General features: G+C 42.2%; 1 long non-coding RNA gene across 1 annotated transcript; it reads right to left on the minus strand.

The window, feature by feature from the left end:
• Positions 1-15,264: 15,264 nt before the first annotated feature.
• On the minus strand, positions 15,265-46,246 carry LOC138756243 (uncharacterized). Its single transcript, XR_011352897.1, has 3 exons — positions 46,145-46,246; positions 42,079-42,134; positions 15,265-15,522 (listed from the first exon to the last, which is right to left on the minus strand). It is a non-coding gene; the product is annotated as an uncharacterized lncRNA (long non-coding RNA).
• Between the last annotated feature and the right edge of the window lie 25,843 nt (positions 46,247-72,089).

Here is a 72,089-nt window from a genome sequence, read left to right on the forward strand (position 1 = left end):
AATTTTCTGTTTATGATTCTCAAATTCACATGGAATTCCTTTGCCTTCACTTTTATTGGAGGCACAAATTTATTTGCTTTAAGCATACATTGTACTGTATTTGCTTTTAGACATGTTTCAATCTCCATTGACATGGAGTGATGTTAGCAGCTATTGCCTAAATTCTATTGCTCAACATCGCGAAATTTGTCAAAGCCCTGTTTGTTAGCAGTTTACCAGTGAGCATCTATGTATGGGCTTTGCTTGGAGTTCATGCTAAGAGCAGAAAATGCCTTCTGCTCATATTCCTGCCTCACTAAAGAATCCAGACCCAGGTAAGAGAAGGTTCAACTCCTCCTTTTAAGGGGAGAACAGCTGAGTGACAGCAAACTGAACGCTCAGTAGTTGGGGCAATACTCAGTTCTTGGACTCTGGAAATAACTTCTTACAAATCCATGGTGACTATCTGAACAGTTCAATTTTCTCCAGGTATTTAAATAGTTTGTTTCTATGAACAAATTCCAGAATAAAAAAAGTAATCACACCTTATCAGGTTCATCAAAAGTCAGCTCGCAGTGGGTTTCACAGAGCCTCAATGCCGAGCAGCATTTCCACACAAGTTGAATTTTTGCACCAGGCGGCTGCATCCTGGAAGGACAATGCATTGGAGATCAGATACTCTCTTGGGTTCAGACCTCTTCCAAGATATTAGATGTATTCCTGAGTTCACAATCATTCTATAAATTATTAACCCAATGGGATGGTTATATTTTGGGCAGCAACAATGACTCAGCAAGTGGAGGTGCAGAGTGATAGCTCTAGTGACCCAAGTTCAATCCTAGCCTCCAATGCACCTCCTGCCTGTGATCCCCTAAGTTTCCCCTGGGTGGTCGGGAATTTCTTGTATCCCAATGATTGGGGGAGTCACTTAAAATTGTACATAGCTTGCAATATAATTTGGATGGAGTTGCAGGACTATTAGAAAAATAAAATGTGATCACTGTACATGTACGCTTGATGGTCAGAACATATTTGATGTACGACTTGATGATTTTATACCTGATCCATCAAATTGTAAACGAATTTCCAGTTTTTATTCAAAAAGTAAATGAAGATAAGTTGGTATTTTTTTTTGAAGCACAATGGCTGAAGAGACTAATTTTAAAATTATGAGGGCAAGGGGCGTGGCAAGATGGCGTAGAATCTAGACGTGTGATCTCGACCTCTCTGGCCGGACTTTTAAGTACCCGTTTTTAACCCCTTGTTTTCAAGTTTAAACTTCTTAAATTTAGTTTAAAGTATAAAGGAACTGTTATGGCCATTAATGGTAAGAATATTAAACCTCAAGTACAGAAGAAGTTACATTTTCGAAGTGTTGAAGATTTGGGGCCGAAATAACTTGTTACAGCTTCAGGTTTAACTTCCTTAGTGTCTAAACCACAAAGACTGTCTGTGGGAGCTGAAAAAAAATGTCTACTACTCACCAAGTGAAGGATGGCGCTGGAATTACCCGTTCTCTGGAGCAAGGTGCGTGTTCCCAAGAAGTGGATCCCGATTCTGGAAGCCTTTCGATTTTAACGGAGGGGGCATGCAGGAAGACGACTCCATTGTCTGAAATACTTCAGGTAGCATTCCAACCTGACGATATCGATTTCCTCCATGATTTTGTGAAAAAACAACGAGCTGCGGGGGGGAGACCAGCATCGACCCCCTGAGGAAGTCGGGGTGCCGTCGCTGGGAGTCCAGACCCGCAGTAAATCCGTTAAAATGCCTTTTGTTGAGTTGCAGCAGGGGCTGCAGTTACCTGGTTCTGCCACTACGTCAGAGAAAGCAGGGCTGAGCTTTTCTGAGCTACAATGTAAGCAGTTAAATGCTGTCATCCAGCCCATAATGAATGAGCTGGCTCAAATGAATGTTAGTATAAGTTCAGAATTGAATACAGTTAAAGCACGTGTGGAAGCATCTTGTGAAGATTTTAAAAAATTTCAGTCTGCTTTTTTGGAATGTAAACAGCAAGTGGCTTCTCATACAGAAAAAGTGTTGAAGGTTGAAAAATCCATTATAGAATTGCGAGAATGTGAGAAGGAGTTAGAGAGGAAAATAGACTACTTCAAGAATCAAAGCAGAAGGAATAATGTGAAAATTTTTGGTTTGCCAGAGGTATGGAAGGACAAGATCCTCTTTGCTTTTTTAAAGACTGGATCCCACAAGAACTAGGGCAATAATTTTTTTCTGGAGGCTTGGTACTGGAAAGAGCTCATAGAGCTTTAAGAAGAACACCTTTACCTGCTCAACCACTGAGACCTGTAATAATTCGATATTTGAATTATTTGGACAGAGAAGCAATAGTTCAACTAGCAGTGCAAAATGCGAGACAACGACAAACTCCGTTATTGATTCAGAATAGCAGAGTTTTTTAAAATCCTTATTTGAGTCAAGAGGTCATTCAACGTCGATGTCAATTTAATCCGGTTAAAGAAGTTTTGTGGTGTAAAGGTTATAAGTCTACTTTTCGCTATCCGGCAGTGTTGAAGATGTTTTATGGAGACTATCAATCTCGGTTTTTTGAGAATGATCGTGAAGCAATGATTTATGCTGATTCATTGCCAGATATAAAAGGACAAAGACGTAATCTACCATTGTCTCCTAAAGAAAAATCTGGTTGTTCTGGAAATGGAAGAAATGGCATAAATGGGAAAAATGGGAATGGAAAGAGTCCAACTTCTTTTGAAATTGGATCCCCGAGTTTGGAATCTCTTGGATGAATAGAATAATTTTATGTTATTATGATATTTTGATGTTATTCTTTGTTTGGCTGGGGAGGGAGAGATTTGTTCTAAGTTCTATTAGTCATCAGCCACTGGTGGGTGATCCACACCCAAATTTTGTTTAGGGATTACTACCTTTTGGTAGTCTTTTTTTTTTGGGGGGGGGGTTTAATTTTTTAAAATTCTTTTTATTTTTTATTTTCATTTTATCTAGCTTTTAATTTGTGATTTTTTTCTCCTACTGGAGGGCCTATATATATTGATTTGAGTTTTCATATAAAGATATTATTGGTCTTTAGTAATATTAGTAGATATGTCAAAGTTGAGGTTTGCTACTTTTAATGTTCGAGGTTTAAACAGTCCGATTAAGTGTAAGCGAATTTTGGTGAATATTAAGAAAATGAAAATTGATGTTGCTTTTTTACAAGAAACACATTTGAATGTCAAAGAAAGTATGAAATTGAAGAGGGACTGGGTAGGGCATGTATATTCTTCTTCATTTAATTCCAGGGCTAAAGGTGTAGCAATTTTATAACCATATAACCATATAACCATATAACCATTTACAGCACAGAACAGGCCAGTTCGGTCCTACTAGTCCATGCCATAACAAATCCCCACCCTCCTAGTCCCACTGACCAGCACCCGGTCCATGCCCCTCCAGTCCTCTCCTCTCCATGTAACTATCCAGTCTATCCTTAAATGTAACCAATGATCCCACCTCAACCACGTCTGCCGGAAGCTTATTCCACATCCCTACCACCCTTTGCATAAAGAAATTTCCCCTCATGTTCCCTTTATAATTTTCCCCCTTCAATCTAAAACCATGCCTTCTAGTTTGAATCTCCCCCACTCTTCATTGAAAAAGCCTATCCACATTTACTCTGTCTGTCCCTTTTAAAATCTTAAACACCCTTATCAAGTCCCCCCTCAATCTTCTATGCTCCAGAGAAAAAAGCCCTAGTCTGCACAACCTTTCCCTGTAACTCAAACCTTGAAATCCTGTCAACATTCTTGTGAACCTTCTCTGTACTCTCTCTATTTTGTTTATATCTTTCCTATAATTTGGTGACCAAAACTGTACACAGTACTCCAAATTTGGCCTCACCAATGCCTCGTACAATTTCATCATAACCTCCCTACTCTTGAATTCAACACTCCAATTTATGAAGGCCAACATTCCAAATGCCTTCTTCACCACACCATCTACCTGAGTATCAGTCTTGAGGGTACTATTTACCATCACTCCGAAATCCCTTTGTTGCTCTGCACATCTCAATAGCCTACCATTTAATGCATATGACCTATTTAGATTTGCCTTTCCAAAATGTAACACCTCACACTTATCTGTATTAAATTTCATCAGCCATTTCTCAGCCCACACCTCCAGCCTTCCTAAATCACCTTTTAATCTACGGTAATCTTCCTCACTGTCCACAACACCACCAATTTTTGTATCATCCACAAACTTGCTTATCCAATTCTCCACCCCTACTTCCAGATCGTTAATATTATATAACAAACAATAGTGGACCTAGGACCGATCCCTGAGGAACTCCACTAGTCACCGGCCTCCAATTGGACAAACAATTTTCTACCACTACTCTCTGACACCTCCCATCCAACCATTGCTGAATCCATTGCACTACCTCCTTATTTATACCTAATGCCTCCACCTTTTTTCCTAACCTCCTGTGGGAAACTTTGTCAAAAGCTTTACTAAAGTCTAAATAGACAACATCCACAGCTTTCCCTTCATCAACCTTTTTTGTAACCCCCTCGAAAAACTCAATCAGGTTTGTCAAGCATGATCTACCCCTGACAAAACCATGCTGATTACTCCCTATCAATCCCTGTACCTCCAAATATTTGTAAATAGCATCCCTCAGAACACTTTCCATCAACTTACCCACCACAGACGTCAGACTCACAGGCCTATAATTCCCAGGTTTACATTTGGACCCTTTCTTAAACAGCGGAACCACATGCGCCACCCTCCAATCCTTTGGCACTACCCCCATGGCCAATGGCATCCTAAATATCTCTGTTAATGGCCCCACTATCTGTCCACAAGCTTCCCTGAGTGTCCTTGGGAATATTTTGTCCGGTCCCGGAGATTTATCCACCTTTATCTTTTTCAACACAACCATCACTACCTCTTCAGTTATCCTTATATGCTTCATGACCTCCCCACTATTTTTCTTTACTTCAACTGGTTCAATATTTTTTCCCTAGTGAATACCAAGGCAAATAAATCATTCAAAATTTCTCCCATTTCCTCTGACTTCTCACTCAGCCTACCCTCGCTATCTACAAGGGGTCCAATTTTATCCCTCACTAATCTTTTACTTTTAATGTACCTATAGAGACCCTTTGGATTTATTTTTACTCTGTCTGCCAAAGCCTCTTCGTCCCTTTTTTTGGCCTTTCTAATTTCTTTCTTAAGATTCCTTCTACGCTCCTTGTAGTCCTCCTTCAAACTCTCAGGTCCCTGCTCTTTATACCTCTTGTACACCTCCCTTTTTCTCCTAACCAAATTTCCAATATTCCTCGAAAACCAAGCCTCCCTATGACCTCCAGCGTTTCCCTTGATCCTCACTGGGACATATCTACTCTGTACCCGCAAAATTTCTTTTTTGAATATCCTCCATTTTTCATTTACTTCCTTACCTGAAAATATCCTGTCCCACTCAATACTCCCCAGATCCCTTCTTATTCCTTCGAAATTTGCTCTTCTCCAATCCAGAACCTCAACTTTAGGCCCCTCCTTGTTCTTCCCTAAAACTACCCGAAAACTAACAGAGTTATGATCACTAGTCCCAATTTGTTCTCCACCATTAATGACCGATACCTGACCTAGCTCATTCCCTAAAAGGAGATCTAGTATTACACTGTCCCGAGTCAGTTCTTCTACTAATTGATTTAGAAAACAATCTTGAACACATTTAATGAACTCTAGCCCATCCAGCCCTCTAACTGTATGGGTATCCCAATCAATGTGAGGGAAGTTAAAATCTCCCATCATCACTACCTTATGATTCTTGCACATATACGTTATCTCCCTACAAATTTGTTCCTCTAATTTTGTTGGCCCATTTGGTGGTCTGTAATACATCCCTATTAGCACCCTCACGCCTCCTTCACCCTCAATTCCACCAAAACAGCCTCACTGGACAATCTCTCCAGACCATCCTGCCACCTCACGGCAGTAATGCCCTCCTTAACAAGCAGAGCAACTCCTCCCCCTTTTTTACCCCCTGCTCTATCACATCTAAAACAAATGTATCCTGGAATATTAAGTTGCCAGTCCTGCCCCTCCTGTAGCCAGGTCTCACTAATTGCCACAATATCATGTCCCCAAGTATCTGTCCATGCTCTAAGCTCATCTACCTTGTTCACTATGCTTCTTGCATTAAAATAAATGCACTTCAGAGAATGACCCTCACCTTTATTCTCTTTTCTACCTTTTACCCTAATCTTGATATATAAAAAAATAACTTTTGAATTACAATCAATGGAGGAAAAGGCAGGATGTATTCTTAAATTGAATTGTAAGGTTTTTTAGTGAATTTTGGACTTTACTTAATACTTATGTCCAAAATGCAGATGATGAAATATTTATTTAAGATGCATTTTTATGTTTGGGTCAGGCTAATGATAATATTTTAGTTGGTGGTGATTTTAATTGTGTTTTGGAATCTTTATTACATAAATCTCCAAAGAAAGTTAATAAATCCAAGCGTTGAGGAAAGATCTTAATTTAGTGGATATTTGGAGACGTCTTAATCCGACAGAGAAAGATTTCTCCTTTTATTCATCTAGACATGAATCGTTTTCAAGGATTGACTTTTTTTAGTATCGGCACATTTACAAGGGAAAATACAACAAGCAGAATACAAAAGTAGGGTGATTTCAGATAATTCTTTGTTATATTTTACATATGCAACTTCTGAGAAAATTCAAGTGGCCTATCGTTGGAGGTTTAATACAATGTTTTAAAAAATACAGAATTTATTGATGTTTTGAAAAAACAAATTAATTTTTTTTGAAAGAAAATTCTAATTCTGTTCAAAGTAAGTTTGTATAATGGGATGCTATGAATGCTTATTTGAGAGGATAAATAATTAGTTATACTTCTAAAGTAAAAAAAGAATCGATTAAATCAAAGTCTTGAATTAAGGAAACAGATTGATGAGTTAGAAAAGGAATTTCAGAAAGATGCTACAGAAGATCAGAAAATAGAATTATCTAGGTTGAAACTGGAATATAATACTTCGCAATCTTATCAATTTGAATGTATAATTAATAAGACTAAACAACAGTATTATGAATGGGGAGAGAAAGCACATAAGGTATTGGCATGACAATTAAAGAAAGAACAGGTTTCAAGGACTATTAATGCTGTTAGACAGAATTCTCTTATCACTTATAAACCTCGTGAGATTAATGATGAATTTTGATCATTTTATAAAAAGTTATATTCATCTGAAGGAAAACAAGAAAATGGATCGACTGATCTATTTTTAATCACAGTTGAATTTACCGATATTAGAGGATGCAGATATACAGGAGTTGGAAGCACCATTTACTGATTCGGAAATTAAAATGGCTATGATGGAAATGCTGAACGGTAAATCGCCTGGTGACGATGGATTTTGCGTTGAATTTTATAAAATTTTTAATGTTGATTTTTCTACAGTGTTTGGAGATGTATTACATCAAGTTGTGAATCACAGTGCGGCTTTCGTGCAAACAGAGGAACTACTGACATGGTCTTTGCCGTCAGACAGCTCCAAGAAAAGTGCAGAGAACAAAACAAAGGACTCTACATCACCTTTGTGAACCTCACCAAAGCCTTCGACACCGTGAGCAGGAAAGGCTTTGGCAAATACTAGAGCGCCTCGGATGCCCCCCAAAGTTCCTCCACATAGTTATCCAACTGCACGAAAACCAACAAGGTCGGGTCAGATACAGCAATGAGCACTCTGAACCCTTCTCCATTAACAATGGCGTGAAGCAAGGCTGCGTTCTCGCACCAACCCTCTTTTCAATCTTCTTCAGCATGATGCTGAAACAAGCCATGAAAGACCTCAACGATGAAGACGCTGTTTACATCCGGTACCGCACGGATGGCAGACTCTTCAATCTGAGGCACCTGCAAGCTCACACCAAGACACAAGAGCAACTTGTCCATGAACTACTCTTTGCAGATGATGCCGCTTTAGTTGCCCATACAGAGCCAGCTCTTCAGCGCTTGACATCCTGTTTTGCGGAAACTGCCAAAATGTTTGGCCTGGAAGTCAGCCTGAAGAAAACTGAGGTCCTCCATCAGCCAGCTCTCCACCGTGACTACCAGCCCCCCCACATCTCCATCGGGCACACAAAACTCAAAACGGTCAACCAGTTTACCTATCTCGGCTGCACCATTTCATCGGATGCAAGGATCGACAACGAGATAGACTCGCCAAGGCAAATAGCGCCTTTGGAAGACTACACAAAAGAGTCTGGAAAAACAACCAACTGAAAAACCTCACAAAGATTAGTGTATACAGAGCTGTCATACCCACACTCCTGTTTGGCTCCGAATCATGGGTCCTTTACCGGCATCACCTACGGCTCCTAGAACGCTTCCACCAGCGTTGTCTCCGCTCCATTCTCAACATTCATTGGAGCGACTTCATCACCAACATCGAAGTACTCGAGATGGCGGAGGCCGACAGCATCGAATCCACGCTGCTGAAGATCCGACTGCACTGGGTAGGTCATGTCTCCAGAATGGAGGACCATCGCCTTCCCAAGATCGTGTTATATGGCGAGCTCTCCACTGGCCACCGTGACAGAGATGCACCAAAGAAGAGGTACAAGGACTGCTTAAAGAAATCTCTTGGTGCCTGCCACATTGACCACCGCCAGTTGGCTGATATCGCCTCAAACCGTGCATCTTGGCACCTCACAATTCGGCGGGCAGCAACCTCCTTTGAAGAAGACCGCAGAGCCCACCTCACTGACAAAAGACAAAGGAGGAAAAACCCAACACCCAACCCCAACCAACCAATTTCCCCTTGCAACCGTTGCAACCGTGTCTGCCTGTCCTGCATCGGACTTGTCAGCCACAAACGAGCCTGCAGCTGACGTGGACATTACCCCTCCATAAATCTTCGTCCGCGATGTCAAGCCAAAGACATCAAGTTGTAGAACATTATGAATTAATATAACATAACATAACATAACATAACAATTTACAGCATGGAAACAGGCCATTAGGCCCTTCTAGTCCGCACCGAACCAAACACCCCTCTCTAGTCCCACCTCCCTGCACAATGCCCATAACCCTCCATCTTCTTCTCATCCATATACCTGTCCAACCTTTTCTTAAATAATACAATTGACTCCGCCGCCACTATTTCTCCCGGAAGCTCATTCCACACGTCTACCACTCTCTGAGTAAAGAAGTTCCCCCTCATGTTACCTCTAAACCTCTGCCCCTTAATTCTTAACTCATGTCCTCTTGTTTTAATCTTTCCTCCTCTTAACGGAAATAGTCTATCCACATCCACTCTGTCTATCCTTTTCATAATCTTAAATACTTCTATCAAATCCCCTCTCAACCTTCTACGCTCCAAAGAATAAAGACCTAATCTGTCCAATCTCTCCCTATACTCTAGATGCTTAAACCCAGGTAACATTCTGGTAAACCTTCTCTGCACTCTCTCCACTCTGTTTATATCCTTCCTATAATTAGGCGACCAGAACTGCACACAGAACTCCAAATTAGGCCGCACCAACGTCTTATACAGTCTCAACATCACCTCCCAACTCCTATATTCCATGCAATGATTGATAAAGGCCAGCATACTAAAAGCCTTCTTCACCACCCTATTCATGTGAGTTTCTACCTTCAGGGAACCATGTACCGTTACTCCTAAATCTTTCTGCTCTTCTGTATTCATCAATGCTCTCCCATTTACCACTTATGTCCTGTTCTGATTCTTCTTACCAAAATGAAGCACCTCACACTTATCACCTTTAATATTTTTTTTGTGGAAAGCCCTTTCAAAACATTTCTGCTCAGCTTATTAGCATAGCCATCCCCCCTTCCTTCTCCAAGTTTAAAAAAAACCTCCCAGTCCTCTCTCTCTTTCTATTAATTTTTGCTTCCTTGTTTGCCCTCTCTTTTGCTTTTACTTTGGCTTTACCTTCCCTCGTCACCTGAGTCTTGTTCTAATGCTTTAATTACAGTAATCCCAATAAAAGATAGAGATCTTTTGAAAGTATCTTCATATAGACCAATTTCGTTGCTAAATAGATTCTAAGATAATAGTTAAAATTTTAGCGAATAGAGTGGCTAAATTTTTACCTAAGTTGATTCATATGGATCAGACAGGTTTCATAATGTATAGATATGCCTCAGATAATATTCTGCGTGTGATTAGTTTGATTAATAGATTTCGACAATCTTTAGATCACCCGATGGTGATATCTTTAGGTGCAGAAAATGTATTTGATAGAGTGCCTTGGGTAAACTTATACCTCTCATTTTGTTCGTTTTAGATTGGTCACAGTGTTTGAGCTACCGAAAGAAAATAGACACACACCGAGAGCAGTTCAGATTATACAAATGTTTATTACAAATTCAAAAGCTGATTTCAAACTACAATATGCAACCCCTTCCCAACTATACTTATCAACGCTTTGACTGGTCCCAACTGCCGAAGCGAGGCAATGACTGCACATTTGTAGTAGGTTGTCAGGGCGCCGGTAGCAGCTTCTCCACCTCCCCTGACCGGGACATTGGCTGGACTCCAGAAGTTCTTCTTCTTGCTGAGAGATGTTGCCACCACTCGGAGAGTCTCAAACTTCAGCAGCGGGACCATGGCTTACATTACCCAAAAACTGCTTACCCAAGCACCTATTCCCAGCACAGCAAGAAAGATAAGCAAGCAAGCTAGGATGCTAGGCTACTAACGAATAACATAATTTTCAGCTGATCACTTTGAATACAATAGTTTATTATGCATCAATGCTAGGCCTCTGACAGTCTATGACCAAAACAAGCATGAAGATTAAATATTCTTGTTACACAGATGTCCTTTCTTCAGTTAACTGCATCTCTGCCCCCTTGGTGGAATTTAGCTTATGTCTGCTGATTCTAAAACACAAGCAGGTTCTCAGCCTTGCAGAACCCAGAGGTGCAAATTTAAAAAAAACAGGTTCTCAGCCCTGCGAAAGGAAGAGCCGCAAATTAAAAAAAAAACAGGTTAGAATCTTCCATTACTTTCCACCCCTTGGTCACAAGGTGTCAAACACGAGACTTGACAAGCATAAGAGTATAAAAAGAGCGTAAAAGAGAAATCAAAACTACAATAATCACAAAAACAAGCAATAAAGCGAGCAACCAACGGAGAATAGTGTGGCCCAACCCCCCAAATGTACCAGCTAACTATGAAAAAGGATTCCAACCAAGGCTCAAACTATCCTTGTGGGCCACAATACCCAGATGCTGGAGCTCACAAACAGAATTCGAAACATGCTGAATAATAACATATCTATATAAGCTGAACTTGAGGCGGGTGACCGAGGACTTCCTTGGTGTAATGCATCGGACCGTGTCTCCCACGGGCAATTCCCTCGGAATGTTCTCGTCATTACAAATCCATTTGTTGGCTCCAAAGCAGCTGTTATGCCAGATCACCAGGAGCGTAAAACGGAGAACCTAGAACAAAGAAGCCTGACACATGTCACTCACGATGCCGTAAGTGTTCAGTGTTTAAACAGACTAAATCATCCTGTCCCTCAATAGCTACCCACCGAGTGTTACCCTGGGCAGGTGTCACTATTTCTCCTTTTACAGGAGGGCCACTACCTGGTGGTGCCACCCATACCTTTTGTCCGGCATTCTCTAGTTCAGGAGTGGGGGGCAATGATTGTTTTTCCTCTGGAATAGGCTGTAGTTCAGAAGCGTGAAGAAGTCGGTGGAAAGGTGTACCTCCTTTTAAAGGGCGATGATTCAAATTGTCGACTGCCTGCTGCAGCACATGACACCACCCCTTCAAGGTTCCCAGTGGTGTTAACAAACGAATTTGTTCCTTCAGTAAGCCATTCATTCATTCAACTAACCCAGCATCCTGCGGGTAATAAGGAATATGGTGAACCCATAAGATACCGTTTTCATTTGCCCAATCACAGATTGCCTTCCCGGAGAAGTGCGAGCTATTATCAAACTGAATCTCCTCTGGAACATCATAACGAGAAATTAAATGGTTTAGTCCTTGGATAGTGCTAGCTTGATCAGCCGTCTTGGAGGGAAAAGCAAAAACCAGGCCTGAAAAGATGTCAACCATTACTAGGATGTAATGTTTACCCATACAGTCTGGCATAGGGCCTATGTAATCAATTTGCCAAATCACAGCTGAGTGAACACTCCATTTTAATCGGCCATGCGGACCAGGAGGAATGACATGGGACTTCACAAGTTGACATTCTGGGCATGTACGCACGACCATACGGACATCGTCCTGATGGACGGGTAAAACATGTGTATAGGCCCACATAGCTGATCCCTTCTCCCCCAAATGACCACTCTGTTCATGTGCCCATATCAGCGCGGCTGATAGTGGCAAGCTGATCTGCTACTGCATTATGTTGTGCCATGTTAGTTGCCACATTGGTATGGGCATCAATGTGATACACGGTTATCTCACGGTGGTGGGAAGCATCCCACAACAGCTGCCACAACTGTTTTCCCCACACTGGGCGGTCATGTATCATCCAGTCGTTCTTTTGCCAATCAGGCATCCATACCACAAGTCCATTAGCCACAGCCCAGGAATCAGTAAACAGGTGAAGAGGGTGATCATGGGGATCTAGTGATAAAATTACTGCCTTCAACTCAGCATACTGACTGGAGCCACCATCCCCCTCCTCTGATAAGTGAGTTCCTGACTTGGGATGGTAAGCCACTGCCTTCCACTTTTGCTTTCCTTGCACCCACTGGTTGCTACCATCAGTAAACCAGGCATCCTCTTGTTCTGCTGGAGTGAGCAAATCATATGGTTTACCCCACTGAACTGGTGAAGGGGGTAAAGGAGGGGGCAAGGCAGGTTCAACGTCCTCATGACGAGATGGAAGATCAGCCACCTGTTCGTGTATGCGGCCCACCCCTTCAGGCGCTCTGGTCGCACGACTCCGAATATACCACTACCATTTAACAATAGAAGACTGCTGAGCCCACCCGATCTTTAGATTAGCATCATTAGCCAGGACCCAATTCATTATTGGAAGTGCAGGTCGCAATTGAACATCTGCATCGTCTGTCATTCTTTCAGTCTCCAGCAGGGCCCAGTAACAGGCTAGTAACTGTTGATCAAAAGCAGAATAACGAGTGGCAGCCTCAGGCATGGTACATGACCAGAATCCCAGTGGGACTCGGCAGCCCTCTTGTTTCTGCCAGAGGCTCCAGGAGGCCACATCATCAGTAACGGAGACCTGTAGTTCGTAGGGGGTATCTGGGATGCGGGAAGCAATGGGCAGGGCCTGAAGAATAGACTGCTTGGCAGACTGGAACGCCCTTTCCTGATCGTCACCCCATACAAAGTCAGTTTTCTTTTGGGTAACCTTATACAGAGGACGTAAAAGCAATGCCAAGTGTGGAATATGGCGTCGCCAGTATCCCAATAACCCCAGGAAATGCTGGGTCTCTTTTTTGTTAGTAGGAGTGGCCAAGTCTGCGATTTTATTGCGAACTTTATCGGGAACCACTTGTTCTCCAGCATGCCACTGAATTCCAAGGAAAATAAATGTCTGGGACGGGCCCTGTACCTTGGCGGGGTTAATGGCCCACCCTCTTTGCATCAGGGTATCTTGGACACACTCCAAACCTTCCTGTACCATCTCTTCTGTGGCCTCTTGGATCATCACATCATCAATATAGTGGTGAATTGAGAGGGAAGGCGATACTGGCACCATCTCCAGATTACATGCAATTAGGCTGTGGCAAATAGTGGGAGAGTGTACATAACCCTGAGGGAGGCGGATGAAGGTATACTGGCGCCCCTTCCAGGTAAAGGCGAACTGATCCTGTGAGTCCTCAGCTATAAGAATACTGAAGAAGGCGTTAGCGAGATCAATGACAGCATACCATGTTCCTGAGTTCCCAGTAGCAATGTTTTCAATAAGGGGAACAATGTCCGGAACTACCGAAGCAAGTGGTGGGGCATGTTTGTTCAAAAAGTGATAATCAACTGTCATTCTCCAGGAGCCGTCCGGCTTCTGGACCGGCCAAACAGGGCTTTTAAAGGGCGACGTTGCGGGCCTCACTACCCCTTCTTCTTCCAAAGCATCGATGGTAGCACTAATCTCTTCTTGCCCTCCAGGGAGGCGATATTGTGGAATGCTCCCTGGTTTCATGGTGGTTGGCACCATCACAGGATCCCACTTAGCCTGACCCACTACTAGTAATTTTGTAATAGTCCGAATTCCAAATGCAAATCCCCCTTGGCTAGTATTAAGGGCCATACCGGACAACATATTAATACCCAGGATACACTCGTCAGTAGCAGCCTCCAGGGCATGTAACCATACAGGGGAAAGCCTATCACCCACCGTGGAACGGACTTTTATTTCCTTCGCCAGTGTGACCACTCCTCCCAACCCCTTTATTTGAAATGTTGGTCCAGTCCAGAGGTCGGGGTTACCCGGAACCACCGAGTGCTCCGCACCGGTATTGACTAAGGCCAAATATTGGTGGTCATTACCCCCACCCCAATGGATTTTTAATGGTATGTAGGTCCGTGGGTCCCCGTGTATCCACCGTATTTCAATGGTGTAGACACAGGAGCCCCGTCCACACCTTCATGGGGTTTGGAGGCTTCCAGGCCCACATGCCACTATTATCTATAAGAGCCTTGTTAACCATTTGTTGTACCTCATCACGGGTAACTAAAGCAGGAGAAGCTGGCTCGATAGAAGCAGCAGTGGGAGCAGAGGGCACAGCTGGGCCAGGAGGACTCAGCAGCTGGGGATGATGTTCCCCTGCCTTCCTCTTATAAAGGGCATAAAGGACTGCAGTAGGTTTCCCATCAATATCACTTTTAGGTACGCCTAACTTTAACAAGGTTAGAAAAAAGTCCTTCCTTGTCGGTCCGTTATTAGCAGCAGACCCTCTCTTTTCATCCTGCTTGTCTGATTTAACCTGGGTTGTACGTGACTGGATTTTACCTCCCAACTCTAATTCTCGAAGCCCAGATAAGGCGTGCACCGCCTCAGACACAGGGTGCCCAATTATTATTCTACAGGTCCTTTGATACCCTCATGAATACTAATATTCCTCTTTTCACAGTCTTGTGGAGATACCAATGCTCTTCCATGAATACAAAAACAAAATATTTATTTAATTATCTGAAACTTTTTTTATTGCCCTTTGTTACAGCTCCCATTTCTGATGGCAAGAGATCCATGTAGGTTTTCACTGATCTTTTTTTCTCTTTTCATAAAGAATAACTTTTCAAGGCTGATTTTTATGTTCCTTGCAAGTTTATTGGCATACTTTATTTTATGTTTATTAATTCTCATTGAATGCTAAGCTTCTCCTAATCCTCAGGCTTATTTCCTTTTCTGACAATATTCTGATTTATCATTGGATCATATGTTATCCTAAAATTCTTTTGTTAGCTGTGGTTGAATTGTTTTACTTGTTTCTGTGCCAGAAGACAATGTATAAATGTTGCAGTTCCTCCATTTGTTCCTTCAACGTTTGTCATGCATTTCACTGAAGTTCCTAAAAAAAATATTTTAGCCATTACATCATTCATTTGTGTTTCCTTTGTTCACATTTAAGGGCACACGTTTCAGATTAAACGACTTCACTTTCCAAATGAATAAATACTTATTTCACATTATACCACTCTTCCTTAGGACTCCACACAACAAAATTACTAACTAAGCATTCATATTGAACAGTAACTAGCCTGAGACAGATTTTTTTCTCCTCTGATTGGCTCCTCAATTAGCATTTGATACATATTTGAGGAATTCATCCTCTACACCACACATGTCAAACTCTGGCCCACGGGCCAAATTTGGCCCACGATATAATTATATTTGGCCCGCAAGATGATATTAAATATATATTAGAGTTGGCCCGCTGGCCGCCGCGCCAGTATAGCGCATGCACACTGAAGGTGGAAATGAAGACGCCGGAGGTGTGGAGGGATCTCAGAGTCCCGAATCCCGGGGATCGGAGCGCCGCACTCAGCCCGCCCGGCTCCCGGACACACAGACGCGGCTGGAGTTGGGGACCATCCTCGCTGGGTCTGCGCTTCAGCGGCGACGCCAGACCGAACGTCTCGTTGGCGATGCCTTCCCCCTCGCTCCGTGCGCGCCGGACCCTGCCTCCCGCTCCTTTTGTTGGAGACGAGCCCGGCGCCGTGAGATCGCAGTTTAATCCCTCTCCAACCATGGGAGGGGGTTGGGAGCAACCTGCTCTTCTCAACCAATTCCTCCACCGCCCCGGACGCCGGCGTTTCAATGGGGGGTTCGGGTGCCTTCATCAGGCGACCGACCTGTTGGTCCAACACAAAGGGAGAGCGTACAAACTCCACACAGACAGCACCTGAACTCGGGTGAACATGGAGCTGTGACCCCACATTCCACATCAGGACTGTGTGTAAGATTGGGAGCAGTGAGACGGAAGCTTATTTTGTTCCTGTGATTTAAGCCTTTCTTGGGGTGGGGGGGGGTCCTTTTCTGACCACTTGCCTAACAATTAACCTAATCAGATGTGGAGTTACCACAATACAACAGTTCTCAACCTTTTTCTTTCCACTCGCGTCCCTGTGCCATTGGTGCTCTGTGATTAGTAAGGGATTGCTTAAGGTGGTCTGTGGGTGGGAAGAAAAAGTTTGAAGACCACTGCTTTAATCATCCCTCATTGACTCATCATGTGCACGGTTTCAGAACTCCAAAGGAAATGGGCCAATGACAATGACAATGAAAGAGTTTATCCAAAACTATTATTAAACATTTATTTTAATAAGAAAAAGTTTAACATTACATATGTTGAAAGAAGAGAAAACATGCAGATGTTGTTGAAAATTTTCAATAAATATTTAGTTCGGCCCTCGACTTAGTCTAAGTTTTTAATTTTGGCCCTCCGTGAATTTGAGTTTGACACCCCTGCTCTACAATGTTATCTCCAGTTTGGTGTGGTCAGTTAATGTGTTTTATTACCTGTAGAGTTAAAACTCAGGAGCATAGATTTAAAGTAATTAGTACAAAGATGTAGTGTGGACAAGAAGTTCAGAAGTCCAAGAAGTGATGAGTCTGAGCACAGTTTAATTACGAAGAAGGATCCTCATGGTGGGGGGGGGGGAAATAGAGAGGGGGAGTCATGACTGGGATCTCACACACACACACACACACACACACACACACACACACACACACACACACACACACACACACAGAGACAAGGAAATTACAGATTGTTCATGTGCATCAAATGCAGCTAAACAACTGATACTACTCCCAACAAATCGCTACTAAACATGGTTCTTACAGCTAAATGAAAGAATTAAACTGACAGGGCTCCTTAGCAGACACAGCACCATGATTTACTATAAGAGTGCAATTACACTGATAATAATGAACAAGACTCAACCATCCTTGTCAAGCATGCACCACAATAGTCCCCATCTTATGTAACCATATCTTTGCAGATGATGCCGCTTTAGTTGCCCATTCAGAGCCAGCTCTTCAGCGCTTGACGTCCTGCTTTGCGGAAACTGCCAAAGTGTTTGTCCTGGAAGTCAGCCTGAAGAAAACTGAGGTCCTCCATCAGCCAGATCCCCACCATGACTACCAGCCCCCCCACATCTCCATCGGGCACACAAAACTCAAAACGGTCAACCAGTTTACCTATCTCGGCTGCACCATAACATCAGATGCAAGGATCGACAATGAGATAGACAACAGACTCGCCAAGGCAAATAGCGCCTTTGGAAGACTACACAAAAGAGTCTGGAAAAACAACCAACTGAAAAACCTCACAAAGATAAGCGTATACAGAGCCGTTGTCATACCCACACTCCTGTTCGGCTCCGAATCATGGGTCCTCTACCGGCATCACCTACGGCTCCTAGAACACTTCCACCAGCGTTGTCTCCGGTCCATCCTCAACATCCATTGGAGCGCTTTCATCCCTAACGTCGAAGTACTCGAGATGGCAGAGGTCGACAGCATTGAGTCCACGCTGCTGAAGATCCAGCTGCGCTGGGTGGGTCACGTCTCCAGAATGGAGGACCATCGCCTTCCCAAGATCGTGTTATATGGCGAGCTCTCCACTGGCCACCGTGACAGAGGTGCACCAAAGAAAAGGTACAAGTACTGCCTAAAGAAATCTCTTGGTGCCTGCCACATTGACCACCGCCAGTGGGCTGATATCGCCTCAAACCGTGCATCTTGGCGCCTCACAGTTTGGCGGGCAGCAACCTCCTTTGAAGAAGACCGCAGAGCCCACCTCGCTGACAAAAGGCAAAGGAGGAAAAACCCAACACCCAACCCCAACCAACCATTTTTCCCCTGCAGCCGCTGCAACCGTGTCTTCCTGTCCCGCATCGGACTTGTCAGCCACAAACGAGCCTGCAGCTGACGTGGACTTTTACCCCCTCCATAAATCTTCGTCCGCGAAGCCAAGCCAAAGAAAGAATGTAACCATATAACAATTACAGCATGGAATAGGCCATTATGGCCCTTCTAGTGCTGAAACTCTTACACTCTCCTAGTCCCACTGACCTGTACTCTGCCCATAATCATCCATACCATTTCCATCCATATAGCTGTCCAATTCTTTCTTAAAAGATAATTTTGTACCTGCCTCCACAACTTCCACTGGAAGCTCATTCCACACAGATGCCACTCTGAGTAAAGAAACTTCCTCTTGTGTTGCACCTAATTTTTTTTCCCCCTAACTCTCAGCTCATGTCCTCTAGTTTGAATTGCTTCTATCCTCAATGGAAAAAGTATATTTATGTCTACTCTATTTATTTCCCTCAAAATTTTAAAAACATCTATTAAATTCCCCCCTCAGCCTTCTTCACTCCAAGGAATAAAGACCTAACTTATAACCATATAACAATTTACAGTACGGAAACAGGCCATATCAGTCCTTCTAGTCTGCACCAATTTACATGAAACTCCACTAGTTCCATCTATTCACTCCCTGCCCATAACGCTCCAACCCCCTCACATTCATGTACTCATCTAACCTCCTCTTAAATGACAGAATTGACCCTGCCGCAACTACATCTTCCGGAAGATCATTCCACTCAGCCACCACTTGTTTAACCTTTTTCTATAACTTAGGTGCTGAAACCCAGGTATCATTCTAATGAATCTTCTCTGTACTCTCTCTCTATTTTGTTCACATCCTTCCTATAATTTGGTGACCAGAACTGAACACAATATTCCAAATTTGGCTTCACCAATGACTTGTACAATTTTAACATTGCCTTCCAACTCTTATGCTTGGCTCTGATTTACAAAGGCCAGAATTCCAAAGGCCTTCTTCACTACCATGTCCATCTGAGATTCCACCTTCAGGGGCCTGTGTACCATTATTCCTAGCTCTCTCTGTTCCATTGCATTCTTTAACGCCCTACTATTCACCATGTACGTCCTATTTTGATTAGTCCCACCAAAATGTAGCACCTCACATTTGTGAGCATTAAGCTCCATTTGCCATCTTTCTGCCCACTTTCTAACTTGTCCAAATCTCCCTGCAAGCTTTGAAAAACTTCTTCATTATCCACAACGCCACCTATCTTCGTATTGTCTGCATACTTAATAATCCAATTTACCACCTATCATCTCGATCATTAATGTATATAACAAACAGCAACAGACCCAATATAGATCCTTGAGGCACACCACTAGCCACCTGTCTCCAACCTGACAAACAGTTATCCACCACACTTTTCTCCCAACCAGTCACTGTTGAATCTATTTTTACCACGCTAATATTCACACCTAATGATTGAATCTTCCTATATAACCTTCTTTGTGAGACCTTGTCAAAGGCCTTACTGATGTCCATATAGACCAACATCCACCAGCTTACCTTTGTCAATTTTCCTGGTAAATTCTTCAAAAAATTCAATAAGATTTGTCAAACATGGCCTTCCATCCACAAATTCATGTTGACTGTTCCTCTCTCTCTCTCTCTCTCTCTCTCTCTCTCTCTCTCTATATATATATATATATATATATATATATAAAAAATCTCTAAGAATACTTTCCATTAGTTTGCCCACCACTGACATCAAACTTATGGACCAATAATTGCTTGGTTTACTCCTTGAACCCTTTTTTATAGAATGGAGAAACATGTGCAACCTGTCAATTCTCCAGTGCCATTCTTGTCACTAATGACATTTTAAAAATATTTCTGTCAGAGTCCCTTAGACCAGCAAAATAGCTATGTCACCCACAGCTTGCAAACTGGAGTAAACCTAGGGTTCATTCCCAAGGGAAAAGAGAGAGAGAGAGAGAGAGAGAGCGAGAGAGAGAGAGAGAGAGAGAGAGAGAGAGAGAGAGAGAGAGAGAGAGAGAGAGAGAGAGAGAGAGAGAGCTGCTCCACGTGGTGTCCTTTAGAGTGTAGCTGGCTGCAGGAGCCAGCTCATGTATACCCAAATGAGGTAATGTGTCCAAGAGAGCCCATCATAAGGTAGCCTCACCTCTAAGTGGATCTAACCTTGAATGACATTACTTTTAACCTGCCTGGCTGGTCAGAAACAAACCCATGGAACTAACTTTGATCGGAGCAGATTCCTGTCCAACCCGTGGGATAACCATCTGGATAACAGTATGATAGGGAAATTGCTAAAGAATCACAGGAAGTTGGATGAAGTGTGGAAGTGTATAAGTGTGATTATTTTTATTTTAATGATATAGCTGTTGGGCACTACCAGTTTCCCTAATAATTATAGAGACAAAAACTGAGGGGAATGATAGGCTTTATGACACACAAGACTGCTGGCTTGGGTCCAAGCTAGGGAAGGAAGAGGTGGCTCAACATTTATGGCCTGGGTCACAGGGGAGGAGTCCAGGGAGGAGTCTAGGAGAGGATGTCATCAGGTGGGCGGGCCAGCCCGTGCCTTTACTGGTCAGTACATACAATACCATATTTACCCCTTCTTTTTAAATAGAGACCACCGGGAATGATAACGAGGAAGGGGAAGAAGGGAGAAAAGACGGTGGCATTTTTCCTTTCCACCTGGCATTACTTCTGGGGTAATAGCTGGTGGTCCTGCTACTGGCTATGCCTCTGCCTAGGAAGTACTGTCACAGTTCTTCACTCATGAACGAGGAACCCTGGTCACTATGAATATAGTTGGGGTACCTGAACAGGGTGAAGATGCTGTGCAGTGCCTTGATAACTGTTGTCGAGGTCATATCCGGGCAGGGAATAGCAAAAGGGAACCTGGAGAACTCGTCCACCACTGTCAGGAAGTAGGCATTCCAATTTGAGGTTGGAAGGGGGCCCTTGAAATCGACACTGAGTCATTCGAAGGGGCATGTGGTCTTAATGAGGTGTGTCTTTTCTGGCCGGTAGAACTGCGGCCTACATTCCGCGTAGATCTGGCAGCGTCTGGTCGTGGACCGGACATCCTCTACAGAGTACGGGAGGTTTCGAGTCTTGATGAAGTGGCACAGCCTTGTAACTCCAGGGTGGCACAGATTGTCATGTAGGGCCTGGAGACAGTCGAGATGTGCGCTGGTGCACGTTCCCCGGGATAAGCCATCTGGGGGATCGTTGAATTTACCTGGCCGATACAAGATATCATAATTATAGGTGGATAACTTGATCCTCCACCTAAGAATCTTGTCATTTTTGATTTTACCCCACTCTTTTGTATGAACATGAAGGCCACTGCCCTCTGGTCTGTCAGCAGGGTAAACCTTTTACTGACCAGGTAATGTCGCCAGTGGCGCACTGCCTCAACGATCACTTATGCCTGCTTCTCGATGGAGGAGTGCTGTACTTTGGGACCATGCAGGGTGTAGGAGAAAAACGCTACCGGCCTCTCTGCCTGGTTAAGTGTGGTGGCCAGTGCGAAGGCGGAGGCATCGCTCTCCAACTGGAAGGGGATGGATTCATCCACGGCATGCATCGTGGCCTTTGCGATGTCTCCTCGGATCTGGTGAAAAGCAACCTGGGCTTCTGCCGATAATGGGAAAGTTTTGGACTTAATTAGGGGGTGAGCTTTATCGTCGTAGTTGGGAACCTATTGTGCATAGCAGGAAAACAGCCCCAGGCAGCTCTTCATCGCTTTCAAGGTGTTTGGGACTGGGAGCTCCATGAGTGGTCACACGGAGTCAGGGTCCAGGGCAATGACACCATGTACCACAACACATCAAAGAAGGGCCAGGCGATCTGTATTAAACACGCACTTGACCTCGTTTTGCGTCAAGTTGAGGGATTTGGCCACAAACAAGAACTTGGCAAGGTTAGCGTCGTGGTCCTGCTGGTCGTGGTCGCAGATGGAGATATTGTTGAGCTATGAGAATGTTACCGTCAGCTTGTGTTCCTCCTTCATCTGGCCCATAATCCTCTGGAAAGCAAAGGCACCATTAGTCATCCCAAAAGGCACCTGCGGGAAGTGGAAAAGTTTGCCGGCGGCCTCGAATCCCGTGTAGATTCAGTCACTCGGATGGAGGGGGAGTTGATGGTAAGTCGACTTGAGGTCAATGGTTGAAAAAACTCTATATTGCGCGACCTTTTCGACCAAGTCGGCTATCTGGAGTAGTGCATACACATTCAACTGTGTGAAGCGGTTGATGGTTTGACTATAGTCAATCACCACCTGGGGCTTGCCTGCCCCTCTGCCCACGAGGACCTGTGCCCTCCAGGGGCTGGAGCTAGGGGCTATGATCCCCTCCGCCAAGAGTCTCTGAAACTCAGTCTGGATGAACTCCATATCTTCAGTGCAATAGCGCCTACTCTTGGTGGTAACTGGTTTACAGTCCGGGGTGAGATTCGCAAAGACTGATGGAGGGGCCACCCGCAGGGTGTGAGGCTACAGGATGGTGCCAGAGACTAGGTGCTTGGTTGGGGAGTGGAGTCCAAAAGCTGGGGGTTGTGAACGGTAAGCGGTGGTTGGGGGCACCCGAACGCCACCGTCACACTCTTGAACTGACTCTGGGAGTCGAGGCCCAGGAGAATGGGCACACAGAGCTGGGGCATGATCCATAATACGAAATCATTGTTACATCCCCCTCCCATCATCAGAGATGCTACACTGCGCCCCCGGATACAAGTCTGTTGGTCCTTCGCCACCATTGATACCAATCCATTCGTCGGCCAGACCGGAAGGGAGAGTCTGGGGACCACCTCGGGGTGGATAAAACTTTCAGTACTGCCGGTGTCAAAGAGGCAATTCGTCTTACACCCATTCACCTCGACCTGCATCATGGAGTTCGTGATCGGGTGAAGGCTGGCTTGGTTCAGGGTGACTGACGCCAGGACAGGTATCTCCTTGTTGTCGTCGATGGGGAAGCCTGATGCCCAAGATGGCGACCACCATGTTGACCACGCTGCCATCATCGGGAAGAAGGTGGAAGTGGTGTTGTTGAGGGCAGAAATGATGTCATCGATGAGTAAGGCCACGCCATAGAGGATAGGGGTGGTAGCGCACCCCCCTTACCGTGCAGGTGGTCGGTATCAGACATTCCTTGGTTGCACACGGCGTGCTTCTCCTGAACAGGGTTCTGGACGTACAAACCTTCTGATAGTGGCCTTTCTTTCCACAGCCCGGGCATGTGGCTCCTTTCATGGGGTAGAAGCATCTCGAGTGTCTAGCCTGCCCACAGAAGTTGCATCTCGACGATGCTGGCATCACCGCAGCCATGGTTGGGTCGGTCACTCTGACCCAGGACGGTAGCCCTCGTGGCAGTATGTACAGGGTAGACCCGCTTCTGCCCGCGATCAACTCCGCGTGATGCTGGGCCAAATCTAAAGTTCTGATCAGTCGGATCACTCTTTTTAGTGGGAATTGATCCTCTTCGAGGAGACGTTGTCAGATATAATCCAACCTCAACCCCGACACACAGGCATCCTGGACCAGATCTTCCACGCACTGAGTCATCGATATCGGGGCCATGGGGTTCCCCAAACGTTCTTTTCCCAGTGTGACCAGAGATCGAATAAACTCTTCAGCTGACTCACCAGGCTGCTGTTTTCAGGACGCAAGCAGGTAACAAGAGTAGACTTCATTAATATTGGGCTTGTATAGCGCCCATAGTTCAGCCATCACCTCGATTTAGGTCATGCTGCTTCTGATGGCCTGGAAAGCCCTCTGGCCGACTCTTGCCTGTAGGACCTACAGCTTCTTCTCGTCTGAATCGACCACTTCAGCGGCAGCCTCGAGGAAGTTATTGAAGCAGTTCACCCACTGTTCAAAGAGTTTGGATGCACCTGGGACTTGGGGATCTTCCTTTAGCCGATCGGGGAACAGCAACTACTCCATTACTGGAGACTTTAAAAATTTGTGTGTAATAAATTGTTGGTCACTACCAGTTGCCCCAATAATTAGAGACAAAGACTGATAAGAACAATAGGCTTTATTACACACAAGACTGCTGGCCCAGGTCCAAGCTAGGGAAGTGCAGGGAAGGAAGAGGTGGCACAACCTTTATGGCCTGGGTCACAGGGGAGGAGTCCAGGGAGGCATCTAAGAGAGGATGTCATCAGGAGGGTGGGCCAGCCTGTGCCTGCACTGGTTAATATATACAATACCATATCATTACATTAGCACCGTAGAAGGCCCTTCCAGTCCATAAAATTGGTGTTGCCAATTATGTCCCATTAAGTTAACAACCTTGTATACTTTGGAGAGCGGGAGGAAACCAGAATACCCAGAAGAAATCTACAGAGGTCACGAGGAGAACGTATGAACTCCTAGCAGACAGTGTCGCATTTGAACCCGGGTTCCTGGCACTGTAATTAGTGTTGTGTTAGCTGGTACACTGCTTGTGCCACCTAAGAACCAGAAGCCCCTCACTACAAATAAAGAGTGTGGTACTTTAGCATAACCATGTTGAAAGATGGGATGTGGTTAGTGCGCTCTCTTTGGCCAACATGAACCTGAATATGATGTGGAAAGCTAACCTTATGAGCACGGATTATAATGTTTCTCTCTTTGTCCTTCATTGAACCACTTCTAAATTTTTCGCGTCGAAAATGCTGAGACTTTTTTCAATAGTTATGAATGAGTGAAAAATGTGTTTATAATGGATTACATGACCATAGCACGTTTAAACCTTCACTTGATCTAATGAAGTATCTTTGATATCTGATGATTACTGTAAAATAGGAAACAAAAAAGAATAGTTACAAAAGACCACTTTCAGTGGAAGAGTTTTGGATACAATGTAAATGAAGATACCGATTTATGTCAAAAAAGGGACCCCCTTAGCAATTTTGTGGATCATGTGAAAATCAACTGCAATAGCCTAGGATTAAGAATAGCTAATCTCAAAATTAACACCACCTCTTCAGACATCTTGGATTGTTTGTGATATCTTCCATCCTTGCAAGCTTGGTTGGTGAATTTTCCTGGATAGCTTACTTCCATTGTTGATGTATTGTAACAATTGTTTGGCTATTCTTGTTTTCAAGGTTCCTTTTATTGTCATGTAGTGACACATTAAAAATTTAGCATACATGATATACGTTAACTTTTGTCTGCTGCAAGGCAAACAGAGAGTCCCCATTAACATTGCCCAGGTCCCCTAGCAATAGGAGAAAGAGAAGCAACAGAGAGTCCCTTCAGAGTCACTGAGTGTCTCTGGATTCACCTCCAGCACTCTTGCAACCTCTGCAGCCATACAGACTCCAATTTCTCAGCAAGCCTTGCTCCAGATCTAAACAGCACCCAAGGCCCTACGGGACCCCTTCTTGCCCTAACCACCCTCTCGATCCTCGACTCCGATACCTGGCTCTCATGAGCCAGGATCTAGCACCTCACAGCACATGGGGGTCCTCCAAACGTAAGTCACCTGTAACCTGTGTAGGTCCCTTAGCCGTTGAGCTCCTTGTTGGCATGCTACCATGTTCACCCTCCCTGTTTGTTCCTTGAGCCACTCAGCCCCTCACTAGTCCACTGCCAAGGTCAGCAACCTGTAGGGTCATCTCCTCCTCTTCTCTTTCTCAATGGGGTGTGCTTGCCCCATTTCTGGTGCCCTGCACTAGTCTGCTGGTCCCCCAAAGTCTGCAACCCCTCCTGGCCGCTACCTAACACAAGCTTCCCAATTTTCGGCATGATTTCAGAAGTTTATTGCAAACACCACTGGCTTCTTTTAACAGGGTCTTTAAAGTGTATGGAGCTGCCAACATTAGGACTGGGCAGTTGAAACCTTTGGAGCAACCACTCTCGCGAGTCTGCACCATTGGCAATGTTGCTGTTATAACAGCTACAGCAACACCTCTTTTTTTGTGTGTTTACCTTTTCAGTGTTTAGATTCAATCAAAATGCCAAGGTGTTATTACCCTTTAATTTTTGATCTTTTCAAGTGTATATGTACCTAGGCTGAATACGCCTGAGATTGTCTGATCTTCGAAGCTAACCAGGCTCAGGCTTGGTCAGTACTTGGAGGGGAAACTGCCTAGGAACACCAGGTGGTGTAGGTTTCTGTGAGGGGCTCTGAACAAAGTGGTGTCTCTCTGTCTGACTTATGGTAGACAAAAGTTAAAGAATTTCATTTATGTTACATTCTAAATATAGTATTAAATGGCAATAATGGAGTTTTCACCTTTTTACTTTTGCACAAATTTTCCTGTGGCTTGGATCTTTCAGTCAGCATTTACTCAAAATAAGATTCCCACAAAAATCCTCTCACATAGATTTCCTTTTTATTTATCAATAATGTATTCATTGGAGCTTTTCTGTGGGAGGGAATGGGTGGGGGGGCGGGGAGAAAAATTAAAAAAAATCACATATCTTTTTCTTTGACTAGATCAAATTTGATATATGTATGTAATTTTGATACACGTTAATAAAATTAAATTTGAAAAAAATAATATATTCTGATTTCAGACAGAGAAGATGATATCCAGCAAAGGGAGAAAACCACCATTTCTGAAAGACAACAACCCAAGAAATGTAATCATTATTTTAATAATCATTTTGAAGTCTTTACAACGTCAAATGGAGATTGGAATTTGCATGGGATTAAAACAGGATGTGAAATGTTTAAAAATTAAATGTAATTTCTAATTAAAGGGAGTTTTTTTTACAGCTTTGGCAGATATCCTTGCCCCAATGATTCAAGTTCACTACCTGATGAAACTGATGACAGAAGCATCTTGCAATTGCTTTCACAGTGTGGATTTACTATGATGTTTGGCTCTGATTTTTCAATGTAGCAGGTATTGCTTCCCTCTGATCTCACCTGATGAACTCCAGCTCACGTGACAAATTATTCCCTGGTACTTCCTTGCATTTTTTTGTAAGTTAGCATGAATAAATAATCTGGCTCTTTTACTGCAGATAGCTGTATAGTGTGTAACAGCCCCTAGTGGATTGCTGTAGGAGGTCAGTTTGTAGATGCCCAATTCCTGTCACCTATTTCAAAGTGCTCTTCATAGTCTCAAAAGATACAACCAGTGGGCCATGAGGCTGAATCCTCTTCTCAATTTTATAACCTTACTATATCTAGAGTCATGTGCCACAAGGTGATGGTTGATGACACCTCTTTATTAACAAATATTTGTACAACTTTTAAAAACAGATCCAAAGTTTGGAATGTCATTTTAGTTCTCAAGCAGGCAGTGGAAGAATCTATCAGATTGTGATACTGGTCAGGAATTACTTGGTTTCCCATTCCATTTAATCTTTCTCATTGGTGTTGTTTTCTTTGCCAGATTCACTTCCTCTTGCATGCTTGCTGAATATGGCATAGTTCTTGGATTGATGATTCCAACGAAACCAAATCTGTGTGAAAAAAATTACCCAGAAATGCATAGAAATATGCTACAAATGCTTTGTTCCTGGCTGCCATTAGCCAATAAAAAATAACCTATTAGAAAGGATATGGAAGATGTATGAGAGGGATTTTAAAATGGAATGCTCGTGAAGTAAATTAAGATGTTAAAATATTATTTTGTGCATTAACACCATACAAAGGATGTTTCTATGTAATGGAGTAAGGATAGAAAGAGATTAATAAAAAGGAGATTTTTTTCTCGACTGTGGCAGCATGGATTTGAGCTCACCCATTCCTTTTACAGATTCCAGGCCATAAATGCTGAGGGCCATTTCCTCAAATCTCAACAGCTCCTTAAAATTGGCAATTGTCCCGCTAAGGCACTCACGGTGGCTGTGAACAGCCTTCTTTTGGAAGCGTGCTAAAGACATCCAGATGTTAGGAATTGGCAGAATACCCAGACAGCCAGGCCTGCGGCCAGGCCCCATCTCATCCCATGTGAATGCATTCCGATGCGGCACGCATGGGGTTTTTGGCGGCAGGGCTGTAGTGCAAAATACTCCTGATATGCAACAAAGTGCATTTCACAGCTTTTCTGTAATGAAAAAAAATGTGTATAATTTTTTTTTCCAATACCCAGTAATAGTGCCTCCCTGGTGACATGGTAGCTTTAAAGTTTGCTTAATACTATGACCTATTGTAAATGCCTATTGTAAATGTGCATGAATAATTAGTTCCTCTTGGCTAGGCACCACTTGGGATGCCAGGAAATATCTTTCTCACTTAACCAAAATTTATTTTCCTTCTTTGCATCTTAGCAGTTTTAGCAAGAAGAGATGTGACTTCCTCTCCAGGTAAGAGGACTCTCAAAAGGTGGAATTATACAATGATTTATCCTTCCTATTTCCTATTGTTTCAATTGACATTCCAATCAAAATGATTTTTCAACCAAACACCTGATTGGGTTTAGACTTGGAGAGTGTTGGCCTCATGATATTCCACTTCCTCAGCCTTTAATGCAGAAATTGACAACTGGTTAAACTTGGGAGGCATGGTTATCGATGCAAACTCATGAAGCCTACCTTCCTGTGTCAGCCACCTACCTTACCCGTCCCACAAGTAGGTAATTGCAAAATCAGAACGTCTATATTTCACCCTTCTTTGTAAATTGGTCAGCACAGATTACCTTCCCAATGATTTGTCTCTATTCTCTATGTCTCTATTCATACAGAAATCATCAAGACACATTGGATTTGGTTGGAAAATCTAACTAAATTCTTGTGGCAGTAAAAAAGAAAGGAAAGGAAACCTGCATCTTCATAGAACTTTTCATAATCACAGGACATGCCAAAATACTTTAACACCAATGATGCAAATTTAAAGTGAAATCACATTTTAAAATATGGGAAATCCAGCAGTCAGTTTGTGAGCTCCCCATAAACTGTAATGCGGTAGCAACAATAAACTGTTTTATTAATATTGATGAAGGGACACTGAATATTACTCCTTGGTTATTCTTCAAAATAATTACCTCAGATTAAGTTACATTGGTTTGCAATTTTAACATAGAAAATTCTGTTCTTTCATTGACTAAACTGTTGGATTAAAAAAAATACTTAAATGTTTTTCAGGTTGGAGTAGCTTGAAATTTTTTGTCAAGTTTTATTTATCATTTTAATATATTCAACAATCATACCAAATGCAAAACTTCAAGCGATCACCTCCCTCCATGCCTCACCTCTATATGTCCTATTAAACAAAGAAAGAACAAAGAAAAAGAAAAAAAGCGATCATCACGGGGACTTGGGCAGGTTGGGGGAGTGGGCTGCTGAATGGAAGATGACGTTCAATGTAAGCAAATGTGAGGTTATCCATTTTGGGGGCAATAATAGGAAAGCTGAGTATTATTTAAATGGAGACAAGCTAGGGAGTGGGGAGGAGCAAATGGATCTGGGAGTACTTGTTCACTGGTCACTGAAGACTAGCATGCAGGTTCAGAAAGCTGTGAAGAAGGCTAATGGCATGTTGGCTTTCATAAAGAGGGGATTGGAGTATAGGAACAGAGACGCCCTTCTGCAGTTGTACAGGGCCCTGGTGAGACCCCACCTGGAGTATTGCGTCCAGTTCTGGTCTCCAATTTTGAGGAAGGACATACTAGCTATAGAGGGTGTGCAGCGCAGATTTACAAGGTTAATTCCAGGAATGGCGGGGTTGACATATGCTGAAAGGCTAGTAAAACTGGACTTGTATCCAATGGAGTTTAGAAGGATGAGGGGGGACATGATTGAGGTATACAAAATTATCAGGGGGATAGACAGGGTGAAGTCGGATTACTTGTTCCCAATGATGGAGGAGACGAGGACTAGAGGGCATAGTTTAAGAATACAGGGTAGGCCCTTTAGGACGGAGATGAGAAAACATTTTTTTACCCAGAGAAGTGTGAATCTGTGGAATGCTCTGCCACAGAGGGTGGTAGAGGCAGATTCACTGATTATGTTCAAAAGAGAGTTAGATAAGACTCTAGTGGGCAAAGGAGTTAAGGGTTATGGGGATAAGGCTGGAAAGGTGTACTGATGGTAGTGATCAGCCATGATCTGTAAAATGGTGGTGCTGGCTCGACGGGCCGAAGGGCCTACTCCAGCTCCTATTGACTATTGTCTATCACATTGTCAGTGTGTACAATAAAACATATGGAGACACAATAATACCACATTGTTAAAACCTTCACAAAGGTCAACTGGCTAGCCAGTAGCAATTGTAACTCTCTATTGGTGCCAGGGAGCTACCAATAAGGCAGCCAGACTTTTAGGAGGGTGTTATGTCCTTTCCTGAGATTGTATGTAACCTTTTCAAGAAGGATGCAACTATTAATCTCTGACCCCATTTCAATCTGGATTGAATTTATTAATCTCAAACTCTCCTCTGCCCTCAATTGCAGGACAACATTTTATGTGCTTTTTCTCCCAGTTCATAATATCTTTGTTTAATTCTTAGGATTTTTTTTTTCAATTTTATGTGTGCAGTACGTTGCGCTTGGGTTTTTTGTTACTAGTACTTTATATGTTTCTTTGGAGCTGGACTGTTGAAACTCCTATTCAATTACAGATCTTCTGCTTACAGTTATTCAATGCCTTCCATGTATTTCTTCTTAATACCTTTTGTATATGAAATTATCTGTCCTCTAAGGTAGGCTTTTAATGAGTCCCAAGGAATAAAACTATTGGGAGCAGAGGGACAGTTTATCTCACAGAATAGTTTTATCTGGTCTCTAATGCATTTGCAAAATTTTTGGAGTAGAATAGGATTCAGATGCCATCTGTACAAGTTTATTGATTTTTCTGGCATAAGAATAGAAAGAGTCGGAAGTTGTGTCTGAAAAGGTTCTAGATAGATATTCAGATTCTAACGTTCTGTGGATTAACTGTGTTAATAATAAAAAGAGGTCAATCCTTGTATGGGAGTTGTGAGGTGCGGAATAAAAGGAGTAGACTCTGGTTCGAGGGTGTGTGTGTCGCCACACATCTGTTGGATTTAGATCTTTCATAAAAGCCAATGAGATTTTGGCCGCTTTTATTTTGGATACTGTTTGCATTGATTTCTCCAGGAAGGGTCAAAGCAAAAATTGAAGTCACCCTCTATAAATATATTTTGTCATTCCCCTTATACCTTGAGGAAAATATCTTGAATAAAGGGTTCATCATCATAGTTAGGTACATATAGGTTTTAAAATGTCCAGAACTCGGAGTAAGGCTGATAACTAACTAATCAATATCAGCCTGATAGGTCAATCATTACTGGTGTGTATTTGTTTATCAAGATAGCTACCCCCCAGCTTTGGAATTAAAAGATGACAATATTACATGTCCTACCCATTCTCTCCTTAGATATTCCTATGTGGTAAGGTGGGTTTCTTGCATAAAGGCAATATCACATTTTTTTTTTCTTTTAACTTTTCAATTCAGCCCATTCACATTAAGGCTAATTACATTACTTATTTATTCATAATAATCACACACACACACACACACACACATATATATATATATATATATATATACTGAAGTGTTATGACCTGCTGTAAAATCTCCATAAACGTAAAAATGTGTCTCCTATGACAAGGTAGCAAAAAATTGAATAAGGCACTGACATGGTGACAAATTTCAAAATAAGACTAAGGATAAAAATAAATATTAAAAACCCCTCCCTTCCCCCTCCCAATGCCACCTCTGAATGTTCAGCAGTACCTCACTCATTAAGCTGGGATCGACATTCTGCACTCAGTAAGTGCAGCATTTCTAACTAACTCTTAAATATTTTGCCCAACTCTCAACTCAAACAGTTACTGTGAAAACCAATCGCCATAAAAAATCTAGTCAGTTGAGGAGTCACGTGGCCGGTGGAAGAATACCAGCCCTCTCCAGAAAAGAAGGAAAAAAGTACAGAGAAAGCAAAGCCACAGACACACAAACCACAACAAATAAAAAATAAAGGTGTGGAGGAAATGGTACCAAAGAAAGAAAAGCCAAAAACAACGGGAAGAAAAGAAGAAGGAAAGATGTCGGAAGAAAATGGTGAAGGCCTTACCTGTACAAAGAAGCAGGGACCCACCGTGGAAAGAGGAACCCACTTCCTGAGGTCAGTGGAAACCCCGAAGGGTCACGACCTACTGAGCGCAGGACTACAAGGATGGCTCACGGAGTCAAACAGAGGTGTGCAACTGCGCATGCGCAAGGAATCACACATGGGCGATGTGCACGACAAAGACAACACCGACGGGAGAGGGGACCAGCTGTGGAGTGGAACTCCACAGCTTGAACAGCTGAGTAAGACCCGACAGCAGGGCTCCCAGCGGGAAGATACAGAAAATAATGGGAACGAGAGGGAGGAGAATGAAAAAAGGAAATCAGAGACTCAGCAGATGACCAGCCCAGAGGAAGAGGACCAACAGCAAGACACTATTAATTAAAAAAAAATACCCAGCAAACTGAGACAAACAGCCCAACAAGAGAGTCAGAAAAGACACAGATGCAAGAAAGAGAAGTAGAGTGGAGTGGACTCAGGGGAAGAGGAGGGAGAACATTAAGCTCTGCACAGAGAAATAGAAGATAAAGGGAATGGACTGTACAAGAATTTAATAAAATAAAAAGAAGAATAAAAGGTACAGAAGAAAAAGTGAGTAGATTAGAAATGGTAATGACAGTAATAGGGAAAAGAGTAGACAAGGTGGAAGAACGAGAAACAGCCATAGAAATGAAAGTGGATGACCTAAAAAGGAAATTGGAAGAATCTGATAAAAAAGTTAAAGAAACAGAATTGTTAGCTCAGAAGATGGATATAATGGAAAACTGTAATAGGAGAAAAAATATAAAGATAATGGGCCTTAAGGAAAATGAAGAAGGCAAAGATATGAAAGAATTTATAAAAGAATGGATCCCGAGGGTCCTAGGAATGCCAGAATTACAGGAAGGAATGGAAATAGAAAGGGCACACAGAACATTAGCCCCTAAACCACAGCCACAACAAAAACCAAGATCCATTCTAGTAAAATTCCTGAGATATACGACAAGAGAAAATATATTGGAGAAGGCAATAAAAAAAATAAGAGAAGACAAAAAGCAATTGGAATACAAAGGTTAATTTTTTTTTTTCTACCCAGACATAAGTTTTGAGCTCCTGAAGAAGAGGAAGGAGTTTAATGCAGCAAAATCGATCCTATGGAAGAAAGGCTATAAATTTATGTTAAGATATCCAGCGGTACTTAAAATAGTTATCCCGGGGCAGCAAAGCAGACTGTTCTCGGATCCGGAGAAAGCACGAGAATTTGCAGAACGCCTGCAAAACAGACAGAGAGATGAAGAGATGTAACAAGAACAAGAATGATGACAAATTTCATATAAAGAAGAAGAATAAAGTATAAGTAAGAACTAAGAAGGGGTAGAAAGGAAAGAAATGAAGTAAGGGGGGAATTAAGAGAGTGAGCTTTGTGATATGTGAAGATAAAAGTCTTTTCTGGAGGGGGCTGGGTGGGAGAGAATAACAGTCACTGTGAAATCAGTTGACGCTTGCGAGCGGGTTCTCAATCCAAATGGAGAGGGGAGAAGTGGTTGCCCGACAAGGATCAAGGGTCAACTCAGAGAGGGGGGGGGGACATTTGGGGTTAAGGGAATTTTAGATGTGGGAATAGTGGAAATATTTTATGTTTTAGAAGTGTTGTCTTATAGTGTGTTCAAAAAAAGAAAACAGAAATGGATAAGGAGGAAAGGTGGTGATGAGGAAGCGGAAAGGAAAGGAAAATGAAGTATGAAATGGCCATGTTGAACTATATGACTATATTAATGAAATACATAACCAAATCAAAAGGAAGAGGCTGTTAAATTTACTGAAGAAAGAAAAAAATTGATATTGCATTTGTGCAAGAAACACATCTAACTGAAGTGGAACACAAGAAATTAAGGAGAGACTGGGTAGGGGATGTAACGGCAGCATCATATAATTTAAAAGCCAGAGGAGTAGCTATATTAATCAATAAAAATGTACCAATCAAAATAGAGGAGGAAATAATAGATCCAGCAGGGAGGTATGTCATGATAAAGTGTCAGATATATTCAGAATTTTGGAATTTGCTCAATGTATATGCCCCAAATGAAGAAGATAAAAAATTTATGCAAGATATCGTTTTGAAGATTGCAGATATGCAGGGGAATATACTGATAGGAGGACACTTTAACCTTAATTTGGACTCAAAGATGGATAAAACTGGAAAAAAGACTAGCAGAAAGAACAAAGTAACCAAATTTATGATTAAATCGATGCAGGAATGCAACTTTTGGATATACGGAGGAGACAACACCAAAAGGAGAAGGAATACTCATATTATTCGGGTGGACATAAAACATATTCAAGGATAGACCTGTACCTGTTGTCAGCCCATATCCAAGGGAGAGTTAGGAAAATGGAATATAAAGCTAGATTGTTATCGGATCACTCACCCCTGTTATTGGCAATAGAACTGGAGGACATCTCACCGAGAACGTATAGATGGAGATTAAACTCCATGCTACTTAAAAGACAGGATTTTAGAGAATACATTGAGCGACAAATTAAAACATACTTTGAAATAAATACAGAATCAGTGAAAGATAAATTTATACTATGGGATGCAATGAAAGCGTTCATCAGAGGGCAGATAATAACTTATGTAACTAAGATGAAGAAGGACTACTATCGGGAAATAAAACAGTTGGAAAGGGAAATAGCAAGTACAGAAAAAGAATTAGGAAAAAGGGAAGATACAACAAAAAGAAGAGAATTGGCGGACAAAAAAATAAAATATGAAACACTACAAACATATAAGGTGGAGAAGAACATAATGAAGACAAAACAGAAGTATTATGAGCTAGGAGAAAAAATACACAAAATACTAGCTTGACAGCTTAAGACAGAACAAACTAAAAGAACGGTATTGGCATCAAGGAAAAAGGACAAACAAATTACATATATCAATGAAAACTTCAAATAATTCTACGAGCAACTATATTGACCTGAGAACGAAGGAAAAGAAGACAAAATAGATGAATTTCTAGCTAAAATTGAACTACTGAAATTGCAAGAAGAGGAGCAAAATAAAATAATAAAACCATTTGAAATAGAGGAAATGCAGGATATATATAAAAAAAAACTACTGAACAATAAAATGCCGGGAGAGGATGGACTCACAGTAGAATTCTATAAAACATTTAAAGACTTATTAATTCCTCCTCTCCTGGAAGTAATGAACCAGATTGAAGAAATACAAAACATACCAGATTAATGCAGAACAGCAATAATTACAGTAATACCAAAGACGGGGAAAGATCCACTAACACCAGCATTGTATAGACCAATATCTCTACTTACCACAGATTATAAGATAATAGCTTAACTATTAGCAAACAGATTGGCCGACTGTGTACCAAAAATAGTAAAACTAGATAAAACTGGATAAAGATGAACAACGGACAATATCTGTAAGTTTATTAACTTAATCCGTGCAGTACAAGGAAACAAGACTCCAACAGTGGTGGTTGCTTTAGATGCAGAGAAAGCCTTTGACAGGGTAGAATGGAATTATTTATTCAAAGTACTACAGAGGTTCAACCTACCAGAAAAATATATTAATTGGATTAAAGCATTATATAACGGACCATTGGCGAAGGTGACAGTAAATGGATATATATCAAACCAATTTAAATTAAGCAGATCAACTAGGCAGGGATGTCCACTATCTCCCTTACTGTTCGCATTAGCTATAGAACCACTGGCAGAACTGATAAGAACAGAAAATAAAATAAGAGGGATAAAAATAAAAGAGAAGGAATATAAAATCAGTCCATTTGCAGATGACATCATAGTATACTTAACAGAACCAGAAATATCAATAAAAGAATTACATAAGAAATTGAAGGAATATGGAGAAGTATCGGGGTACAAGATCAATGCAAATAAAAGTGAAGCAATGCCAATGAATAATGTGGAATTCACAAAGTTTAAGAAAGAATCACCATTTAGATGGCAAACACAAGCAATTCGATACCTCGGTATACAACTAGATATTAGTCTAGGCCATCTATACACACTAAATTATCAGCCATTAATGAAGAAATTACAAGATGACTTAGAGCATTGGAAAGACTTACCACTAACACTGATAGGAAGGGTAAATTGTATTAAAATGAATATCTTCCCAAGGATACAATACCTATTTTAATCATTACCAATTCATCTAACAGAGAAATTCTTCAAGGAACTAAAGAAAATAATAGGGAAATTCTTATGGAAAGGGGGGAAACCAAGGATAGCGCTAGATAAATTAACAGAATGGTACAAACAAGGGGGCTTACAGCTACCAAACTTTAAGAATTATTATAGAGTGACACAATTAAGATACCTATCAGATTTTTATCAAACAAAGGAAAAACCAGATTCAACCAGATTAGAGCTATATAAAATAGGGGAGAAGGTACCTGAACATACATTATATAAGTGGGATGAAAAGCTGGTGCAACATAGGAATTAACCAGTACTGCACCATCTGCTCAACATTTGGAAGAAGATTCACATAGAAAGGAATAAAACAAATTATCACCTATCAAAATTAATATTGAAGCAAAATCAACTAATCCCTTTCACAATAGATAACCTTTCCTTTAGAGAATGGGAGAGAAAAGGGATCAAAAGAATAGAAAATTGTTTTTCAGGAAATAAATTATTATCTTTTCAACAAATGAAGTGCAAATATGGTATAACTCACAGTACAATGTTTGCATACCACCAACTGAAAACCTACTTGAAGGACAAATTGGGAAGCAGAGTGAAGTTAGCAAAAGGAAGCAATTTTTAATATGTGATTACAGACACAATGATAATCAAAAGATTTGTAACAAACATGTGCATCAAACTGCAAGAGAAAGAGAATGAGGTCGATGGAATAAAAATTTATTATGAACTTATGATGTACCAATATTGAAACATTTATTGAATTTATGGACAAGTAAACTTAATAAATTGGGGCTTAAAAATAAATGGTCTGGGCAATTGCCATTATATAATAATCAACTTGTTCCTTTTACAGTCTCCAATATCACTTTGAAACAATGGGAAAGGAAAGGAATAAAAAAATTATCAGATTGTTTTTTTGAAGGATGTTTTTGTTCTTTTGAGGAATTACAAAGGAAATTTGGTATTAGTGGAAATTCTGTATTTGTGTATTATCAGTTAAGATCATTTGTAAAACAGATATGTGGCTGACATATGATTTTATTGCCTGAAACTAGTTTTGAGAAATATGTACTTTCCATACCAAAAAAGGGGTATATATCTGATTTGTATTGTATTTTACAAGAAAATGAAAGCAAGACAGATTGGGATAAAGATAAGTTGAAATGGGAAAAAGATTTAGGTTCTATAATAGCTGAAGAAGCCTGGATGGAAATTTGTCAGAATAGTATTCGGAAATTGATCAATGCTAGATTAGCGATGATTAATTATAATTTTATACATCAATTATATTTAACACCAGAGAAATTAAAAAAATTTGGTCTTAGTATGTCAGATTGTTGTTTTCGTTGTGATCAGACGGCCAATACTTTTTTACATACTGTTTGGTTTTGTGATCGATTGCAACAGTTTTGGAAAGGTATTCAATCTATTTTTAATAGTTTATATAATATCTATGTTGTATTAGATCCTGATATATTTTTATTAGTGAATATGCAATCATTAATTGACTTAGGCATAAGTGATTATCAGATTTCTTTTATCTATTTAGCCTTAGTGGTGGCCAAGAAATGTATAGCGCTTACTAATGTATATAGCGCTTAGTTGGAAAGTTCTTTGGCTTGGCTTCGCGGACGAAGATTTATGGAGGGGGTAAAAGTCCACGTCAGCTGCAGGCTCGTTTGTGGCTGACAAGTCCGATGCGGGACAGGCAGACACGGTTGCAGCGGCTGCAGGGGAAAATTGGTTGGTTGGGGTTGGGTGTTGGGTGTTGGGTTTTTCCTCCTTTGCCTTTTGTCAGTGAGGTGGGCTCTGCGGTCTTCTTCAAAGGAGGTTGCTGCCCGCCAAACTGTGAGGCGCCAAGATGCACGGTTTGAGGCGATATCAGCCCACTGGCGGTGGTCAATGTGGCAGGCACCAAGAGATTTCTTTAGGCAGTCCTTGTACCTTTTCTTTGGTGCACCTCTGTCACGGTGGCCAGTGGAGAGCTCGCCATATAACACGATCTTGGGAAGGCGATGGTCCTCCATTCTGGAGGCGTGACCCACCCAGCGCAGCTGGATCTTCAGCAGCGTGGACTCGATGCTGTCGACCTCTGCCATCTCGAGTATTTCGACGTTAGGGATGAAAGCGCTCCAATGGATGTTGAGGATGGAGCGGAGACAACGCTGGTGGAAGCGTTCTAGGAGCCGTAGGTCATGCCGGTAGAGGACCCATGATTCGGAGCCGAACAGGAGTGTGGGTATGACAATGGCTCTGTATACGCTTATCTTTGTGAGGTTTTTCAGTTGGTTGTTTTTCCAGACTCTTTTGTGTAGTCTTCCAAAGGCGCTATTTGCCTTAGCGAGTCTGTTGTCTATCTCATTGTCGATCCTTGCATCTGATGAAATGGTGCAGCCGAGATAGGTAAACTGGTTGACCGTTTTGAGTTCTGTGTGCCCGATGGAGATGTGGGGGGGCTGGTAGTCATGGTGGGGAGCTGGCTGATGGAGGACCACAGTTTTCTTCAGGCTGACTTCCAGGCCAAACATTTTGGCAGTTTCCGCAAAGCAGGACGTCAAGCGCTGAAGAGCTGGCTCTGAATGGGCAACTAAAGCGGCATCGTCTGCAAAGAGTAGTTCACGGACAAGTTTCTCTTGTGTCTTGGTGTGAGCTTGCAGGCGCCTCAGATTGAAGAGACTGCCATCCGTGCGGTACCGGATGTAAACAGCGTCTTCATTGTTGGGGTCTTTCATGGCTTGGTTCAGCATCATGCTGAAGAAGATTGAAAAGAGGGTTGGTGCGAGAACACAGCTTTGCTTCACGCCATTGTTAATGGAGAAGGGTTCAGAGAGCTCATTGCTGTATCTGACCCGACCTTGTTGGTTTTCGTGCAGTTGGATAATCATGTTGAGGAACTTTGGGGGACATCCGATGCGCTCTAGTATTTGCCAAAGCCCTTTCCTGCTCATGGTGTCGAAGGCTTTGGTGAGGTCAACAAAGGTGATGTAGAGTCCTTTGTTTTGTTATCTGCACTTTTCTTGGAGCTGTCTGAGGGCAAAGACCATATCAGTAGTTCCTCTGTTTGCGCGAAAGCCGCACTGTGATTCTGGGAGAATATTCTCGGCGACACTAGGTATTATTCTATTTAGTAGAATCCTAGCGAAGATTTTGCCTGCAATGGAGAGCAGCATGATTCCCCTGTAGTTTGAGCAGTCTGATTTCTCGCCTTTGTTTTTGTACAGGGTGATAATGGTGGCATCACGAAGTTCCTGAGGCAGTTTTCCTTGGTCCCAACAAAGCTTGAAAAACACATGCAGTTTGGCATGCAGAGTTTTGCCGCCAGCCTTCCAGACCTCTGGGGGGATTCCATCCATATCTGCTGCTTTGCCATTTTTCAGTTGTTCGATTGCCCGCTGCGCAGCTCAGACGGCAAAGTCCTCCTCAGCGACAAGATCTCCATCCTCAACTGATGGTCAGAACACTTCCAATCACTTTTCAGTGCCAACCGCTCAATCCAAGATTCCGCCCTGCTCCAGCTCCCTCAACAGCCCCTAAGGCTAGAGCTGGATGAGGTCCTCACCCTGGATGAGACATATAAGGCAATCGAAGTTGGAAAGTAGATCGGTGGTATTTAGAGATGAAGTCTTGTTTAATTATGGAAAATATATCTTTTTCAATTCAAGATAAGATGTCTTTTTATAAGCTGAAATGGACTACATTTGTTAAGTAAATGTGATTAAGTTTGACTTAAATATGTTTTATGAGATATTTTAGATCTGATAACTTTTTTTTATTAGTATTTTTGCCTGTTTTTTTTTGTTTGTGAGTGTTTTTTTTAATATATAATATTATTAACTTTATTAATTCTTCACTCTTTATTTTGGGGGGAAGGGTGTTTTTTTAATATATATATAGATTTTTTTAGTGGCTGTATATATGGGGGGGAATTAGACTAATTTAAGTTAGGTTATTAATGTTGTGTTGTAATAATTACTTTATTTTTATTTTTCTTTAAATGTTATTTTTTTGTTTTATTCATGTGATAAAATCTTTAAATAAAGTATTTAAAAAAAAGAAAGAGGACGAGGAAACAAGCTGTAAACCTAAACAAAAATGGGAACAAGATCTAAACATAAAGATAAAGAATGAAACATGGGAAAAGCTATGCTCTGGAACTATGAAAAATACAATAAACACGAGGTTATGCATGATACAATATAATTGGTTACACAGGCTATATATCATGCCCCAAAAGTTAAATAAATGGGACCTAACAGTATCAGATAGATGTTTTCGCTGTAAGAAGGAAATGGGAACAACCATACATGCAATTTGGACATGTGAGAAAGTTGAAAAGTTTTGGGAAGATCTAAACCAGGTATTAAATAAAATCACAAAAAGCAATATACCAAAAAATCCAGAGATCTTTCTTCTAAGTAATATAAGAAGTAAAGAACTAGGCCTCGATTTGGATGAAGCACAAAAAAGATTTATTATGATAGCCTTAGCTGTAGCAAAAAAATGTATAATGTCAACCTGGAAATCAGAAGAGAGCCTAAGAGTACAGCAATGGTACATAGAAATGAATAAATGTAATCCATTGGAAAAAATAACATATAATTTAAGAAATAACATCTCAGTATTTGAACAAATTTGGGAACCGTACATGGAACACAATAGAGAAGTCCTACCGTGGACCCCCACCGCCTAAAATGACAGAAGGAGAAGAAAACAAAATGAATTGACCCAGTATGTAAAAGTAGAAGACACAAATTTCTTGTTTATTTTCATTGTGTGACAACATTATTTAATGGGTTTAATGTATCATATATGTTGAACGTTGAGTGAGTGGGGAGGGGGGGTGAAGGAGGAAGGGAAGGGTGGGTGGAAAAAGGGGGAGAAAATGACACTGTGTATATCCAAGAGGGAAATGTCTGTGTGTATTTTGGTCAGTATGGTTAATAGTGTGAAAAATAAAAAAATTAAAAAAAAAACTAGTCAGTTTAGATTGGTTTAGATTGGAACTTGCTTATCAATTATGGATGGAAAATGTTATTACAGATTAAGGCACATGTACATAGAACAGTTTAAGTCACATATCCTCGGCAGTTCGAGAGGACCACGACTGCTTATCCAATTTTTGTTTACCTGCTCTTGCTCACTATTTCATTTTCCACTTGGCCAATTACACAAGTGTCCTTGCTTCCCCCGACACATTGAAGATTCTCTTCCATCCATCAAGGAGTACAACCCTCAGTGTTTCCAGGTGAAGCAAGGCTAATGGGATATTTTTAGACTGGAGCTCCTTCCTTACCTGATCAATATCCCTCATCCACTTCATTGGACCTGCACTCAAGTTGGCGAAAAAATAACACTGACCTGTTGCCATACGTAATGGGGCCTTTGAACTCTCTCGATCGCTGCATGGCAGTGCGTAGGATTTTATCCTGACTCTGATACCTCAACAGACGTACTAGGACATGTCTTGGTTCTGGATCATAGTTTAAAGGCAATTTTAAGGGATTTTAATGGTTTTAAATGGCTGCCATCTTGCTGTTTTGCCGTCATCCCATTGCTGAGATGAACTTGACTATTAAGGTTGAATTCTGGTCAGTACCTGTATTTCTTGGCTTGATTCTTCATTTCTTGCTCTTGGTTTAGCTGTTCAGCTCGCTGAAAGGCAATTTTGAGCATTTTTAACAGTGCTTAACTAAATTCATCTGAGGAGCCCCAGGGCTCACGTCCTCCTTTTCCACTGCATCATGTGACCCCGAGTAGCTTGATTAAAACAACTTAATCACACACTTTGGGCAGCCTACTGACTGAAAATATGCACAGAGACAATTACTGAAGAAATTGAAGTGCAGTCATCAGTTTACATTGATATTAAAATAATTCACATTTTTTGAAATGTTCTCCCTTAAAACCTTTGTGTCTGAGAAAGCTTGATACATCGAGTTTTCTCGAGTGCTTGTAAATGAGTGCAAATTCAAGAGGCACACAATGGTGCTGATCTCTTGGCAGGTCAGTTTTGTGAATGCAATTGACTGCCAGAGCTTTCAATTTTTGTAAAAAAAAAATCAATTTTGGAGCTATACCGGACATGAAATGTTGTACCTGGCTTGGCCTGTGGAGAACAACTAGAAAATTAATAACCTCACAGAAAGACTGCCTTAGTGTTTGGAACTAATGATCAGTTTAAAAATGTCACATTTTATTTTTGTTATACTTTTATATTTGTTATATGATGTGACACAATATACTTCACATGTACACAACACACATCAGAAAACATCTGTTTAAGGTGAGTGGAAGAAAATTTAGGGGAGAGGTCAGTCTATGATGGGAACCTGAAATGCATTGCTGGGGGTGGTGGTGGAGGCTGGTACAAGAGGGACATAGAAACATAGAAGATAGGAGCAGGAGTAGGTCATTTGACCCTTCGAGCCTGCTCCGCCATTCAACGAGATCATGGCTGATCTTAAAGTTCAGTACCCCATCCCCGCCTTCTAAGGTACATGGATTTAAGAACAATGGATGGTTAAGGGTGTGAGATAGTGAAGGATTAGATTGTGTAGAGTAGAATTATATATGTTGGCACATCATGGGCCATTCGGCCTACTGTGCAGCAATGTTCTATGTTCTAATGTTCCATGCAATACACTTGGAGGAATGCAAGAAAGTAAAAGGAAATGGGTTATTTTAAGGCTGATCCCTTAACAATTTTTAAAAAATTAAGGTGTACTTCTGAATTAGTGTATTTCATGCTTTAGGACAACAAACAAAGGAAAGCACATATATAGCCTGTTGTCTTATACACACCGCAAAGAAAGATAATTGCTGCGGTTATCTTTAACCTATGATAATAATGCAAAAGTGGAGTTTGTTTTTAATGTAATCGTTCAGAGCAGGGCTACTCTATTAAACCCATCAGGAAGTGGTAAGCATTGCTGATGAATGACCAGGTCTATCATGCTGTTAGATTGGGGTTCCTGGACATTGACCTATATGCCTTTTTTAAGTCACTATGTAATTTTGAAGATAGTAGAGGTAGCCATCCATTGGCTCTTCTTGACTTTAATAATGTTGGAGATTTTACATTTGAGAGGTGCAGATGAAAAAAACCTGACAAGCTATATAACCATTTCCTGTGAATGCTGCGTATTTCAACCATGTTGGGAGGAATGAATATGGAATTTTGTGGGTCAGCTGCTAATCAATGTTACTTTATTCAAGAAAGTGTGGATTTTCTTCAGTGTTTTGAAATTCCACTGAGACTATTTTTCCAATGGAGGACATTCCCATTGTCAGTTGAGTTTGTGGTTAAAATAAAACAAAATCTTTTGGGTTGAATTGTTTGGAAAAAATATGGATAAAGTTAAAGGGAAAGAGAGGTTATTGAAATCTCCCGCATAAAAGACAAGATAAAGTTTAGAAAAGGACAAAAAAATAGACTGGCAAAACAGACAAATGTGAGAAGGGTGGTGAATACAGAACTGAAAGTATGAATTTAGAAATGAGGGTAGATAAGCTTAAAATGCAGTTAGAAATTGGCAAGTACAAATTTGTGGGAAAAATGGAGATGTTGCTGTAGGAGGATCACTGTTGGGAGCTAATCGTTCAAGGGTACACATCCTATTAGAAAGACAGGCAGGTGACCAGAGGGTGTAGGTGGTCAAAAATTAAATAAAATCCTTAGGAAGAAGGGACATAGGATCAGAGAATATATAGTTCTTGTGGGTAGAGTTGAGAAACTGCAACCCTTTACTGAGTTGCATACAGGCCTCTAGAAGGTGCAAATTACAAAAGGAGTTAGAGAAAGCATGTAAAGAAGGCAATGTTATGCAGGTAGACTGGTTCCGGATTCTGAAAAAAGAAATCTGTGAAGTGCTTACACGGTGTTTTTTTCAGAGCAGCTTGTGGTTGAGTCCATGAGGGAAAAGGCAGTACTGGATTTGCTATGGTGCAATGAACGAGATTTGATAAGCAAGTTCTAGATTAAAGAACCAATATGAGGTATGATAGAATTCACTTTGCAGTTTGAGAGGGAGAAGCTAAAATCAGATGTGTCAGTGGTACTGTTGAGTAAATACAACTACGGAGAGGAGCTGCCCAAAGTTGATTGGAAAGGGGACCTGGTAGGGAAGATGGTAGGGGTTTCTGGGAATAAAGGCATCATGGTTAGCTTAGTGGTTGGTGCAATGCCAGTGATCGGGACTGAGGTTCGAATCATGTGCTGTCTGTGAGGAGTTTGTACGTTCTCCTTGTACCTGCATGGCTTTTCCCCAGGATCTCTGGTTTCCTCCCACCATTCAAAATATACCAGGATATAGGTTAATTGTGTGTAAATTGGGCGGCACGGACTCATGGGTTGAAATGTCCTGTTAACTTGCTGTATATCTAATTTTAAATTTAAAAATAATTCTAAAGAAATAAAAATGTTTCATCCCAAAGAATAAGAAACATTGTAAAGGGAAGGTGAGGAAAATGTAGCTTACAAGAAAAGTCAAAGACCATATAAGAGCCAAAGAAAAGGAAAATTATATTGGGAACATTCATGAAAAGTTAAAGGATTGGGCAGATTTTTTAAAAAATCAACAGAAAGCAAAAAGTAATAAGGGGGAAAAAGATAAAATTTGATAGTAAGCTAGCCAATACATAAATGAGAACACCAAATTTTTTTCAGATATATAAAGAGGTAAGAATGGACATCAGACCAATGGAAAATGACACTGGAGAAATTATAATGTGGAACAAAAAAAAATGGCAGATGAACTGAATCAATACGTATCTCCCATCAGTCTTCATTGTGGAAGACCAGTGACGTGCCAGAAATATAAGAGTCAGGGAGCAGAAGTGAGTATCGTTGCTATACTCTCAGGAGGGATGTGCTTGAGAAGATGAGGGAGCTGAAGGTGGATAGTCTCCTTGAGCAGATGGAGTTCCAAAAGAGGTGGCTGAAGAGATTGTGAATACATTAATAGTGATCTTTCACAACTACTAGAGTCAGAAATAGTTTGAGAGGATTGGATAATTGCAAATAGTGTTGAAATAAAAATACATCAGCCATAATTTGAATGGCAAAGTAGATTCAATGGGCTGAATGGCTTAATTCTGCTCTTAAGTTTGAGAGTCAGATCACACGCATTTAAGTCTGGAGACCAGATCAATACAGAATGAGCAGGTATGACCTGTTAAAAGTTGTCTCCCATGTGAAGTGGAGATTCCGGATGAAAATAGGAACAACAAAGGACACCCAACAGGTATGGCAGGGCCTGAACACTAACCTACTACAAAACCAAAGCCGGTGCAGTAGCAGACAGCAAATTGTCACTTCCATAAGAAGTCCATTTCTTCTATGCCCAATTTGACCACAGTAACAGAGAATAATCACCCCTCCACACCGTTACATCCCTTGATGATCCCATCCCGTCCATATCTGAAGATGATGTTAGTGCTGCCTTCAGGAGAGTGAATCTGAGGAAAGCATCCAGCCCAGATGGAGTACCTGCTCAAGTATTAAAAATCTGTGCTGACCAACTTACCAATGTATTCACAGATATCTTCAGCATCTCACTCCGACAGGGTGTGGTACCTATCTGTTTCAAACAAGTGTCTATCGTACTGGTGCCCAAGACGAGTGCAGTAACCTGCCTTAATGTCTATCGACCAATAACACTTACATCAGCAGTGATAAAATGTTTTGAAAGGCTGGTGTTAAAGCATATCAGCTCCTGTCTGAGTGACGACATGGATCCGTTCCAGGTCATCTATTGTAGCAAAAGATCTTCAGTGGATGCCATCTCATTAGCTCTACACAAATTCCGGGAAAACCTAGACAATAAAGATGCATTCAGCAAGATGTTCTTTATCGACTACATTTCGGCATTTAACACCATCATTCCCTCAAAACATATCAGCAAACTCCAAGACCTGGGACTCAACATTCCACTGTGCAATTGGATCATGGATTTCCTCACCACCCAAACCACAAACAGTGAGGATTGGTAAGAACATCCCTTCCACAATCTCCATCAGTACCTGAGCACTACAGGGCTGGGTTCTTAGCCCCCTGCTCTACTCACTTTACACCTACGTCTGTGTGGTTTGCTATGACAATAACAATATGTACAAATTTGCCAACAATACCATGGTAGTGGTTTGTATAAAGAAAGGTGATGAGTCAGCATATAGAAGGAGAATGAAATCTTGGCTGAATGGTGAACCAACAACAACTCACTGAAACTCATCAAAAGCTGAATGTTGACTTCAGGAAGGGAAAACTAGAGATATACAATCTGGTGATTATTGAGGGATTAAAGGTGTAGAAGGTGAGCAAATTTAAGTTCTTGGCAGTCATTATCATGGCTGATTGTTCCTGGACCCAACACACCAATGGCATCGTGAAGAAAGCACCTCAGCATGTCTACCTCCTCAGGAGTTTGCAGAGGTTTGGTATGACACCAGAAACATGGCAAATTTCCACAGAGGTGTGATGGAAAGTGTGCACATTAGCTGCATTATGGATTGGTATGGGGACACCAATACCCCAGAGCATAAAGCCCTGTTGTGTGTGGAGGAAATATGGCCTCCAATCTGAAATGTGTGTATTACAGGTGATCACATGTCCTCCCAATCTGGAATTTATTCAGAAGTCACATCACCTGTCAGTCAAGGTTGGACTCCAGCCAGTAATTAGTGCACAACTTGCCATTGGCTAATTCAAATCACTCAGTGTCACTATTGGCTAGCCACAGAGATTAGTGCTGTATTTAGCACCAATACAGAGCACATGTCACTCTCTCTGGTTTGTGGTCTGAGCACCGGACACTACTCCATGCTATGTTACTACTGTGGACATCATTTGGAAGGGTTACAGGTAAGCTGAGCCATGGTATTGCTATAGATTAATACCTGTAGTTTAGTTGTACCTCCCAATGATCAGGGGTCTGGGAGGGCATGTAGAACCCTTGTTTATAGTGTGTGAATATTGGCATCACCTGTGTGAATTAGTAATTATGTACTGTTTAATGTTTTCCCACACTCATAAATTGTTGGTGTGTATATTTCATTCCCATGCTCTTCTATAAATTGTTGTATATTAATAAATATTACATGTGATTGCAAACCTTTCTGTCCAGACTTCTTTCTCTGTGAACCCACCAAACCTGATGACCTTTCTCACACAACAATTGGCACTGTGAGCAGGGTTCAAAGGGTTACAACTGGGCACACGTTTAATAGTGTGGGAGATTATATTAATAACTATGTGTGGGTGTCCTATCAGGTGAATGGTTTATTGAGTACTTGCGCACTAACAGTGGCAGTAGGAGGTGACCCACAAGTAGGAAAGGGACCCTGGGGTTGGAATTTAAAATCCTCAGGTGGACCGATGACCATCAGGGATTCAGCCATTTGGCAGCATTGGTGGTAAGCCATACCATGCCAGTCAATTGGGACGATAGGTTGAACCCCAACAGGTAGAAGATAGGACACTCTGTGGTTTTCCACCTGGAGTTACTGGGGTTTCCCAAGGCCAGGGGCAGCCATGGGGCAGCTCTATGGATAGAGATATCCCAACTCAGGTGCTGGTGGGATATCATGGCCAAGCTAAGTAGCCGGAAAGGGAGATGTAATCCCTGTGAGGTGAGTGTTGGGAATGGCAACATGAGTGTTGGGAACTCGAGGCAGCTCAGACTGCACAAGGACAAGTGACCTGGAAAGATGGGGAGATAAAATCCCTACAACATGAATGTTAGGAACTGCAAGAGACACTGTAGGTTGCTCATGGGCAAGTGACAAATTTAGACTTTATAATCAGACGCAGTTTTCATGCTGATTCAAACACAGCAGCGGCAAGTTCTCTGGTCTGACTCGCAGTGTGACTCAGGAAAAATCTGAGCCATTGTCCAGCAGTGGGAGGGGATTGGCACATGGTTGAAGAATGGGTATGTGTTGATGGATAGTATCACATCTAATTAACACATTTTGTTGCTTTGGATCCCTCCCATTGTTTGAATTTGAGACTTTGTTATATCCTACTTCTGCCTTTTCTGATATTTCCCTTGAAGAAGGGCACAGGCCTGAAACGTCAGCAATATATCTTTGTTAAAAAGATCCCAGACCAGTCGTTCTCAACCTTTATCTTTCTACTCACATACTACTTTATGTATTCCCTATTCCATAGGTGCTTTGTGATTAAGATGGTATGTGGGTAGAAAGAAAAACTTTAAAAAACACTGTTTTAATTGTACCTAATTGACTCGTCATGTGCATGGTTTCATAACTCCAAAGGAAATGGGCCAATGACAATTTTTCTCAAGCAAAATATTTCACTAACAATTGAGTCTGGAGCAGTGGTTCTCAATCTTCCCTTCCCCACACACACCACCTTAAGCAATCCCTTTCTAATGATGGCATAGGGATTACTTAAAGTGGTATGTGAGTGGAAAAACAAAGATCGAGAACCACTGTCCTAGATGCTGAATAAGCCATCCGAGTTCCTCCAGCATTTGTGATTTTACCACAATCACAGCATCTGCATCCTACTGTGTTTCTCTCATGTAATTTGTTGTTTGCCTCTCTTGGTTTGCTGTGGTACTGGCTTATCAGCGGTTAACCAGCAAAGCAGAGGTGGGTTGTTGGTGGGGGGTGGGTCAGTGGTCAGTGAGAGAAACATGTTTCAGATGAACAGTACAGGGTATATGTTTTCCTATCTGGATTATTATAACAAATACTATTGCAATGAGATAAAATTGTCCTGCTTGTGAGTACTGCAAACATCCTGTTCATTGTTTTACAATGTTTGAAATGCATTGATTTTATTCATTTAATCTCCACATTTTGGAACCAAAATTAACAGAGTAACAAAATGCCAACAATTGGGCATGTGTTGTAATTCCCAGTGATCAAAAGAAGAACTTGGTTCTTATCTAGAAAACTTGATCAATGGTTAATTAAATTGCAGATGAGGGAAAAAAAGGTAAATGTATTCTTCAATGTTTTGAACCCTAAACATTTTGGACTTCTCCAAGGTCTGTTTTCATCCCAAACATTGGTGAATCTGTCATATGCACTGAGTGAAACACTGAGTTAAGCATTTCAAGCCCAATCCATTTCTCATGCAGAATATTTCAGATTTCTTTGTTGGCACCAAGAGGAAGGAGAATGTTCTTGCTGACTACATTAATGCACTGAAGCATCTGGCAAGCTTCTCTGATCTTGGTGAAAATGTAGGTGATGTTCTTCAGAATCAATCAGTCTGTCGTCCCCATGTGGAAACACACAAGGATTGGACTTTTAAGTTCTGCAAAATTACACTGGAACTTTGCCATCTTCTTTGGACCTTGCTTGTATTAACAGGCAGTTCTGACTCAACTGGAAGTCTTGTTTACTGATACAGAATCATGATGAAGTTTGTAAAGTGAAACTTCCTCTGAAAGTCACTGGAATGCACAAGGTATGAAATTGATGTTCAATGTCTACATCTGACTCAAAGCAAAATGGATGCTAATGTTAATGGACAATTGAAATGCCAAAGCTCAGGTCATTCCTAGGTTGGCTGAATTATTATAAACTTCATATTGTCCACCTGTCAACCTTACTAGACCCACTATTTGGTTTATTGCAAGCAGGTGGAATTGGTCTCCACAATACGAACAGGAATTTCAGCAATTCAAGAATCAGCCTTCAAAAAGCAAGTGGTTAACATTTACTTAAGCATCTGAGACTTGTTTGTGATGCATCCCCAAATGGAGTCAGCAGTCAGTTCGCATGAATTTTTCTTAGTCATTTTGCAGGTGCAGAGCACCAATCACTTTTACTTCTAGAAATTTGATTAAAGGGGTTTTTATGCACAGAAGCTACATTATTCGCTGTTCACATTACAAAAAATAAAGGTGAATTTACCTTTTATGCAGAGAGAGGAGATTCCCGAGCCAGGTTCTGAAGGTGAAGAAAGCAGGGCGTGTAGTACAGTAGTACAGTAATAGTACAGTAGTACCACCCACCACTGTGACATGGCACGTACATGCCAGGAAGTGAAAGCACTCCAAAGGCAACTGAGGAGCAGGTATGAGCGCTAGTGGAGATCTGTTCGAGCAATCTTAGAACTCAAGCAGGAAATCTTCTGTGCCTCATAATCTACTTTTTAGCTGTTGCATGCTTAAAAATTCGCTTTCTTGGGTTGCGGGCTGATGATGTCATCGCAACATGATCAGCACCCCCCCCCGCCCCGCTCCCCCCCCCCCCCAACTTTGGAGCCGCTTTCAGTGGCAATCCTTTTATGCAGGAGGTGGAGAGACTTTGCTCCATCTCTGGCACTACCACCTTTGTTGGAGGGATCCAGGATCACATTCTTCCTGCCAATCCACCTTTGGATCTTTTATGTAGGTGTGGTGCGCTGATAGACAGAAGTAAACACACAAACCGAAGAGACTGAGCAACAGGCTTTAATCGATGAAGACATCCACAGAGCAGGGTTGGCTGTACTGCTGTAAACTCTGAGGGAGTCTTCGAAAGGCCAGCTCAAGCTTATTATCCCGGAAGGTGATTGACACCCGACCGGGTGGGGCTTGATCCATTCAGGTCAGCTGATTGACAGCCAACCAGGTGTTGTCCTGTCCCCCATACTCTCCTGCAGGTACAGAGGTTGCCCCCAGCAGTAGGCCGGTGGTGTACCACCACAGTAGGTAAGTGGAGCATTTTAAAGGCAGAGGAAACCTGTCTTTACAATTCACTAAATTTCACTATAAAAGGGCCTTGAGTGACCAAACTATCTACAAGATGCACCTACATAGTACATGTAAAAATAAACAAGTTTTGGTGGCCCACCACAGCGATGATTGAGCTGGCATTCCAGGCAATGAGCACAACCAAAGTGCCACTGGCCTTGCTGCGGAGCTAACGGACAGGGACAGCACGTGAGGAGGGAGGGTATTGTTATGCAAGAAAGTACACATGCGCAGGAAACCCACTTTTGTTATGCATGTTGTGAAGTCAGCCAAGTGGGGGGGGGGGGGCCACAGCTGGAAAAGTGCAAGTACAAAAGTCGGGCTTGAGCCCTAATAAAACCCAGAGCTTAACCTGACTACATTACGTGTATGTGTCTTCTTTCGAGTAGTGCACGGCTACAATTGGTGACCCCGAAGTTTAGACGGTATCTAAACCCAGCAATAATTGAAGAGGCAGCAGTCACTCTCAAGCTGCCGACCTTCTAGACAAATCCACTACACGTGTAGTTTGACCAGGCTGAGGCACAGTTCCAGATCTGGCAGGTCACAACAGAATCCATCTGCTGCTACCACATGTTGAGCACCTTGGACAAGGAGACAGCAGGCTGGGTGGCTAGCTTCATCCAGGAGCCCCCGTAGGAAGGCACATGCACTGCCTTCAAGGACTTGCTGATTGATACCTTTGGGTTCTCACGACATGAGAGAGGGGCACGTCGGCTCCACCTGGACTAGCTAAGGGACAGGCCTCTGTCAGCCCTCATGAATGAGATGCTGGAGTTCCTGGTCAAACACTAGCCCTGCATCATGTTTGACTGGGCATTCCTGCAGCAACTGCCCAAGGACATCCAACTGCTTCTGGCTGATGTGGATTTCAGCGACCCCCAGAAAGTCGCAGCACAAGCGGAGGTTCTGTGGAAACAGAAGAGAGAGAGCCCGGCGGCTGTGTGGCTCATCACTAAACCCCACAGCCAGACCCATGCAGACCTGCTGAGAGAACAGCAGCGTCCCAAAGGAGGTGATCCAGATGACCAATACCACTAGAGATGGGGCACCGGAGCCCACTGGAACAGGCTGCCATGCACAATTCAGGGAAACACAGGAGCCAGCCATCGCTAATGGCCATGACGTCTGGCCACCAAGACAGCCTCATGTACGTTTGAGACCACCAGTCCAGACGATGCTTCCTCGTGGACACAGGAGCAAAGGTCAGCGTCCTGCCTCCGTCGGGATGGGACACCAGAAACAGGCAGTTGGGCCCCATGCTGAGGGCTGCCAACAACAGCACAATTCAGACCTATGGCACCCACAATGTTCAACAGCAAGTGGGAGGAAGTCACTTCTCATTTGTGTTCATGCTGGCTGCATTGGAACAGCCACTCCTCAGGGCAGACTTCCTGCACTTACAGCCTGCTAGTAGACCTCAAGGGAAGGAAACTGGTCCATGTCAAAACTTTTCAAAGCTTCCCCCTCAAAGACGCCAGGCTTCCAGCACTCCACCTCGACTCTGTACAGAGATTGGACAATGAGTATGCCTGGGTCCTGGCCGAGTTCCCTACAGTGCTCACACCCCAATTCACTACAGTGATGCCCTGACATGGAGTACAGCATCACATCCTGGCCAGGGCCTGCTACTCCACAAAAGGGCAAGATGCCTTCCTCCAGAGAAGCTCCAGCTGGCAAAGTTCCTTCCTTCAGGAAGCTGGAGGAGCTTGCCATCATATGGCAGTTAGACAGCCCACGGGCTTCTCCTCTGCACATGGTACCCAAATAAATTCGGGGATAAAGACCATGCAGTGACTACCGCCGACTCAACAAGGACACAACACCAGATCGGTACCCTGTGCCGCACATCCAGGACTTGGCGGCTAACCTGCATGGGGCAAGGATCTTCTCCAAGGTGGGCCTCGTGCAGGGATATCACCAGATCCCGGTACACCCCAATGACATCCCCATGACTGCAATCATCACCCCGTTCAGCCTCTACAAATTCCTCAGAATGCCATTCAGGCTAAAGAATGACGCACAGACCTTCCAGTGACTCATGGACACAGTTGGCTGAGACCTGGATGGTACCTTCGTGTACCTGGATGACATCTTGGTGGAGAGCAGGAACCAATAGGAGCATATGGCGCACCTCCACAACCTCTGCACCCGACTGAGTGAGTTCGGACTGATGTTCAACCCAGCCAAATGCCCATTTGGATTGGAGCCCATCGATTTCCTGGGCTACCGGATAAACAGCAAAGGAGCCACATTGGTACCTAGTAAAGTGCAGGCCGACACGACCAAGGGTCTACAGGAATTAGTGGGGATGATCAATTTTTATCACAGGTTCATCCCCTCAGCTGCCCGGATCATGCAGCCCTTGTTCACCAGATGGCAGGCAAGGCGAAAGACTTCACCTGGGATGAGAAGTCAACAGAAGTCTTCGTGAATGCCAAGGAAGCCCTGGCAGACACTGCTCTCCTGGCACATCCTAGGTCAGACACTCCAATGGCCCAGACAGTGGATGGCTCGATCGGTGGAGTTCTGGAGCAGCAGTTCGAAAGAAGCTGGCAGCCACTGGCTTCCTTCATCAAACATCTGCAGCCTCCAGAACTGAAATACAGCACTTTTGACAGAGAGCTACTGATGTTGTACTTAGCCATCTGCCACATCAGGTATTTCCTTGAGACCGATCCTCCACAGCTTTCACAGATCACAAGCCCTTGACTTTCACATTGGCTAAGATCTTAGACCCCTGAAGCGCCCACCAGCAATGACACTGTCTTATATCTGAGAACACCACAGATGTAAGGCATGTCTCAGGCAAGGACAACGTGGTGGCCGACGCACTGTCCAGGCAAAGTATTCACGTGCTATCAAGGGGAATGTAATTTGTGGCACTGGCAGAGGTGCAGCAGAAAGATGAGAAGATGCCCCAATACAGGACTGCCATATTGGAACTGCAACTCCAGGTCATCCCAGTTGGCACAGGTAACACCACCCTCCTATGCAATGTGGCCATTGGTCAGGTCAGACTCATTTTCCCAGCGGCTTGGAGATGACAGGTTTTTGACTCCATCCATGGGCTGGCTCACCCATCCATCAGGACCATGGTCCGGCTGGCGGCCAGCATATATGTGTGGTATGGATTGTGAAAACAAGTCAGCAGGTGGGCGAAGCCGTGCATGCATTGCCAAACAACCAAGATACAGAGGCACACCAAGACCCCACCTCGGGTCTTCAAGCCTGCAGAACAAAGGTTCGACCATAGACCATATCCATGTGGACATAGTAGGACCCTTGCTAGTATCCCAGGGTTTCTGCTATCTGTTCACGATGGTCGACCACTTCACCAGCTAGCCAGAAGCAGTCCCACTGGCAGACACATCCACCACCTCATGTGCCAGGGGGCTCATCTCATCCTGGGTGGCACAGTTCAGGTTACTGTCTCACATCTCATCCGACAGAGGGATCCAGTTCATCTCTAGTCTGTGGTCTGACCTCGCCAGCCTGTAGGGTGCCAAGCTGCATCACATAGCAGCTTACCACCCACAGTCCAATGGGTTGGTGGACCGCTTCCACGAGCTCCTCAAAACTGCACTTATGACCAGACTCATGGATCAAACTGGATAGATGAGCTACCATGGGCACTGTTTAGCATCCACACGGCACCCAAGGAGGACCTCTTCAGCCAAACTCATCTACGGAGCTCCACTGGTGGTCCCGGGAGAATTCGTACCGTCCCCAGGTGGACAGCAGGATGACTGTGCAGCATTCCTCAGAAGACTAAGGGAAAATGTCGGCAACCTGGCCCTGATTCACTTTCCAGGCACGGACACATGAGGATTAACATACCCAAAGACCTGCAGAACTGTGAATATGTTTTCATTCACAGGGGTCCACATTGTCCACCGCTGCAGAGGCCATATGACAGTCCATTCTGGGTTATCCGGAACAACAGGACCACATTTGACATGGAGGTTGGAGGCAAGACGGAGGTCTTCACCAGTGACAGGCTGAAGTCGGCAGACCTGAACTTGGCACGCCTGGTCGAGACACCAGCACCATGTCAAAGACTGCAGAGACTTTGACTCCGGGCACCGAGGATAATAACAAGGACATTACCACCGGTTCTGGGGTGGGTCATGTGATGGCCCGCTGCAGCAGTGATTGAGCTGGTGCTCTGAGCGGCGAGCGCAACCAAAAGCCAGCAACCCACATTTGCCCCAACAAGCGAACCAGCGGGTGAACAGCAAGGGCAGCTGAAAACCCAGTGACCCCAAAATGGCCCTGGCCTTGCTGCACAGCCAACAGACAGGGACAGCACATGGGTATTGTTATGCAGGAAAGTACACGTGTGCAGGAAACCGCTTTTGTTATGCCTGTGTGACATCAGCCAAGGTGGGGGGGGCATGGGGGGAACTGTGCAAATATAAAAGTTGGGTCTGAGCCCTAATAAAACTCAGAGCTTAACCTGACTACACTACGTGTGTGCGCGTTCGTTCTATCAAGTACAAAGTTCATCTTTACACAGACCTCATCTTACATTCATGAATTCCAACATTGTTAACTTTTTTCCAGTAGGTTTGCACCTACTCCTGTGATTAATAGGGCAGACTGTTCAGTCCCAGAACAAGGTTAGGGATTTATTCTGCCCAAACTTGCTCTGAATCTGAAGAATAGTTGTGTATGGTATTGATGAGTAGTCGTAGCCCATACACAAATTCTTGAGGGAAAATCAGGAGGGAAGAATATATTATATTGTAGAAAATGAGTTGCAGGAGAAATATTAAGAAAGTTAACATCCAGATGAGAAGCAGATGTACTTCTCTGTAAAAACAAGATGCATGACAGCAATCAAAAATGCTCAAGCCACGTCCTCTCGAAGATGTAACATAATGTCACGAATTCAAATTGCTTAATCCTGATTTTCTTTTATGCTTTGCCCTTACAAATCTATATTCTATGAGTAAATTTTCAACTCTTTCTGGTTAGTTTGTATCACTAAGTAAATTTAACGGCACCTCCTCTCACCTTCCACTGCACCACCATCAATTCAGCCCTCATCCGCTTCTCCTCCATATCAATAAAGAACACACACACACACACACACACACACACACACACACACACACACACACACACACACACACACACACACACACACACACACACACACACACACACACACACACACACACACACACACACACACACACACACACACACACACACACACACACACACACACACACACACACACACACACACACCAGCCTCCACATCCAACACATCTTCTGGAATTTCTGGCACTTACTACAGGATCTCACCACGAGACACATCTTCCCCTCTCCTTCCTTCCCTCTCTGCCTTCTGTCAGGACTGCTACCTCCATGCCTCCCTCATCCATTCATCCCTCCCTACCAATTGCTCCCCTCTGGCACTTTTCCCCGTGGCTGCAGGAGGTGCAACATGTGCCCATACCTCTCCCTCACTTCAGCTGAGGGCCCCAAATAGGCCTTTCAAGTAAAGCAGCACTTCACTTGTGTATCCACAGAACTAATTCACTGCATTCGGTGCTCCCTTTGTGACCTTCTCTACATCGGAGAGACTGGACACAAATTGGAAGGTTGCTTCGCTGAATACCTTCACTCCATAACAGAGACCTCCCAGTAGCAAACCATTTCAGTTCTGTGTCACACCCCCAGACTCACATATCTTATGCACTGTCCCACCAAGACCACTTGCAAATTGGAGAACACTTGATTTTCCATCTGGGCACTCTCCTCTTCCCACCGCCCTCCCCTTCCCCTTTCCAATTCTCTTCCCTCCCTTCCCCCTCCCTACACCCAGCCACCTCTCCTCCCCTTGATCTCTGCTGGCCCTCCTTCCCTTCTCCACCTATCACCTCCAGCCTTGTGACCGCCCTTCCCCCTTACTATTTTGTTCAGATGCCCTCCAACACTTTTCCATACCTTGATGAAGGGCTCAAGCCTAAAATATCGGTTATGTATTTTTACCTTTGCTATATAAAGGGTGGCGGAGACAACGCTGGTGGAAGCGTTCTAGGAGCCGTAGGTGGTGCCGGTAGAGGACCCATGATTCGGAGCCGAACAGGAGTGTGGGTATGACAACGGCTCTGTATACGCTTATCTTTGTGAGGTTTTTCAGTTGGTTGTTTTTCCAGACTCTTTTGTGTAGTCTTCCAAAGGCGCTATTTGCCTTGGCGAGTCTGTTGTCTATCTCATTGTCGATCCTTGCATCTGATGAAATGGTGCAGCCGAGATAGGTAAACTGGTTGACCGTTTTGAGTTTTGTGTGCCCGATGGAGATGTGGGGGGGCTGGTAATCATGGTGGGGAGCTGGCTGATGGAGGACCTCAGTTTTCTTCAGGCTGACTCCATCCTCAACATCCATTGGAGCGCTTACATCCCTAACGTCGAAGTACTCGAGATGGTAGAGGTCGACAGCATCGAGTCCACGCTGCTGAAGATCCAGCTGCGCTGGATGGGTCACGTCTCCAGAATGGAGGACCATCGCCTTCCCAAGATTGTGTTATATGGCGAGCTCTCCACTGGCCACCGTGACAGAGGTGCACCAAAGAAAAGGTACAAGGACTGCCTAAAGAAATCTCTTGGTGCCTGCCACATTGACCACCGCCAGTGGGCTGATATCGCCTCAAACCGTGCATCTTGGCGCCTCACAGTTTGGCGGGCAGCAACCTCCTTTGAAGAAGACCGCAGAGCCTACCTCACTGACAAAAGGCAAAGGAGGAAAAACCCAACACCCATCCCCAACCAACCAATTTTCCCCTGCAACCGCTGCAATCGTGTCTGCCTGTCCCGCATCGGACTTGTCAGCCACAAACGAGTCTGCAGCTGACGTGGACTTTTTACCCCTTCCATAAATCTTCGTCCGCGAAGCCAAGCCAAAGACAAAAGATAAAGGGTGGCCTAATGGAAACCAGAGAAGTCGATGTTCATGCCATCTGGTTGGTGAGTCCCCAAATGGAATATTAGGTGCTGCTCATCAAAGCTGAGTTTCTCTAGCTTTGTGTGTTTTTAAGTCCTCACTCAGTTATCAGTCTTGCTACTGTGACTTAATTTCCACATTTATACACATGAGGACATCATTCCACATGTCAGACAAAAAGGGAGAGAAGCAAGTAAATTAAAGTGCAAAATAAAACAAGTTAAAATACATGGAAACATAAATAATTAAAATATTAAAACAAAATAATTTTATAAAGTACACTTCTCTTCTGCCTTCCATACCTCGGCTTGATGATCCACTGTATCTGACCACAGATACACCCTGTCTGAACTTAAGCAGCATCTGAGAGGCATGTTTTCTGTCTGATGCTGGCAAATGGAAGCAAGACTGGTCTCAGCAAGATTCAACCTTTAACTCCAGGATTAAAGTATGTCTTAACTTCAGTTTTGATAGCTGAACCCCAGTAGACCCACTGAAGCAATTGTCAATAGCCAATTTGGACGAGCCCAACACAAACATCGTCTTTAACTGTACATCAGCAAAATGATTGATCATTTGAATCAAATGATGTGGCACTCAACAGTTCTTGCCACATTTATTTTAAGAAGTGATGGAACCTAGTACTTGCATAGCATATCAAACAATGTCAAGCAGCACCCAAGGATTTATAGAAAGCATGGACAATGCTAAAGGAGATATTGTATTCAATATGTGCAAACAAGCTTCCACAAACAGCAATGAAATAATATATTTCAGTCATATTGATATATAGTGTTCAGTGCTGTGGTAGAACTCTTTGCTTCTCTCTGTGAAATGATAGGGAAGTTTTAGCCATCATTTGAGAGGAAGAAAGCCAAAACCTCCAACCTGCAACCTTGGCTCAGGAGTGAATCAGCCTAAATTATTCAATAAAGTCTCCAGGGTCAGACCATGAACCTGTGATCTCCTGACTTAAAGGAGTGCTACCATTAAGTCAAAATCTGACACCTTCATTATATTTCAAGGTTGCATTTATGTGCAAACAACCTTATGCTCTTTTTACTCTAAGGTGCAATAAAATAGTGTAAAAATTATTTGTGCACAAGCTTTGGAAGTCACTTCAGGCAGATTGTTGTTAAATGGAATAAATTAAAAATAACCAGACGAGCAGCTGTTGGGATTTCTGTGTTTCCATTGTTCTGTGTCAGAATGTGTAAAGTTATACAATCTTTCTACAGCACCTAAAGAATAGTACAGAACCAAAGTGTAATCTTTTGATGTGGTCCCTATAATTCATTATAATTTGTTTCAGCTAGTGCCGAGACTGCCAAACTGCTGGAACTGGGTCAGTTCTCCAGCATTAACAAGCAATCCATTGTTCTCTATGTTGAAATTAAGAAGGTCTTGATGCTTTCTTTTGTTTTTAAAGTTGTTAAAACAACAAACAATTTAAGATTCGTCAAGTATCGGTAGCCTTAGTATTTAGATGGAAAAGCTGCGGATAAAAACTAATGAAACTTGACTGAAGTTGTCAGTTAAATAGATAAATATGGGAAGATTCGATGTGGTAAACCATGAAGTCTGTTCCACAATGGGTAGGTATGGGTCTGATAAATTCTGGTTGATACATTGGAGGTGTTGGGCAATGTCCTGAATTTGGCAGATTGCCATTACGTTGAGCAAGTACTCTAGAGCTAAAAACATCAATTTTACTACTTCAAATTTAGACATAGAACAGTAACAGGCCCTTCTAGCCCACGAACCTGTGCTGCTCGATTACACCCAATTGATCTATAACCCCAGTATCGTTTTTAAGGGTGAGAGGAAACCAGAGGACCCAGGGAAAACCCACACAGACATATACAAGACTCCTTACAGACAGTGTTGGATTTGAACCTGGGTCAATGGTGCTTTAACAACATTGCTATGCTATGCTAACTGGGCTGTCACTTTGCAGATATCCTGTGCATAAAAGCTTTCATTACTGCAGTCCATCCATAATATCGCCACTAGAAGATATTTGGGTAATATTTCTAAAGATACAAGGTGAAAGGCAAGAAAATCACACATACACTCAACTGGAAGAAAAGAATAAAAGTATTTAAAAATATTTTCAAGAATAAAAAATTTTTAATTAATAGCACATCAGATGTGAGTCAACAGAAAGGCCAATCAAGGAATTGCCACTTAAACCAAAAGTGCTTGAAAACTCAACAAATCAGTCAGCATCTGTAGTATGAGAAATGAAGCTAACATCACAGGACAAAGAGCATCCATCTGAACTGTTCAGATGAGAAATCAAGTTATTTTTAAATTGTGAAAAGGATGATAGATGAAGGGAATATATCTGATAAAGTGAGATTAGGCTTTCTTGATTCAAAGGCTTTAGAAGGTTTCTAGTTCATTGATTAACGAGGGCAATTTAGAAAGAGAAAGAGAATGAAAAGACATTTTGAATTTGTGTAATGCAGATCAGAATTGTTTGCTGAATCTGAGACCTGAAGGGAAAGGAACACTAGAGGTGTATAAGAGAGAAAAAAAACAGAATTGCTTTTACATTTAGGTAACTTTTCATCAGTTCTAGTACAAATAGTAAAGTTTTCTGAACTTGCAAGCTTAGTCTTGAGTCTGGAAGGCTGCAATATGCCTTGGAGGGAAATGAGCCTGCTATTCTTCCAGCTTACCTTGGGCTTCAATGAAGCAGCACAAAAGGTCACATACAAATAGGTCGGTTGGGGGGGGGGGAGGGTGGAGGTGTTGGAGAATTGAACCTCGCTGCAACTTAAAACTAACGTTTCTCATTTTCCCAGTTCTGAGTTAGAGTTTTCAACCTAAAAAACTGATTTCTCTTTCCACAGGTTCCAAAATTCAAGCACAAATGTATTATTGTAGATTCCCAGAATCTCCAGTACGTGATTAAACCATTGCGAATATTATCCCTCCTTTAAGTTATTTACTGAAATTAATTGGCATATGTAGGGGCGTGTTAAATTTGAATATTTTTTACTGCATTCTATTGATTGCAGTTTACAGACTTTTACATTGTGTGCCATTCAGAATAAATCATGAAAAATAGCAGATCACTGCTACGCCAACTGTGCCGCCACATAAAGATGAACTTTACATAATTAAGGTCGATGATGCTGATTTTCTTTTTCAAATTACATTTTGCTCTGTCTTTTGTCTTTTAAACTGTTTATTCTTAATGCAGGTGTATTAGTTAGGCATTGTAAGAGCATGTCTCTGGCAACCAAAAAATTTGCATATCTGACAACCATAATCCCAGGAGGTGCATTTTACTATACATGCAGTACAATATGGGGCAAAAGATGTTGGGCTGTCAAACTAAGGCCTCCTGTAAATTGGAAGAGCAACACCTAATATTCCATCTGGGCTCTCTCCAACTGCATGGCATTAACATTGACTTTTTCTGTTTTCTGCTAGCCTGCTTCCCATTCTCCCTCTCTTCCCTATCCCTCTGTCTTCTTTCCTCTACCTCTCCACCCCATGGACCCAGTCCAGAGTATATATTATAAAAGGTTAAAAATAACCAGAGCCCAAAGGATTAATGCAATGCTTGACTTTCTTCATTTCCCATTCTGTGTCGAATTTAAGTTGAATTCACTTTATCTTTTGCAGAGCTTTAAAGCTCTAGAAGTAAGGTAATATACTATGGGTCTCAACACACATTAAGATCCCAATTACTCTCAATATAAAGATATCAGATTGCTTCTTCATTCCAGCTTGTAGAGAGTGATCGATAGGTTAGGTGAGTGGATAAAAAAAAGTGGGAACTGTATTATAAAGTGGGAAAATGTGCTTGTTCATTTTAGAAGGAAGAACTTAATAACAGGGTATTACTTAAATAGAGAGAAATTGCAGAAAGCCACAACACAAGGGATTTGGGGTCCTTGTGCATGAATCACTGAAAAAGGTTGCAGTCCAATGCAGCTGGGAAGAAAGAAGATGTGTGGAATGATGCCCCTTCTTTCAAGAAGGTTGAAGTACAAAAGTAAGGAAGCCACACTGCCACAGAGATGATCATAGCCCATTACTTCACATCAGCTATTGTTTTATCAGAGGGAGCTCAGAGAAGACTCATTGGGATGATGCCAGCTCTGAGTGGACTCTTCTGTGAGGAAAAGAGAAACAGATTGGAACTCTCTCCTTGACTCATAGAAAGGTTCTGAGGTGCTAAACAGTGTAGATACTGAGAAATCATTCTTCTTATGGAAAAGTCCAGAATCAAATTGCATGGTCTCTGAATGGGAAGTGCACATTTAAGACTGAAAAGGAGGACATTTCTCTCAGAGCGATGTAACTCCTTTACGACAGAGCTGTAAATGGAATTCCTGAGGCTGGGATAGATTTCTAATTTATGAGAACAAAGTATTGTGGGGAAAGTGAAAGTAAATAGATGATGAATATCATTATTAGCCATGACTTTATTGATGGTGAAGGTCAAGGGGTTGACCGTCCTCTTCCTGTCTTATTCTGGTCTTGACTTATAACGCAGAAGCTTTTGCATAAAAAACATATAATGCAGCACACTGGAAAATAACCACCTTCTAACAAGAACAATGCATTGAAAGACTAGATTTTAATTGAGAAGGGTGTGTACATTTGGGTGCTGATTAAAACTAGGAAAGACGTCAGCACATCAGGAAGCTAGCTTCATTTGCCAGCATCTGTATTTAAAATGTCCAAATTAATCCGCTTGCACGCAAGCTTCACAGGAAGCTGGGTTGCCAATAACAACAAGCTAATTTCCAGTGATTGCAAGGTGAACGTGTGATGCTCAATCAATTTTCGAGAAATCCAACAAGGACTCAAGTCTATTTTCAGATATGTGATGTTATTTTGTAAGTGCAGTGGAGGGCAATAACAAATGTATCATTATAGAAATTCGGCATATGGTGTCAGCAAGATTTTCACAATTAGGCAGGATGGAATGATCCCATCATTCAGTAAAGGCTGCAAATCAAGGTGGTCACCTGCCTGGCATTGGGAACTGACCCAGGTAATCCTCATTAGTTTAATTGCTCCCTATCTCTACTCCAACCCTTGACTATGCAACCATCCTTCAAGATGATGGCACAAAACTAATCACCCAACATCATGCTTTCCATCTATTATATCTCTATTTGGTTCTGATCCAAAACCCAACAAATTTCCAGCTTTTCTGGCTGATGGAGAGATTGAGAAGCAGGGCCTCCTCACTGAAAATAAAGCCTTATGGAAATCAATTTGTGAAGACTCTCATAGATCAGCCCTCCTACATTTAGCTATGGGCAGGCAGGGGCTAGAAATTGTGGGAAGGGGGAATTGAACAATATAATCTCGTCTAGTGTCTCATAGGACTCTGATGGTGTGTGGTTGGAAATTATCCTTGGGTTGCCGAAAGAAAGTATCCCACTGATGAGAGGAAGGAATGCTAAGCATGCAAGATGCCCAAAATCTAATGGAGCAACTGCCTTTCTGCAATCTCATATTGGTGTCGCACAAGGATCAGTGCTGGGTCCACTCTTGTTTGTCATCTACATCAATAATCTGGATGATAATGTGGTAAATTGGATTAGCAAATTTGCAGATGACACAAAGATGAGAGGTGTAGAGGACAGTGAAGAAAGCTATCAAAGATTGCAGAGGGTTAGGGACCAGCTGGAAAATGGGCTGCAAAATGCCAGATGGAATTTAATGCAGACAAAGTGAAGTGTTGCACTTTGGGAGGATAATCCAAGATAGGACCTGTACCGTAAATGGTAGGGCATTGACGAATGTGGTAGAACAAAGGGATCTATAAACACAGATACATATGTTTATGGGATCAAAAAGAGAGATTTTGGCTCATTGGTCTTCATAAATCAATCCATTGAGTATAGGAACTGTGATGTTATGCTGAAGTTGTATACGACATTGGTGAGGCCAAAATTGGGGTATGATGTGCAGTTCTGGTCACCTAACTACAGGAAAGATATCAGGAAAGAAAGCAGAGGATATTTACAAGGATGCTGCAAGTACTTGAATAACTGAGCTACAGGGAAAGGTTAAACTTGTTAGGACTTTATTCTCTGGAGTGCCAAAGAAAGATGGAAAATTTGATAGACGTATACAAAATTATGATAGGTATACATTGAGTAAATGCAAGTAGGCAGAGAAGGTGAGAAGAAAAGACAATCAAGTCCATGAAAGAGAAGACTAAATGAAACAACAGGTGAAGGTGCTGGTTGAGAAAAGTATTGAAGACTTATTAATTGCAGATGATCTCATTGGAAAACAGAAAAAAAGATGATGGATTATAGAGAGGAGAGAAATGGAAGTCAGTTCATGAATCGTGAGATGCAAGATATTGTACGTGCTGGGAATCTAAAATTTAAAAAAAAGAATAGTGGAAATATCCAACAGGTTAGGCAGCATCTATGAGGAGAAATATACTGAGTTATGTGGATTATATTTCATCACAACAGACTTGATCTGATATGGAAACTCTGGTTCACAGAGATTGTTGAATTCAATATTAAATGTTACGATCTACAATGTACCTGATGGAAAATCAGGAGTTGTTCATTTAGGTTTTATTGAGGTTTGTGAGAAAAGGGGAAGTCAAACTGGAAGTAGATCAATTTAAGGTTAAAGAGGTTTGGACTGAAGCTACATGTTTAGCAATGTTTGCCTCCCTGGTGCCAGGGTCTGGGATGTTGCTCCTCAAGTCCAGGACATCCTAAAGGGGGGAGGGAGATGAGACAAAAGTCATGGTACACGTAGATACCAACGGCATAGGGAGGAATAGAGAAGAGGTCCTGAAAAGTGAGTACAGGGAGCTAGGTAGAGAGTTTAAAAAAAAAAAGACCGCGAAGGGAGTAATCTCGGGATTACTGCCTGTGCCTCACAACAGTGAGAGCAGGAATAGAATGAGATGGAGGATGAACGCATGGCTGAACGGGTGGAGCAAAGGGCAAGGATTCAAGTTTGTGGATCACTGGGACCATTTTTGGGGTAGGTGTGGCCTGTACAAAAAGGACTGTTTGCATTTGAACCCCAGGAGGACCAGGATTCTGGTGGGGGCTTTTGCTAGGATTACTCAGGAGACTTTAAACTAGAATGGGTGGGGGGAGGGAACCAAATGAAGAAGAACATCAAGATCTTCCTCTATACGAAGATGGACAGAGGTCGATTGCAAAAGATCATAAGAGAGCTCTTTGACACAGACAAACAAAAGTCAACAAAAGGAACCTTGATTAAGCATCTTTGTGTTATATGTTGCTAATTGCAGGTTTATCAGATGTATGATTATTACATAGATTGCAACAAAAACCTTAAGGACATTAGAAAGGAAAGAAGAAGATATGAGGTGTCAATAGTTGATAAGGTAAAAGTGAATCCTAAGGGTATTTACAGATATGTGAATAGTAAATGGAGGGTTAAGGAAATAATAGGACTGCTGGAAAATAAGAGCAGTGAACTGTGCAAGGAACCGTATCAGATGGGAGAGATATTAAACGATTTTATCTCATCTGTGTGCATGAAGGAAAAGGACATTGGACTATGTGAGATAAGTGAGGCAAATGGCTTAGTTATGGAAAAGATAGGGATTAGTAAAGAGAGAGTTTTGGAGCTGCTATGGTCAGTAAGAGTGGATAAGTCTCTTGGACCTGATGGGATTTTCCCCAAGACGTTAAGGGAGGTCAGGGAGCAAATAGCGGAGGCACTGTCAGTGATTTTTCAATGATCACTGGTGGAGGATGTGGTGCCGCGGGATTGGAGGGTTGCTAATGTAGTTCCATTGTTTAAAAAAGGCATGAAGTGTTGGCCAAGTAATTACAGGCCTGTAAGCTTGACTTCGCATATAGGGAAAGTTATGAAGGGTATTCTTAGAGATGGTGTGTATAAATATCTCTTTGTCTTGGCTTCGCAGACGAAGATTTATGGAGGGGTAATGTCCACGTCAGCTGCAGGCTCGTTTGTGGCTGACAAGTCCGATGTGTGACAGGCAGACACGGTTGCAGTGGTTACAGGGGAAAATTGGTGGATTGGGGTTGGGTGTTGGGTTTTTCCTCCTTTATCTTTTGTCAGTGAGGTGGGCTCTGCGGTCTTCTTCAAAGGAGGTTGCTGCCCGCCAAACTGTGAGGCACCAAGATGCACGGTTTGAGGCGATATCAGCCCACTGGTGGTGGTCAATGTGGCAGGCACCAAGAGATTTCTTTAGGCAGTCCTTGTACCTCTTCTTTGATGCACCTCTGTCACGGTGGTCAGTGGAGAGCTCGCCATATAACACGATCTTGGGAAGGCGATGGTCCTCCATTCTGGAGACGTGACCTACCCAGCGCAGTTGGATCTTCAGCAGCGTGGATTCGAGTAAATATCTAGATAAGCAGGAATTGATCAGGAGCACCCAGCATGGGTTTGTGAAGGGGAAGTTATGTTTGACGAACCTTGTTGAGTTTTTCAAAGAAGTGACAAGAAAGGTGGATGAAGGTAGGGCAGTTGATGTAGTCTATCTGGATTTTAGCAAAGCTTTTCATAAGGTTCCACATGAAAGGTTACTAAGAAAGGCTCAGTCACTAGGGATTAATAGATAAATAGTAAGATGGGTTCAGAGGTGGCTGGAGGAGAGACAGCAGAGTGTCATGGTGGATAACTGTCTGTCAGGATGGAAGTCTGTGATGAGCAGTGTGCCTCAAGGATCAGTGCTAGGTCCCTTGTTGTTCATAATTTATATTAATGATTTGGATGATGGGGTGGTTAACTGGGTAAGTAAATATGCAGATGATACGAAAATAGGGGGAGTGGTGGATAGCGAGGAAGGTTTTCAGGGATTACAGAGGGATTTGGTTTGTCTGGAAAATTGGGCTGAAAGATGGCAGATGGAATTTAATGTAGAGAAGTGTGAGGTGTTTCATTTCTGAAAAAAAATATCAAAATAGGACATATGTAGTAAAGGGGAGGACACTGCGGAATGCACAAAAGCAAAAAGATCTTGAAGTTATGGTACAGCATTCCATGAAGGTGGATTCCCATGTTGACAGGGTGGTTAAGAAGGCATTTGGTATGTTAGCCTTCATAAATCATAGCATAGAGTATAGGAGTGGGAAGTGATGCTGCGACTGTTTAAGGCGTTGGTGAGGCCAGGTTTAGAGTATTGTGTTCAGTTCTAGTCTCCAAATTATAGGAAGGATATAGATAAGGTGGAGAGGGTGCAGAGAAGATTTACAAGGGTGTTGCCTGGCTTAAAATACCTAGAGTACAGAGAAAGATTGAAGAGGACTTTATTAATTGGAATGTAGATGGTTGAGAGGAGATTTGATAAAGGTGTTTAAAATTATGAAGGGAATAGATAGACTAAATGCAAATGAGAGCAGGGGAGGTTGAAACATGAGGACACAAGTTGAGGGTAAGGGGGCAAAATTTTAGGAGAAACATTAGAGGATGCTTCTTCATTCAGAGAGTGGTGGCTGAATGGAATAATCTTCCAGAGGAAATAGTTGAGGCAGAGTCAATTCTTTCATTTAAGAGGAGGCTGGATATATATATGGATAAGAGGGGGTTGAAGGGTTATGTGCGGAGAATCTAGCGGAGTTGTTTGCGTGAACCAGCGTGGACTTGAAGGGCCGAGATGGCCTGTTTCTATGCCATAAACTGTTATATATATGGTTACATATATGGTTATAAGTCAGGTTGCATTAATGGACTGACAAAATCTAAGCAATAACAGAGCTATAACTTGCAATAACAATTGTCAGTTTTCATACAGAGAGAGAAGGCAGTTACCTAATGTTGGAGATGTTGATGCAGTAATACTTAGGAGCTTAATAATACAGAAGAGAGGCATGCTTAATATAGAATACATATTTGAGCTTTAATTAAAGGGAAAAAAAGAAAAGACTGTGCGAAGAAGGGAATCTGTAACTCTTCATGATAAATTAGTGGTAAAATGGTACTAAAGGGAAGAGAAGAGGAGAGTAGAGGTTATGGGGGAGTAATCTTTGTCAAAGCCTAGAGATTAATGTGGACAAAAAATATCAAATGCAATTCAGTTCTGAGAGGTATGAGGTAATGAATTTGAGGAGAGCAATAATAGGTAAGTTAAAAGCAGGGAAGTTCCTTCATCTGGGCAGGCAAGACTAGGAGACAGCTTCAATTTTAAGGGGAGTAGATCTAAGACATAGATAAGGAGGAAATACTTCCCCCAGAGAATTGTGCATCTATCATCTATAGAATTCTCTGCCCAAGGAAGCAGTAGAGGTTGCCTTGTTGAACGTATTAAAGACACATAAATTTTTGAAGATGAGGTGAATTAAGGGTTATGAGAAACAGGTGGATAAGTGGAGCTGAGTCCATAATTGAAGTCTATTGAATCAGTGCGAGCCTCGACAGGCTAGATTGCCCACTCCTGCTCTGCTTTCCTCTGTGCTTATGTTCTTCGTTCAAGATATTCTGTGATTGAATTTCAGAACATGGGAACAAAATGCCTTTGAGTCTTCCACTGATCGAGTGATGGATGGAAAGACTATACACAGTAGACTCATTGAAACAATAGAGACTGTCGCTCATTCATGCATGAAGGATAATTTCAGGCTCTCATTGTCCAACAAGATATTTTGCCTGCTGGGTTTCATGTCACAAATTTAAACATATGTAGTAAAATGAAGTAATAAGAAGTAAAAAAAAAAATCAATGCTACATTCCATGCAATGTAATTCCTTCTTTCTCGTATTTATAGAGACTGATATTTGCATTTCTGCGCCTGCTTGCATTGTGTTGACTTCACAGTGCACACAGGAACATCTGTTGGGTAAGATTGCATGTCTATAATAGATTCTAATCTGAAATCCTTTCCTCCAACTAATATGGTATATTCCTGCCAACATGGATCATAAAAGACACAAACTATTGGCATACTATGTAAATGGCATTGACTTTTTCTCCAGAGTGCAATTTCCTCCAGATGGATTAGGGTGTGATACTACTGTGCAGTTCCATAATTGAAGGAGACCACCATTGAGGAGCAAGCAATGTTAATGTATCTGTTGTCACATGGACTGCATACAAGAGAGCATTGAAGCATTGTATATGTATAATGTTCAGCCTGGTAGACCAGGGCTATTTCTGAATAAATCTGTAGCCAAAGTAAAGTTTCTTGCAATCTTTCCATGATTTTTCAAGTTATTCCATTTCAAACTAAGGACAAGTATATAAATGTTGAAGACAATTAAAGAACTGTTATTAAAAATCTCATATTAAAAGTTTAATTATTGGATGTATATAGTACATGACAATGAAAAAAACTTGAAAACTAATGCAACCCAGACAGAACAGCTAGTTATTCATATTCTGCTATGGGTTATCTTAATTTATTTCTTGAAATCTGTTAACGCCTTCATCCTCCAACAAATGAAATCATGATATAGTAACAGATGAAAAGTAGCAGTGTCAGGATGAAAATAATTTCTTCTCAAATTCATCCATCTAAATACATAGGCTCCGCATCCAAAAGGGCAATCTCTATGAATTTTGCCACCATCAATATGATGCTAGCACCAGAATTGTCTTACCCTCTCCTCCTTTTTCAATGTTCCTGTAGGTCCCTTCCTTCCATGATTCCCTGGTTCACATTCCTTCATGATCATACACTCACTTCTTTGTGACATCTTTCCATGTGACTACAGGAGGCACAAACCTACCTACCTTTTTAACTCTTCTTTACTACCATTCAGGGATCAAATTACATCCTCCAGGTGCAGCAGTGACCAACTTATGCTTCTTTCAAAAGCAGAAAAACTAGAGAATTAGTTCAATCAGCTTGACTAATTCATGTTTATCTTTAATGTTCTATTCAAACCTCTTCTTTCCTCATCTAGATCCATTTCCTTCATATAGTTAGCAGGTCTCTTAAATGCATCTATTAGATTTACTTCTACCACTCCCTCTGTGGATTTTTTTGTGACTTTCTAATATTGATGAGCACCAGTTATACTCCTCCTACACAGAAATATTCTCTTGAATATATTCCATCAAAACCTTTTGTAATTTTAATCGATATCTCACCAGGTCAGTTTTCATTCTTCTTGCCTGAAGAGAAAAGAAACCTGGGAAATATTTATTTTAGTCAAACCCTGTGGGGTATAAGCAACTTTTATTGAGCTTGATGTACCATGAAGTCATTCCCATGTATCACCACAGGCACAATGGGACTGGATTGTTTGCATACAGCAATGCTGTTCTGGTAACAGGTCCAGTCAGATTGTGTGACTGCTATCCTGCACTGCTGAATTCTTTTTACAGCTGTCCATCAAACAAAAGAATCTCTGGCTCAATAAGTGTTGACTGCTTCCCACAGTTTCCTCAGTGAGCACGCGTATCTCATTGCTTTCTGATCTGTATTTCCCACACTACTGCCATCATGCATTCTTCTCCTATCCAAAACAAGGACATGTTTTCTATTAGCCTCATCCTACAAGGCTCCACATCCAAAAGGGCAATCTCTATGAATTTTGCCACCATCAATATGATGCTAGCACCAGAATTGTCTTACTCTCTCCTCCTTTTTTCAATGTTCCTGTAGGTCCCTTCCTTCCATGATTCCCTGGTTCACATTCCTTCATGATCATACACTCACTTCTTTGTGACATCTTTCCATGTGACTACAGGAGGCACAAACCTACCTGCCTTTTTAACTCTTCTTTACTACCATTCAGGGATCAAATTACATCCTCCAGGTGCAGCAGTGACTAACTTATGCTTCTTTCATTTAGGTGAATTGCTTTCAGTGCTCATAACGTGACCTCCTCTTCAAATGCAAACCACTTTAACAATATAACCATATAACAGTTACAGCACAGGAACAGGCCAATTTGGCCCTTCTAGTTCACACTGATCCAAGTACCCTCCTCTAATCCCACTTACCAGCACTCTGCCCATATCCCTCCATCCCCCTCCCATCCATATACTTATCCAACTCTTTCTTAAATGACTAAATTGACCCTGCCTCCACCACCTTACCCAGAAGCCCATTCCACACAGTAACCACTCTCTGAGTAAAGAAGATCCCCCTCATGTTACTCCTAAACCTTTGCCCATCAACTCTCAACCCATGACCTCTTGTATCCATCTCTCGTACTCTCAATGGGAAAAGCCTTTCCACATCAACTCTATCTATCCCTCTCATTATCTTAAACACTTCTATCAAATCCCCTCTCAGCCTTTTACGTTCCAAGGAATAAAGACCTAATTTGCTCAATCTTTCCTTGTATTCCAGATGCTGAAACCCAGACAACACTTTTGTAAATCTTCTCTGTACTCTCTCTATCTTGTTAATATCCTGCCTATAAATCAGTGACTAGAACTGCACACAGTACTCTAAATTTGGCCTCACCAATGCCTTGTACAGTTTCATCATTACTTCCCAACTCCTATATTCTATGCACTGATTTATATAGGCAAGCATACTAAAGACCTTCTTCACCACCCTATCCACATGCACTCCTACCTTCAGGGAACAATGCACCATTATTCCTAGATCTTTCTGCTCCACTGCATTCTTCAATGCCCTCCCATTTACCACATATGTCTTGCTTTGATTATTCTTTCCAAAATGAAGCAGCTCATACTTATCAGCATTAAACTCCATCTGCCATCTTTCTGCCCACTCCTCTAAGCAGTTTAAATCCCTCTGCAATCTTTGAAAACCCTCTTCATCATCCATAATTCCCCCTATTTTAGTATTGTCTGCATATTTACTAATCCAATTTACTGCCCCATCCTCCAGATCATTAATGTATATGACAAACAGCAATAATCCCAATACCGAATCCTGAGGTACACCGCTTGTCACCAGCCTCCAACCTGACAAACAATTATCTACCACTACTCTCTGGTACCTTCCTTCCAGCCACTGTTGAATTCATTTGACTATCTCCAAATTAATAATCAAGGACTTAGC

The sequence above is a fragment of the Narcine bancroftii genome, chromosome 3, assembly GCF_036971445.1.
Source record: "Narcine bancroftii isolate sNarBan1 chromosome 3, sNarBan1.hap1, whole genome shotgun sequence".
Classification (NCBI taxonomy): Eukaryota; Metazoa; Chordata; class Chondrichthyes; order Torpediniformes; family Narcinidae; genus Narcine; species Narcine bancroftii.